Source organism: Carassius auratus, chromosome 29, assembly GCF_003368295.1.
Source record: "Carassius auratus strain Wakin chromosome 29, ASM336829v1, whole genome shotgun sequence".
NCBI classification, from domain to species: Eukaryota; Metazoa; Chordata; class Actinopteri; order Cypriniformes; family Cyprinidae; genus Carassius; species Carassius auratus.
In genome coordinates this window covers 17357947-17430035 of record NC_039271.1, presented here as the reverse complement: position 1 = coordinate 17430035, position 72089 = coordinate 17357947, and the positions used below count along the sequence as shown (strand labels likewise).

At 34.7% G+C, this 72089-nt stretch overlaps 3 protein-coding genes across 9 annotated transcripts in view; 1 reads left to right on the top strand and 2 right to left on the bottom strand.

The window, feature by feature from the left end:
* Positions 1–4098: 4098 nt before the first annotated feature.
* Positions 4099–24003, bottom strand: LOC113048240 (protein kinase C theta type-like). 6 transcript variants are annotated; one of them, XM_026209924.1, is made up of 19 exons: positions 23899–24001; positions 18458–18463; positions 17546–17968; positions 14273–14472; positions 13980–14040; positions 13618–13798; positions 13335–13366; positions 13144–13229; positions 12659–12788; positions 11655–11764; positions 10454–10592; positions 8222–8379; positions 7027–7200; positions 6597–6688; positions 6450–6512; positions 6211–6349; positions 5908–6096; positions 5701–5829; positions 4099–5273 (listed from the first exon to the last, which is right to left on the bottom strand). In XM_026209924.1, exons 3-19 carry the CDS (start codon positions 17661–17663, stop codon positions 5115–5117), a joined length of 2160 nt encoding a protein of 719 aa, XP_026065709.1. In that variant the 5' UTR covers positions 17664–17968; positions 18458–18463; positions 23899–24001; the 3' UTR covers positions 4099–5114. The 6 variants fall into 6 exon arrangements, with proteins under 6 accessions (XP_026065709.1, XP_026065706.1, XP_026065710.1 ...); XM_026209921.1 differs by lacking the exon at positions 23899–24001 and adding an exon at positions 19278–20297; XM_026209925.1 differs by lacking the exon at positions 23899–24001 and adding an exon at positions 19641–19646.
* Positions 24004–30156: 6153 nt separating this feature from the next.
* Positions 30157–66264, bottom strand: LOC113048239 (scm-like with four MBT domains protein 2). 2 transcript variants are annotated; one of them, XM_026209919.1, is made up of 21 exons: positions 66087–66264; positions 60355–60449; positions 58256–58496; positions 53519–53539; positions 46170–46258; positions 42730–42973; positions 40894–40991; positions 40694–40795; positions 40362–40509; positions 39754–39836; positions 37132–37258; positions 36859–36972; positions 36060–36102; positions 35792–35856; positions 35513–35652; positions 35012–35121; positions 33624–33799; positions 33285–33448; positions 32767–33012; positions 32515–32643; positions 30157–31744 (listed from the first exon to the last, which is right to left on the bottom strand). In XM_026209919.1, the coding sequence occupies exons 2-21, from the start codon at positions 60445–60447 to the stop codon at positions 31604–31606; spliced, it is 2574 nt and encodes an 857-aa protein (XP_026065704.1). In that variant the 5' UTR covers positions 60448–60449; positions 66087–66264; the 3' UTR covers positions 30157–31603. The 2 variants fall into 2 exon arrangements, with proteins under 2 accessions (XP_026065704.1, XP_026065705.1); XM_026209920.1 differs by lacking the exon at positions 53519–53539.
* A 4904-nt stretch (positions 66265–71168) lies between these two features.
* LOC113048237 (store-operated calcium entry regulator STIMATE) overlaps positions 71169–72089 on the top strand; it is a 12394-nt gene continuing 11473 nt past the window's right edge. The window contains exon 1 of the mRNA XM_026209918.1: positions 71169–71766. Within this exon, the coding sequence (XP_026065703.1) occupies positions 71622–71766 (145 nt within the window). The 5' untranslated portion in view covers positions 71169–71621. The remainder of the gene's footprint in view (positions 71767–72089) is intronic.

The window sequence follows — 72089 nt, the reverse complement described above, 5'->3', positions numbered from 1 at the left end:
AATACATTTCCAATAAAACCGTAAAGCTTCAAAAAAAAAAGTAAAGCTAATGTGCCAGTTACTGTTGTTGTTACAATTTTAAATTGACTAAAAAGCAACAGTTACCACAGGAAGTCACATAAAATAATCCTAATTTAAAGAAAATGTGTCATTTGATGGCTTACTGCCATGATATTAAGGAAAGTGTTTCCCTGGTGTTACTATACAGTGTTTTTGTTTATTTAATTTTTTTTAGCTTGTTGATATGTGTTTTAGATTTTTGCTAGGCATTGCTAGGGTACTCTGGGTGCTTTTCAAAGCATTGTTATGTAGTTTCTAAGGGTTGTGCGGGTTTGCATGCATTTGCTAAGGTGAATACATTTTTTTTATTTTTTATTTTTTATTTAACCCAGTTGCAAAATTTAGGGTGGTCTGCATGGGTGCTAATGAATTACTGGCCCAAAAGGAACCTGCTTCCAATTCCCTCTTCAGTGCAAATCGATGGGAATTTTATGGCCCAATCACTTAGAAAAGGTAATAGACCACTTCAAATAAAAGGGTGGTCATTCCGTGTTAACTCAAAAAGAGATTATATATATATATTTATTTATTTATTTATTTTTGGGGAGAAAGAAAGGTGTTTTTTGAAGCTGCTGCACATCTGGACGAGCTCACAGAGACTGTACCATCTTATGTCCGTTTCTGTGAAGGTATGTGCATTCCTACCAGGACTCATTTAACTTACATCAATGACAAACCATGGTTCACTGCAAAACTCAGACAGCTCCGTCAGGCCAAAGAGGACATTTACAGGAAGGGGAACAGAGTCTTGTATAAACAGGCCAAATACACACTGGAAAAGGAGATTAGAGTGGCAAATAGGAATTATTCTGAAAAGCTAAGGATTGAGTTATCTTCCAGTGACTCGGCATCAGTGTGGAAAGGTCTGAAAGACATCACCAACTACAAGACATCATCCCCCAGCACTGTGGAGAATCAACAACGTGCAGACGATCTGAATGAGTTTTATTGCAGGTTTGGAAAAAAACCCAACACCCGCTCTGAATACCTCTCCGCATAACCATTAACACCTCCTGTAACCCCCCTCTGTCCCACACCTGCACCTCATATCAGAGAAGATGACGTGCACCAGGTCTTCTGGAAAGACCGCACTTCAAAGGACCCCTCAGTCAAGCTAACTGTTTTTTTGTCTTGTCACTGTCATTATGTTGCACTGTGGAAGCTTCCGTCGTCAAAAACTAATTCCTTGTATGTGTAAACATACCTGACAATAAAGCTCATTCTGATTGAATTATGTAGACTGTGGACAAAATTACATTTTACACCTCAGAGCCAGCATTAAAACATTTTTGAATAATTACCATTAGCATATAATGCAACAAATGGCTAATGTCATCAGATTGTATTAATACACCCACCAATCACTGTGTAAAAATAAACATGATATTTTTAATGATCATCTTTCTGAAGTCATGTTTACCCCCCTGTAATTTGGCTCTGAATCTCAGGGGAAATTAGCATTTTGACTCCATCTCTTTAAAATAGTAGATACTCAGTAAATGTAGATCTGTGACATTTAATGGTTTTGCTTTCATCACTATCTTAAGAAAAACATCTGACAAAGTCAAAAAAATTAACCTGGAAACTTTCCAAAATTTGGTTGATTTGACATGGAATGACCTAGTACTTTCCAGAAAGAGATAAAAGACATTCAGGGTGAGTTTGCTTTTAGTATTACAAAAGTGTTTCAGGAAATCCCAGTTTCAGTCATGGGATCTTGATGCTCCCGTGGCTCAGTGGTAGAGCATTGTGTTAGCAGCTCAAAATGTTGTGGGTTCAATTCCCAGGGAACACACATAATGGTGCATAGCCGAAATGCACTGTATGTCTTAGCAAAGTATTGCAAAAAGTTGAGAGCACGGTGAGTTTTTGGAACTTTCAGTTTGTCACTTTTTGTGTCCACTTTCACAAGTGGATACTTAACCTTTAACCTTAAATGAGCAGTTACAAACATATTATCTTGACCTACACTTGTCTTGTGATACTGATTCTTCGTGTCCTCTGATCACAGTCCATGTCCTCTAGTTCAGCTAACTTACCTTGTATCATGCACACTCAATCTTAAACCTACCTAACACAGTTACCACAAAAACAGTAATAGATCTATAAAAAAAAAACAGTAGTAGACATATACATATCATATGCAGTGCTACTGGTGTTGGCCAGTATTTCAGCCTTACAATAGAGACTTAATAATCTAAATGTGTAATTCCATTTAGCACCCTATGCCAGTTTGTCACATTCTCCCATACCACTTTCTTCATTTTCTTCTCACACAATAAAATATTATTCCCCATTCAAATGTAAGAAACCATGAGTGAACGATAAAGGTACTAATGCTCAACTCTTTAATGGTGCCTCAGTGTTGAAGACGTATAAAAAATACTGATGTCTAGGCTGGATGAGTGAGACTGTTGTCTGCTCTTGACCCATTTCGCTTCAGATCTCATTACTTTGCACACTGACCCTGAGCCCCGTCTGGATTAACTTACTCTCAGTGGTGGACGTTCAGCCAAGCACGTTGTGCACATACTCAAAGAGAGATGCATGCCTACGTCCAGGTACAGGTGCACGCAAACACCGACAGTGTCGTATGCAAACTGTGTACGTGACACTTTCAGATGGCAACCAGAATGCTTACCTACTGTACACTGAATCTAGCAGCTCAAACTAAAGATAGATAGATAGACTTTGTTCCTTAGTGACTTAATGTCATAATACTCAAAGTTCTTCAGCTTTAGTGACATGGCTACATTCTTTAACCTTGACCAAAGTGGAGTTACATGAAGTGTCCATGTGTGTGTTTATGGAGTCTTTGAATATACAAACTGAGTAATCAGTCTACTTGGAAATCGGTCAATTACTCGATGACTCTTTATAGATGTGATGCCAGGGTCAAGGGTGATTTGCAGGGTGTGACACAGAGTTTGCATGAATGCTGCGGGCAGAGTTCAAGCATTTGCACAAAGCATTTGGCTGTACAACCTTAGCAAACACTTCAAGCTCTGAAAAGCTTTGAAAGTGCACATGCATACAGGAACAGACTTACAATATATAAATCTTAAATAATAAAATATAGTAACTTTTCAAGTGGAAAAAAGTGAACATACAGCACGTGATAGAGAGTCAATGCCACACCTCAGAGCATCATGGTCTGTGTATGTGCAGGGTGTGTAAAGTTAGTGTGTGTGGCAGTTCATATGAGTTCAAGCTAGGTGAACACATTTGTTGTCTGAAGGTGAAAGATAAGTTAGTCCGTCCGGTCAGGGAATCAGACAGTCGAGACTATAATCTCTGAGCCAATGGACATTGTTAATATCATGCATGCACATCTTTTCATAAATCGCACCAAGCAATGCGACTAATAAAATGCAGATCTTAAACAGTCAGGGCCACTTAAAGGAACTCTGGACGGTTTTGTCCTTGTGCTGGATGGACATTAAATCGCATAGTCTTACAACACATTAACATGGAACTGTTGAGTCATTTTCCTGATTATGATGATTCATTGGTCACGTGCGCGAAACATCTCTACTTGTACTTCCTGTCTTTCCGGATTAATTCTGAAGGAACTACTGACCTCTAGTGGACTCAAGATGCCATTGTGGTTTTTAATGTAGTCGTCTTGAATTGTTATATGTATTTACAAGGGCTACATTTAGCAGTTGTCACACAAGTCATAGTTATGTAATACAAAATGGGATATCCCATAATTTCAGTTACTTAATACTGATTTGTGACTTGCCTGAAATAATTGTCACTCAATTAAACATGTCCCAAAAGGTCCCATTCAACAAATAAGCCTTTGTGTTTACAGCTTTATTGTAGTACAGTTTAATTTATTCATCAATATAGTTTTAATTTTTCATGCACTGTAAAATAACCATACATATAATAAAATGACAAGGGATCGCAAATACTAAGAAATAATATTTAGACGTCTCAAAAGAAATCATAATGCTGACTATACAGAAAACATGAATGTGTAATAAAGAACTTGCCTCCCTATATATATATATATATATATATATATATATATATATATATTTAGAGAGAGAGAGAGAGAGAGAGAGAGAGGGTGAGAGTTCTAACACTTCACATTAATTTCCAAGAATTAATTTATAACTTTGTACAACCCAAGAACATAACTGAACCATACTGAGCAGTAACTTATATTTTGCCACTATACACACCTCTATACAAGGCCTTTAGAAGTCATTGTGCGGAACACATAATAAATCAATAAAACATGATTAAAGATTTGGACACCAAAGCATATTCCTACTAATAAAACAAAATGAATTAATCTTTCATGATGCACAAGCAAACACAAGTATCTTGATATCACAACTCTTTTCAAACAAATAAAATACAAAACGTACATTGTACATTAAGCTGAAATTCAAATATCAAATTCCTCGCCAATGTCAAATACATGTATATCTCCCCTAAACTGGCCTGCAAAATCATTTTTAATCGGTTAATAATAATAGTCTATTTAAAATTATTCAGTTCTCACATTTAATAATCTCTACATTGCTCTGTTTCCATTGTTAACACACTGCGGATACTTCAGACATTTTCATTTCGCTCATTTGTTCATTCGAAGTAAAAGGATTTCAATTCCACATTTCTTAGCATATTTTTCTGTAGGGTTATATCACTGAACCAGTAGGAGGCGACAAATCTTGCCTCATTAACTTCAAAACATTCAAAAATGATTCATTTGGGTCAGGATTGAAAAACCACTTGTGTTTGACACCTGTTTCAAGTTTGTTTGGAACTATTTTCAGTGACGGAGCAAATGAGCCAACACATTCTTCTTTTGCTCGTTCAAATGCTTTTCTGTGTGTTTGTTGCAGCAAGGAGGCACCAAATAATATAATGATAACAATATGCAACTTATATGATATAATTTGACACTACTGTGTCTTTTACTGACCGTAGCATTAAATGAGGTTGACTTGATACTGACATGATGTTCAGGTGAGTGTTTGCCTATTCGTTTTGTACCGTATTACAGTATTTGCACAAATGTCTTGTTTGTGTGTGAGTCAGGGGCTCTTGAGATTGGCCATGGCGGGGTTGATGAAGGAGAAGTTGTTGAACATGGTCTGGTCCACGCTGTTGATGATGATACGGTCTGTGACGGTAAGTCGTGGCTTCTCGTTTATGAACTCCTTATCGAAGTTGCTACAGTCACCTGCTGATTTCTGTAACGGAAAGTTAGTGTGTCAGTCACAGGTAAACTCCTAAATCTTTTTTTTCCTAAATCTAGTGTTTACTGTTTCCACAGGCAGCTGCCTAAGTCAGTACTTTAACTGAAATGGAACCTCAAAAGTTCCTCAATAATGTTACTCACAGCACAAAAAGCCTACTTAATGTTAGCATATTGCTAAGCTAAAAACACAACATAGTCTTAATGCTCTAACAAACACAAATCAAACACATACATGTTGTTGTGTGTGTCTTCAAATTTTTACCTCACTGAATCATAAAAGCTTTTTTCACCAAGTCACCAAAACAAAAATATGAGGAACAAATGCCTATGCATGAGAAGCGCGGTTATGATATCCTTAAAATGTTTTCTAGCTATGCAGCTCATTACGGGCAAGTCTTTTACAGCAATAATAAACTTACCACAGTTGGCCTGAAGGGCGGCTCCACCTGCCGTTTCTCAAGAGCGTTCCAGTCTATGTCTCTGAAGAATGCATGCTGCCTTATATTACCTTTCACACCCAGCCTTCGCTCTGGTTCCCGGACAAATAGCTGAAACCATTCAGAAAAACGCAGTTGTAGTTTATAACAAATCAAGCATTCTTCTATTTAATGTTAACTCTGACGTACCTTTACAAGAATATCGTTCGCGTCTCTACTTAACCAGCGTGGGTAACACGGGTCATCTGTGCGAATCGACTGAAACAACTCTTCCTCGTCCTGGCCATGAAATGGGGACTGGCCAATCATCATCTCATAGAGAAGGACACCAAATGACCACCAGTCTACAGAAGTCCCATATTTCTGCCCAAGCAGAATCTGTGAAGCACAAGTAAATGCTTTATTTAATATCTGTTCGGTGCAAAAATATATTACATGTAAACATTAAAAAATAAGATGTATAACTATGGTACAAGTGGTAGAGATCGTCACCTCAGGAGCGATGTAGTCTGGGGTTCCACAGAAAGTGCACGTTCTAGCTTCTCCAAACATGTTCTCTTTACACATGCCAAAATCTGCGATCTTGATGTGACCGTCGATGTCTAGCAAGATGTTATCCAGCTTAAGATCTCTGTGGAGGCACAATACACACATAAATACATGAAAACATTGTAAGAGCTGTCTTTCAGCACGCTCTTAGCTCATATTTTATGTAATGTATCAGTGCATACCTGTACACAATGCCTTTAGAATGTAGAAACTGCAGCCCACAAACGATCTCAGCTGCATAGAACCTATCGCCAGAGAGAAGAGAGGAGGTGAAAAACAAGATTCTCTGAATTTGAAATGTGTTTGTGGGGGCTGTATGTGAGTCTCACGTGGACCGCGGAAGGTCAAATCTGTGGCAGGTCTGGATGTGGAACATTAAGTCGCCCCCGTTTAAGTACTCCATCACGAAGAAGAGATTCTCCTTTAGAGGCCAATGCAGAAACAGAAGAGTTCAGAGCAGTCGAACAAACCCACATTACTTCAGTATGTGAGCGTGACTCAGAGTGTGTCATGGGGTGGGCGGAATGTCCAAAATCTTATATTGTAGTATTTCAGGGCCATTACATCAATTCATAAGTTTATAAATAGAATATATATATAATACAAGTTCATTATTATTTTTAGTTATTCACTTTATGCACAATATAGGACCTTCAAAAAAAAAAAAAAAAAAAACCTATGTCGAAAGTATATAGCAAATGCATTGACATGTTCCTATATGTCACACTGTCCAGCCCTAAGTGTGTCGGAGTCTATTACCTTGGTCTGGAAGGTACAGTAGAGGTGTGTGAGGAAGGGGTGTTCCCAGGCCAGAGACAGCACCCTCCTCTCCACCATAGTGCATTCAACATCATCATCCATCAGAACTACATCCTTCTTCAATGCCTTTACTGCAAAAAACTGCCCTGAGCCTTTCAGCTCAGCCAGGAATACCTACAACACACGTGCACAATACGGTATATGCAAGATTCATAGAGAAATACACGAGTATGCATCCAGAATGATGTTCCAAAATGAGGTTTAATAGGCTGTTGTCTTGCGATTCCTAATTCAGTTATACCATATAACAGCTGTCCATGAATGTTAAAAATAAATAAATAAATAACATTCTGAACAAAAAGCTGAAAAAAGACTATGAATTGGATACAGAATGATAATCAAAATGTAGATGGAGTCGATCAACACCCCAAAGCTTGACTGTAATTATTACCTCTTCATCAAGCGACATTTTATTTCATAACGTTAGTTTTGATGCTGTTTCATGTCAGATGATCATGTTAGATTACATGTGTTAGTATCTGGTGTTTCTTTTTTTTTTTACTTCACTTGTGTTTTTTTGGAAAATCTGTACAGAAGATGTGTACTAGCGCCCTCTACCATATAACAATGAAAACACAGATTCTTGGAGCACAAGTATAGTTTTTTGTACTTTTTGTAAGTATAAGTCAAGTATACCTAAATGTAATTTTAAGTATATTTCTGAGGAGTACATAAAGCCCATTTCAAAGAAGTACATAAAAAGTAAACTAAAAGCATACTTTCCAATTTTAGTTTAAAAGAAGTATTCTAATAGCACACTTGAATAAACTTCTTTTTCATAAGGTCACTTCCTCTCAGCCCTCTATCTTGTTACCAAATACTGCCACCAATTGAACTGACTTCAAGGGACATTAAAATGATCTTTGTATAGCAGAACTTTAATTTTATGCCAGTTCCTTAAAATATTAAAAAAAAAAATATCCAAATTGGCCAGGTCGTAGTTTAGTTTCAGTATGGCAATGTTTTGCCTCATAGTAGTATTCAAAGGTTATTCATTGATGATTTGTTATTCATATCGGGTTGAACCAAAAGATGCCTCGTTTCTAAGTCATTTCAAAAGTTGGTATATACTGTAGTTTAAATGAAAAGTCACTGCTGTGGTGTGTTTGCTGTGAGTTGAATACAATATTCCTACCTTTCCAAAGCTTCCCTTGCCCAGCATCTTATGCAGAGTGAAATTATCTAGGTTGAATTTGTGAAGCTCTTTGCGTGGGGTGGAGTACACTGACTCAGGCTGTTCAAGACTTGGCCTGCGGCCCTCAGCCGGAGTGTCCCATGAAATACCTTGATGCTCTGTCGGGAGGAAAGAACATTTGGACATAAATTGAATTAAACAGGACAGAATTCATCCAAACAATCAATAAAAAATGTAAGTTTCTTAGCAAGGGAAAACATTTTCGGATGCAAAGTTTGTTCCAAATGGTAGACAGTAAAATTCAGAATGAGCTTTATTGCCAGGTATGTTCACACATACGAGGAATTTGTTTCCGTGACAGAAGCTCCGCAGTGCAAAATAATGACAGTGACAAAACAAAAAACACATTAAGGAATAGAAAATACAAAAAAAATAAAAAAATAAAAATACAAATAGGTAGATAAATTGACAATGTATGGCAGGTATATTACAATGAGCAGTTATGTATGTACAGGTATATTATGTGCAAAAATGTTAGTGTACGCTAAGTATGTGTGTTAGATAAATAAGTGCATGTGTATATAAATAGAAATAGTCTAGTGTGTTCCACAGTTATTATCAACAGTTCATAAGATGGATTGCCTGAGGGAAGAAACTGTTCCTGTGTCTGGTCGTTCTGGTGCTCAGTGCTCTGTAGCTTCGACCAGATGGCAACAGTTCAAAGAGGGAGTGTGCTGTGTGTGTAAATTATACTTTCTTAGTCATTCTGTCCAAATTGTAAGGCTGTATCTCACACATATTAATCAGATAAGTCAATTCCAGAATGCTCTGAGTTATGGTGGATTATGTCAGAATGTTACATCCAATACTGTTAAATACTGTATCATCAAAAAGATGCTTTACTCATTGTTTTTGGGCACTATGTAATTTTTGTGCTTGTGAAATTGTTAGCCACATGCTAACATAAAACTATATCAACTGTCCACCCTTACCAAAAAGTAGTATACTTCAAAGTAATTTTTTTAAGTATACTTAAGTAAAGTTGAAGTATATTTTTAAGTATACTTTATGTAGCAAGTATAAAAATATCAGTGTTATAGTAGTACACTTGTAAGTGTACTGTTTCAATACTCCTTGGGACTAAATTGGTCCACTTTCTAGTATATAAAAGTATACTTTGAAGTATACTTTGGGTGTAACTGTAGCAAACTTTGAGTACACAACTAGTTTACCTCTATGTTTGTAGTTTGTACTGCATTTATACTAAAAGTGAACTTATAGGTATACTGATAATTTACTAATTAAAAACCTTACACTTTGAAGTATAGTCTCAGTAAACTACTAGTTTAGTAGTTTTATACTACTAGTAACTTTACATCATAATTTAAGTATTCTACTATATCTCTGTTTAGGTTTAAATGTTTATATATTTTGTTATATGAATATCTGAACATACAAAACATCCAAAGAAAAAACAGGTATATGCTTGTAGCCAAAAAAATTGTATTCTAGCTTCATGCATTCTTTTTTTAAACAATTTAATGTGGGTAAGTTTAATAAAAAATAAATAAATAACATTTTGAACAAAAAGCCACCCCCAAAGCTTGACTATAATTACTACCTCTTCATTTGTCGACATTTTATTTCATAATGTTACAGTTTTGATGCTGTTTCATGTCAGATGATCGTGTTAGATTACATGTAAATTGTGATTACATCTGTTATTTCTTTTTTATTCTTCACTTGTGTTTTTTTTTTGGAAATTCTGTGCAGAAGATGTGTACTAACACCCTCTACCATATAACAATGAAAACAGATTCTAGGAGCACAAGTATAGTTCAAATATATGTAGACTATTTTTAGGTATAAATCAAGAATACCTTAATGTAATTTTAAGTATATTTCTGAGGCATACATAAAGCCCATTTCTGAGAAGTACATAAAAAGCAAACTAAAAGCATACTTTTCCTATTTTTAGTTTAAAAGAAGTATTCTAATAGCACACTTGAATAAACTTCTTTTTCGTAAGGTTACTTCCTCTCAGCCCACTATCTTGTTCCATATAAGCTCACTTCTGGTCATTTCCAGAGAAGGAATGTTTCTGAAATAATTTTGGCCACGTTAAAACCCTAGAAATGGCGGTAATTTGACAAATCTGTAGTTAGTAGCAAATTTCGCACTCAAATCTTTTCAGAATTGTGAATATGTTGCTTTTGTGCATGTTATATTTACCTTTGCGTGGTAGAGGGGGTGCAGGCGCGAGGGGTGAAATTGGTAAGTGATCTGAAGGCTCTCTAGTGACCCCTGACTGATTTACACCCACTGGACCCTCTCGACCAACAACCTCACTATCCCGCGAGCTGCGAGACTGCTATGGAAAGAAACGCACAACTTGTTCAGATTAAATATCCTGCACCACATGATAATGCAGGTTATTCATGCCATTCAGTCTTTGTCACATTGTGTTCATCTGTGTACTACTGCATGTTGAGTTGACACAAAAAACATATTCTATAGCATTGCTAGCCTGTGGTCCCATTGTACATAACTACATATTTGCTTTATTTTTTAAAAGATCAGCTCAGTGAAAAATTTAATTCAACTTGGTGGATAATTGTCAACCGATACTCTTAAATATAAAACAAAAGTTGTTATTCTACTTAAAGGAGTAACGCAATATTGTAATGCATTATTTTTAAAAGTAACTTTCCCCAACAATGCTAATAACAAACTCCAATGGAATAAATTGCACTATTACTGTACTAGGAGTGTCTTGTAAAAGAAATAGTTCACCCAAAAAATAAAAATTCTGCCTTTTACTCACCCTCATGTTGTTTCAAATCTATAGGACTTTCTTTTTTTCTGTTGAACAGAAAAGAAGATATTTTGAAGAATTTGGGTAACCAACAGATGTTTGACCCCACTGAAAAATACTATGAAAGTCAATGAGGACCAAAAATTATTTGGTTACCCACATTCTTCAAAATATCTTCTTTTGTGTTTTACTGAGTAAAGAAATTCACAGGCTTGGAACAACCTATATTAATGAAAATGCTGGCCATGAAGATCATAAACAACTCCAGTACTCAAGGGGGCGATAGCGTTTGTGCCATTAAACCCATGTGCTATTAAGTAGCTTGCTATTAACATGTAGATTTGAACAAAACTAAAGTAAAATAACAGCTGTAATAGACAACTAAATGTGTGGTCACATTAGCAAAATTTTGACATAAAACAACTTGAACCCTTTGCAAAAGCTGCATGAAGAAATATTTTGGCCTCACTCAAAACTCCTGAACATGGAGATTTCTACTGAAATGACTGTACTTCATCCACTAAAATTCAACAAACAACAGTAAATGGTGTGGAAATTGTTACATGCTTGTGTCAAGCTGCTTAGCATCTGTGGTTCATAATATATGTGTCTTCCAACCTGTTGAGTGCTCTCAATCATAGCCAGGGCCTCTGCCATTAACTTCTGGTTGACCCCACAAAGGTTTGCTACCTTCTTCTGACATTTATGGTGAACATTCATGCCACACTCTGCAAGGACAGAAAACATTCAAAACATTAAAATAGTGTGTGGACATTTTGACAAATGCAATTATTTAAAATGTGATTATGCAAAAAAATGAATTTTAGAAACTTGTTTTTACAGTTCTGTTAAATTACTTTGCATTGCATTTTTCTTTGAATTACATTAGTGGTTTTTATCTAAATGTAACAGAATTTTCCATATTTTACGCAAATGCTTCAAATAAAATAAATGTTACGAATGTTTATGGCTATATATATATATATATATGTATGTATGTGTGTGTATATATATATATACTTTTATTTAAATTATTAAAAAAGCCATGGTTGCACATCAACTCTAATGCCAAAATATTTTTACCCTTTTAATAATTCACTACTTCTATTGCATATGTCCTAACATATGTATATGTATGTTTGTGTATGTTGTAACATTTCAAGCTAAATAATACATATTTAGTGTTGTCAAATAGTTAATCAAGATTAATCTCTTCCAAAAACATTTGTTTAAATAATACATTTGTGTGTGTACTGTGTGTTACATTTTTTACATCTAAGTACACAAACATACATCATTATCATATTTTTTTTTAAATATTTACAGTTATGTGTATATATATATATATATATATATAAACATACATGCATTGGTGTATTTATATATACATAAATGTACACACACACAAATATATTATTTAAAAAAAAAAAACTCTTATTTTGGATGTGATTGTTTTATCATGATTAATCGCTTTGACAGCACCAATCTTTAAATAATTATTACATTATTTAAACACATTTTTGCTAGAATAGTTTTAGACGTTAACAAAATGGAAAAACACTGAATGATTCTTTCACACACTTAGACATTTATAGCTGGCATGTGGTTGTGTAATGAATCACCTTCACATTTAAGGCCCTGCCGAGCAAGACCCCACAACAAGGTTCCACAGTGCTCACAGAATGTCGGGCTCATGTAGTTATACACTTTAAACCTGTGAGGCATGTCAATCTTAAAACGTTCCTTATGGATCTGAAACCCACACATATGCACACATATTTAGCGTAGAACACATACACACACTCACACAACAGGTCAACAAGAAAAGCTGTCCAAAACGTCATTCATTATTGTCAGTGTGACTCAGTAAAGGTTGGAAAAACTATTTTGTGGCATTTAACAATTACTGAAAGGGGAAGGATTCTTGAAACAAAAAGATCTATAATTGGCATACAGTTGCACAAAATGTCCAAAGTTCTCTGACTTACAGTAAAATCAGGGCACCAAAACCCTTTTGTGAGTGTTAAGCAACAAAAAAAGGAAACAAAACACTTAGTGTGCTTTATGTAATTGGATATAAGAGTGATGAAAAGAACCTTGTGTTTACCATGGTTTCTTTACTGTTTATTGCTGACCCTGTGCATTTGGCGATGACTTTGTCAATACACTTTTTATGAATGGCAGCATTGCATTCTGGGGAACAAATAGAGAGAAGTGTGTAGGTGGAGTCTTTAGTAATTCAGTGGACACTTGTATAAGAACTGCTACAGCAATGAGGATGTGAAAAAAAAGACTTACGCCGACACTGATATCCCTGTTTATTCAGGCCCCTGAAACAGGAAAAGAAACCACATTTATATTTATAATCTTAATATATTATGTTGTATAAATGTTAGTAATATATAATCTAATATAAGTGCTATTTTTTGCATATAAATATACATATTAGATACAGATTAGTCCAAAAAATTCCACCCCACATTATTTTACATAAGTTGTGAATGCTGTTTCGTGTTATCTCTAACATAGTTATTTCTTAAGAAGAGTGTTGTTTTAAATCTGAATACTTAAGACGTAATACCAGACGAACTCCTTGCAGACTGAACAGAAGGTCGGCTGAGGGAAAAATGTGGCAGTAAACTCGTGACATTTGACCACATGAACTTTAGCCTGTTTGATGGCTCCCCGTCTGTGATGCAGTGCGAACACCCCTTCTTTTTCCCGTTCGGTCTCTCCACCTCCTTCGCCGTGACCTGCAGCATCTAAGAACAAACAAGAACCCACACAAAAACACCAAAAATGATTTCTGTACCCTTATCCCAGTTTTAAAACTCCTGGACAAGATCCATCAGCTCATGATAACATAATCATAGAACTAATAAACCTTGCATTAATATAATCAGTAAGAGATTGTTTGTGGATCAGATTTTGATAAATACTCACCACTCCTCTCCAAAAAATAGTGCGCTTCCATCAATAAGCGACCCTGTGGCTTCAGTTCAACCTATAATACACAAAAATGAATCTCAAATTATTGGAAATATATTGAAAACATTTATTACACATCCATTTGCTACGTTTTCATTTATTTTTTTAATAAATAAATTAAGTGTTCTAATCTGCCCAAACTTGATTGCTTTATATTTATAATAAACAACAATAACAAATGGTTGACACATTTGTTTCCATTTAGCTTGGATTAGATTTTCTGAGCATGTCACCACACAAACTCTCACCCAGATCTCCAGTTTGCCGTTCTCTTTCTTACAACGTGACGCGAGGGTGTCGAGTTGAACAGTAGCCTCTGCCTTTAGCTCAGCCGTCTTGTCCTTGACCACCACATGCATTACTCGTCCTCTGTGGACGTGAGCATCAAATGTGCTGCTCCAGGGGGGATACATGGTGGGCCGCTTCTGTTTGTACACCTGACCCTTTTCTACATATACACACACAAATACACCTCCAAATCAGTTCCACACCACTGACAGTTTGACTGGACTAAGCTTCAGCACGAGTAAATCACTTCATGTGTGTTACAGCATTCTAGCTGGATTTACTGGATCTGAAACTAATACCACTGAAATGGCACAATGCTTTAACTGTTCGATAATCTGACAGCTTTTACTGCAGGAATACAAATATAGTACCATGTCATACTATTTACAATGACTATTTACCTTAGTTAAACGTCAACATGACATTTGAAATCAGCTCTGTTTGCTTTTTCTTAATGCTGTTCCTGGTCTTTTTGTGCATGATGCATCAAATAACTCTTAAAGGGGTCATATGATGTTGCTAAAAAGAACATTATTTGGTGTATTTGGTGTAATGAAATTTAAGTAAAAAAAAAAACAAAAACAAATACTGTACTGTACAAATACTGTATGCCACATACTGTACATTATTGTTTCTCTTCTATGCCCCACCTTTTTGAAACGTGTCAATTTGTACAAAGCTCAGCGTTCTGAAAAGCGAGGTGTGCTCTGATTGGCCAGCTATCCAGTGCGTTGTGGATGGCCGAATGCCTCAAGCGTGTAATGGAAATGTTACACGCTATAACATACTGTCATGCCGTTTGTCTTTTGAGACTAAAACATTAAAACCTATTATAAATTAGGCAATTGCTGCATCCAGTGGGGACTCAATTCTCAATTCCAGTCCTCGTGCCCCCAGCTCTGCATATTTTGCATGCCTCTCTTTGTTAACACACCTTATTCGGATAATCAGCTCATTAGAAGTTATTTCCATGCATCAACTGTGTTGCCATTGACATGGTCCCTACACAGTGTTCATTGCTCCCTACTCCCTGAGCAGGGGAAATCTCTTGGAAGTTTACTTCACTTCCGAACATTCATTCACAGATTTTGCATTCTTCACACACAGAGTGACATCATGTATCTCTGTAAATAAATACAATTTGCATCGCGCCGCGTAAACATAGTACCATGTCTGCATTTGTGATCTGAGAAACAACAAACAAGCCTACTACACATTCTCAAGGAGGGCGTGGTTGACTCTTAACTTAACTTCTCTTTGGATTTGAGACTTTAGTCTTTGCAACTTTACAGATCTTTTTTATGCACCAAGAGCTTGTAACACTCCGAAGAGAATGGAAAAACTGAAATCGTATCATCATATGACCCCTTTAAAACGACTTTCCTTTTCGCTGACATCATCAAGGCCTCTTATTTTTAGCCCCTCCCCTCCAACCACCTGCCTTCACTCTGGTGTGTAATGCCCACTTTTAATAATCCAATAAATTCCCAATGGATAAAATCAAGTACAGCTCTACATTTAAATCTATTCATTTAATTTATTTGATTAGCTCAATTCTGTTGCGCTTAGAAACACAAGTAAATTAGGCTGCAAACACTTTCATTTAATGTGTAATTTGACATTAAACAATTTAAAAAAAAAATAAATAAATGAACAAAACTAGCATACAGTTCATCTGACTTGTGCTTGAGAGAGGAGATGTTTCAAAAGTGTTTCAGAATGACATGACACTTTATATTTTGACTGGTATGTGTGGTTGTGGTTTGTTGTAGAGAACAAAACCAAAGGGGTTGCTGGGAAAGCCTCGTGTCTTCAGCACTGCGTAGTGGCTATGTTTGAGTAATATGCATGTCTGTACAACTGCTAATCATTTCATCTGATCTGATTTACACCCACATTTTACCAGCTATGGACATCCATGCAAGTAAATATATGTTGCATAATATATATATATATATATCCTCTGACATGCATACGGTAGGTGAGTTCAAATGCACTTTTGCAGAAATAGTTAAATATTCATTTGGTTCTTCTTGATTTGCTTTGTTTATTATTATTATTGGGCATTCTACTTGTTGTGCTAACTGGCAGAAGCAATGAGACACTGCAGTGGTCAGTGGTCTTAAAGAATAATTCACATAAAATATTTGTAAAAAATGCATCCATGACAGAAGTAGTGATGTTTGATTCATGAATAAATCATTATTTCGGAAGAACATGAGGGTGAGTAAAATAATGACAGAATTACAATTTAGTGCAAACCATTCCTGTAGGTTTCATAGAGTTTCAATTATACAGTACCTACAGTAGTATGTGTAAAAACATCTTGACGGCATCTGCAAAACATTTTGAATTATTGCATAGTTGGTTGTCAAATGCTCAGAAACAATGGCTCCATATTTGGCATCTGTCTGTCATCATAAACTGTTTTTTTTTTTTTTTTTTGCTGAATAATCTAATGACTAAGTACCCAGTAAGTGAAATTGTGAGATGTATGTGATAGACAATGCGAATTACAACCTGAAGATGAGTTTAATAGAAATGAAACGGATACTTCCTTTTTACTGACAATGACACTGATGACACACATTTCTCAAGAATTCACACTTAGAGACAAAACTCTCCAATAATGGTAAGTTGGGCCATTTTCACCACATCTGAAATCAGCATTCATTTTGTTTTTTCATTTATTTAAACTTTCTTTTTTTGCCGTTCATTTACTTTATTTAATTTTATTTTAATAAAATGCTTGTCTTGCATTATATCATTTTATGCATCATAAATAAGATCTTTAATAAACAAAAAATAAGACTTAATTTGCCAAATTTACAGCTTAAAGCAAAATTTAAATATTCAGTTTTTAAATCATATTTACCTTGATTTGTCTTTTATTTTCTCTGCACATCACACAATTCATATTTACTTATCAAATTCTTCACTAACTCTATTTTCAAATTTTTAACTTAAGTACAGTTTTGCCCAAATCAGGGCAAAATCATATCATATCGTTTTAAACAATTATTCATATGTGTATTAACACATTTTCATATTGATAGATTTTCATATTTTAGGATTAAATGTGGGACAAGGGTAAAACAATATAAATCAAGGAAAATAATCTCATATTTTAATATATATTAAATATATAAATGCCCCATGGTATCTGTTGTCTATCTATGTTTTGATGCTTTTACAGTAAACTAACTCTTTTATCTGTAGTAAAAATATCTTACCAGTCTCCACTGCTTCTTTCATGTAGACAGCGCAGTATGGATTGAGTACTTCTTCATGGTAGGCAAGCCCTGGGTCCATCACAAAACTCGAAAAACCAATCCTCAGGAACGGAGACATGACTGTAAACTCTCAGATCCGACGGCAATAGCCTCGGATATAGTTCTCTTGAAAGCACAGTGGTTTAATTCCACTGTAAGGGTCTGTACAGTGATGTAATGCTATTTGATGTTTTTCATATTTGTGATGACTGATAAATGGGTTTCGAAACTCAGATGGGTCAACCGTGGTGTCCTTCAGTCTGTGGCATTCAAAGTGATACTCTTTAAATAAGTTTTTAACTTTGTCTTTTGTCCACCAGGTCTGTCCTCTCTTATAGCTACTCTTTTAGAAGAAATGATGCTGGGATGAAAACCTGGAACAGTCTACAAATACAGAATAAAACATAATCAATTCCAGTAGTAAAGTACAATAAAAAAGTAAATAATAAAATTGCAAATTTAAATTAAATGCATATTAGTTAAAATATAAAATCAGTATATTACCTTTTTGTTTAGCAGATTTGTATCAACAATTAAAATAATAACTTTCAAAATTAATAACTTTCAAATCAATAATATAATCAATAATATTCAGTATAATTAAAAATGTATAATAATCTCACATTTAACCATTTACTAAAGCCCAGCATCAAAAAAGCCATCAACAACACATTCTGAAATCCTTGCTTTCTAATGGAAACACAGGCGAATACATGCTTAACTTTTTTCCATACTACACGCGCCCTTTAATTTAACACCAGTTCACACCAACTATGTTACAATGACCCAGTAACACTTAATATGTCATAAGCTAAGCAGAAAACACACTGACTTGTTAAACAGTTGGACCACAGAACCATAATAAACACTTACAGAGTTCTTGCCAGTTGAAAGCCGTAAGGTGAAGGGAGAGAACCAGAGAAAGAAATATTAATAGATGTGAAATCCAAAACTCACAGTCACAGCCAAACATACAGCACCAACACGCACCTCATTACTAATAATTTATACTGGATGTGTATGTTATGGTGCATGATATTCATGTTAACATAAATGTGTAAACTAAAAAATGTAGAGTAACATTTTACAATACGGTTCCATTAGTTCATGTTAGTTTATGTATTAACTTGATCATTAATGTATTCACATAAACGAACAATGAACAATACAAAACTTTGTTGATGTTAGTAAATGGAAATGCAGTCGTTCATCATTAGTTCATGTTAATTGACGGTGCATTAACTAATGTTAACAAGCACAGCTTTCAATTTTAATAATGCATTAATAAATGTTGAAATTAACATCAGTTAATCCTGAAGAAGTGTTGTTCATCCTTAATTCATGTTAACTAAGGTAGTTAACTAAAGTTAACTAGTGAAACATTGTCAACTGTTACCAATTTTAGTAAATCACTTCTGTTTAAATCTAGAAAAGTTGTGAAGTTTATGTAAATTTTTTATTTTATGTTTTTAGTGTTACACTATCTTGGCAACAAAGTCATAAAATTAAAGAAAACTTTAAACAGAATATGTTAGTAAGCATTTTTACCACACTAAAATCATGCACACAAATTACTAATTACGTTTTGTAGCTATACTATTAAAATAAGTGAGCATATGAATGTTAATTCCATTTGAAGGGTCTCAGATTTTTACCTAAAAAAGGAAACAATAATAATAAAAAAAGTATTTACTTGGTAATCAACATTACTAGATGGTTGGAGGGGTGTTAACCCCTGGAGTCTCAAGTTTTCAGCTGTTCTGTCATATCATGATGTAAGAATTGTAAGTGATAAACAGAAGACGATTTTAGATGGAATTTAAAAAGCATATACTAATATTCAATGTATAAGCAATTAGAGTAAATAAAGAGGGAAAAAAACTATAAAAAAAACACAAACTTAAGTTTCTCAAAACACGGCTTAAAAACTCTCTTGCTCTGTAAACGTGTTTCTGCATGACTGCCGAGTACTTCCTGTCGTTTGACTGACAGCTCAAACCGCACTTCCTGCATCACTGAAGGACTGTAAGCGCAGATAGCAAGCTGCTGCTCTTACCTGCTTCTGCTACCAGGATAGACAGAAGAGAAACAAACAACAGTAGATGGATAGAAAGAACACAGCAGGATACAGACAGATTCTTTAATGTCAGAACTTTATAGTAAGCCTTTATTGGCTCTATGAATGTGATATTTCATCAAACAGTGTGTGGGGTCAATACTGACTCCAGAGTCGACAGAGTTGAACTATCCCAGCATGTGAAAGCTGCAGGGGTGGAAGAAGAGTGGGATCAAACCACAAACGCCTCCATTGAACTCGCATACACTAGACCAGACTGAACTACAAATACATTTGACCTTTCGCAAACCACTCGGGAGCTTAGACTCATAAGGCTTGTTCAGTTAATATTCAATAATCAATAGTTAAAACTCTGTGGCTCCGTTTCCACAGAAAATCAATCCCAACTCTCATGAAAACAAAACATTTTTACATGAGTCCAAATACAATGCAAGCACCCACGCTGAAGTGTTGACAAGCAAAAGCAGAAAGATTGTAGATTTTAAAGCACTTGTAATAATTCTTCAGTACAAAAAAGGGTTATTTGAGATGTCATCTAAAATGGCTTCTTTTTTTTGTTAGTTTTTCTGACATGAGACTACTTTTCTTCACTCCGTGTGAACAGTTTGAAGATCGTTCTGTCTAGGGGTGCTCCGATCACGATCGGCCGATCGTTATGCACATCTCGTCAGTAAAGCCGGTTTTCTAATCAGCGGTTAATTCCATCAGGTGCGTGATTTCACATAGAGTAGCTGTTAATACACAGAGCCGGTGTTAATAGAGAAGATGCGCAAATCACGTTAATTTTCAGCGTTTATTGGCGCATCTTCTCAGTTAACAACGGCTCTGTGTATTAACAGCTACTCTATGTGAAATCACGCACCTGATGGAATTAACCGCTGATTCAAAAGTCCCATTTGAAGTTCCAGTCATGTCTGATAACTGAATATGCTGGAGTTTGTTTTTGGATGAGCTAGGAGAATTTTTCTTGAAACAACATGTGGTAATGTAGGTGTTGTTTGACAGTTTTTTAAGGTTTTTTGACCCCGAGACCCAACAATTTTCTCTAGTTCTCCAGCTGTGGTCTTTTGAGAGTCTTGAGCCACTCAAACTCTCCTTCTCACCATGCATTAGGACGATATAGACACACGTCCTCTTCCAGGCAGATTCATAACATTTTATGTTGATTGGAAATTCTTTATTCTTCACTAATTTGTGAAGCTCAATTATTATCTTTTGCTGCACATCAGAAATATATTCTTTGTTTTTTCTCATTGTGATGGATGATTTAGGGAATTTAGGCTTTGTTTTCCCTCCTCTTTATATTTCTGTGCAACGGGAAGCCATGGCTGGATAATTTCATGTTCATAATCACCCTGCAGTGCTCAAAATTGTGAATATGAATGGGAATATACTTCAGAAATATTTTACTCAAAATAATTTCTATGGGTGCCAATAATTGTATCCAGCGTGTATTTGAGAAAAGCATTCATTTGATAATGATATTTCACCCCATTTTAAAATCTTAATATACAATGGAATTTTAGATTATTGTGATTTTGTATTTTTTTAATAAAAGATCAACAGGATTAACAATGCAGATGAATTTTAACAGCCGCCTTTGATCATATTTACCAAGGGTGTCCATATTTTTGTGTTATTTTTGTGTTCCCGGGGAATCGAACCCCCAACCTTGCACTTGATAGCGAAATGCTCTACCAATTGATTGTTCAATTGTTCAAAAGTGGTAGTACATACATTTTCAAAAGATTTTTATTAAAAAAAAGGATTACAGAATCATAAAAGAAAATGTCTGTTTGCATAAACATATTAAGCAGCACAACTGTGTTCAACATTTATAATAATTAAAAAGGTTTTTAGAACACCAAATCAGCATATTAGAATGAGTTAAGGATCATGTGACAATGAAGACTGGAGTAAAATATAATACTTCATTTTAAATTGTAATAACAATTTTTAAAAATGAATAAATGAAAATGAAAAAATAAAACAAATAAATGCAGCCCTAGTGAACATAAAAGACTTATATAATAATAAAAATAAATAACTTTTGAACATTAGTGTAGACGTATATTAAACATAAATTAAAATATTATGGAGTATACTGTATAAATAAACATTTCCAGTGGCTACTCCAGAACCTGGACTGACAACAAATATCTAATGACAAATAATAATACGAGTCAAGTTTTAACAGCTCTAAATTCAAAAACAGAACTACAGGTGTTGTGCGTTTCTATCTGAGAGGTAAAGGCAAAACACATAGATTTGCAAGGTTTTAGCACAATGAGAGTGCGCTTAAAATCTAATCCACCTAGTATCTCACCCTACGTCATTGTTCAATTTCCTTTGTAAACCCTACATTTTGAAGCAACTACTGAAAGAACCAAGAACATGCAGAGCATTCACAAGACTGATTTCAAAGCCTGATAAAGCACCCTTTTCATTCAAACCAATTGTGCTTACAGCTGTTTTTATTCAGTTCTTTGCTGTTATTGATGCTGGCTTTGGGTTATTGAGCTATTCTTGCACATTTTGGTTCCTCATAGTATTTTTATCCCATGGTTTTCTGCCACAAGCCTGTTGAAATAACATGACAAACTCCACAAACCTATTTAGTTTATATATCTTAACATTGATGATAATAATAGGAACAATCAGATAAATGTTACAGTTTGATAGTTAGTTTTAGATAGTCTATTTCAGATACAGTAAAATACACAAATGGAGCATAGCAAAATACATTAATATTCTGGATCAGATGTCTTCGAAACAGTTGCAGTAAACCGTTTTAAGTTAAATAGCATAACACTGACATTTGTGCACTTGGGTAGAATGTGGTTGGAAATTGCAGTCTGATGTGCGTAAGATCTTCCAGTGCCCGACATTTGCAGTTCTTCTAATTCACACATATCATACCACAGAAGGCAGTATGTTCATATCTTTCTTGTTATTTGATAGTTTTGTTTTTCCGGAAAAACCCTGTTTACAAATACCAACATCAGCACCTTTATGTAAACTAAATCATAATTCTTCAGAAAAGGTGATTCTTTGGCAATAATGGTGTGATTTACAAGCAGATTTTTGTCACATTATTGGCAGAACGAGCTCAGAAGGGACACTTCGATATGATGCATAATGTCAACATCAGTAAGTAACACTGGTAAACCATAAAAATGCCTTTCAAAGGAGCAAAAGTTAAAAAGATATATCCAACAATCAAGTTATATATATATATATATATATATATATATATATATATATATATATATATATATATATATATATATATATATATATCATATCTCCGCTGTTTCTCATCTATTTAAATGAGATTAAACCGAGAGCGGGTTAGACTTTTCTTTACTGTTGAACAGACCCAATATCTCACATAATCTCACATCAAAATTCACAAATCTCAACGTTTCTTATCAACTTTTATAACTGATCTATTGGTGTATGTCAACTGATTTCATCAAATTTTAGGAGAAACTAGTTTCAGTTAACTTTGATAATTTATATAATTGAAACATACTGTAACTGAGACCTCTACTAAGTCCACCGAGCTTTGAAACAGCAACATTTGAGATATTAATATCACCTGAAACCTATAAAAGGACTGCGTTCACCTCTGTGGGAAGAATTTAATATACAGTTTAGGTAAGGCTAAAGCCACAACAGGCTATAAACTGACTTAAAATAGATCAATTCATGCTCCTAAAATTGCTCAAATACTGTATAAGAAAGCTCTAAATCCTTCTCTAAGCCAAAAATCCAGGCATATGCTTCAAACTGCAACAAAAGCTTGCCATCCACAGCTTTTACCAAACTTGTGTGGGACATTGTTTTCTTCTTATAACTGAAATCTTCTTGATACATCCCAAACGTGGATGTCGTTCTTCTTTTTTAGAAGAGCAGGTTCTCAAATGCAAAGTTTACTTAAACACTGTTTTCTTCTACGTTTTGTGGTTTCCTGCAGCTGACGCACTAACAGCTATAGCAAAGTCAACTGGATAATATAAGGCTGCAAAATGTGTGTGATGATGTACAGTGCATCTTATTAGTGAATGTCTAGCAGGCAACAACAGCATTGCATCAGCAACACGAACAGTCAGGCTGTTCTCTTCTATTAATATCCTCTTATAGGGTACGTATTAATTATATTGAGTTAAACTAAGCTTAAAACTTTAACTTGAAGGTTCATGCATAACGCACAGATGATAGAAACAGCTCTTACCAGTAGGCTACAGCTCCGATCAGCGCAGCTCTTCAGTGCAGTCCTCTGAAAGTTCGCCTGCCTTTAGAACTTCTCGAGACCTTCACGTCACGCGCGCGTTTCACCTCTCATCGCACACTGAAGGAAGCAGACAGAAATGCTGTGCGGTTTGCAGGATGACACGCTGTTAGCTGCAAAAATATAGGTCATAGACTTTAAATGTAACGCATAGCTCAAAGTTCATATGTTTCATTTTATGTAATTAAATCAAGTGATTTTTATTATCTATCTATCTATCTATCTATCTATCTATCTATCTATCTATCTATCTATCTATCTATCTATCTATCTATCTATCTATCTATCTATCTATCTATCTATCTATTTAAAGAAGCGGGGTAGTGTTAACAAATTGCACAATGTTACATTTGTCTGTTAATATTTCCAATTCGTGCTTTCTGTCGGCTGTCCCGAATCATATTTTGGAGTCGAATCATTTTAATGAACGAGTCAAACGGTTCAGTAATAGGGGTTGACGTTCGAACGGCTCACCCACGAAGGGAATCGTTTGGATGTTAAGTTATTTACTATATCCACTGGTATAAGACATTTGGGGAAAAAATTACAAACAAACAAATAAATAAGTAAATAAAAATACAGATGAATTTGACAGAAATATGACAGACCCGTTTTGACTGACAAAAAGTCCGTGTGTTAGATTAAATTGGAGCTGACTATTTTTAATATTTAATGCTTATTTTTAACAAGTAACACTGCTTTTTTTAGGTAGAAAGGTTTATCCGGCGTAAAGACATTTATGATGCCAAATTGCCTATTAAACTGTCAGAACGAGTCCTAGGTTGACGAATCGATTTCGATTCTTTGAAACCAAACGATTCGAAAATGAATCAGACGTCACAACCGCAGTAGGTAACTGTTCCGCCAGCAGGCGGCGCTAAATCATAAAAAGCGACACCCATATCCTCAGACAGATACATGTAAACAGTTCTGTCTTTCTTAAAGTGTGCACCGATCTGAACAATATTTATTTATATATTAGATTTTATTTTGCTTATTGAATATTAATGGATCAACATGAGTCAATAGTTTTTTTTTTGATGTAGAGAATCAAAGATGTACCCTAGATATGGGCAATATGGCACAATTTTATCAACATGCAAATACTTTCGAAGAAATATTTAAGTATATACTTTTTCAAAATAACCATGTCAGCAAATAGTTTACCAGTCTTTTGTTATTTCAATCACTTTAGTTGCTTTAGTTTCTCTTTCTTTCTTTCTTTCTTTCTTTCTTTCTTTCTTTCTTTCTTTCTTTCTTTCTTTCTTTCTTTCTTTCTTTCTTTCTTTCAAACTACATTGTTAAATATTTGTGACGACATTCTACATATAAATAAAACATACAATAAAGTAGGCATAAGTAATAAACAGCTAATTAAAACCAGCTAAGCTCCTACAGATGGAGGATTGATTTGTGATGCATTGATTTGAATGAAAACGTGATGGATTGTGAGAGGATTTTTTTTATTTTTCACTTTGTTTTTGCAAAGTAAGTGAGTGTGGCATTAAAAGGTTTAAGATGAAGGGATGGCAAGGTGGATATATGGGGGATGGGACAGAGAGGAAAAGAAGTGTAAGTGTTGCGTTGCATCAGGGAATGTGCCTTTACTCTATATTTCTGTTGCTATGGAAACCCGTGAGGGAGCTGGCTATGTTGGAGACCCCCAGCAAAAGTCCTCCACACTCTTACTTTCACACACACAGAGGGACAGAGAGAAACCCTGTGCGGTGGTGTGGGTATGTCAGAATAAATTGAATTTGAATTAACTGAATGGAATCCAAAGCTTTGAAGAGAAGCGACTGTTGTGTCTGTTCTTTAGACTTATGATAAAATCCCATGGACTGCCAAAAGCCCCACTTAATCTCAGTGTGTAGCTAATTAAGAAAAGCTCTAGGGAAAATAATTCATCTATACCTTTTATTTTTTCTGAGATTGGAATTGTGATTTATACCAATTAATATGACCGCATGAAACACTGACTGAATATTTTGTATGCTAGCATCATATTTCTTTTTTCTTATTTACTCATCTAGAAATACCAGATCGATTTTCAAAGTCTAACTACTTTCACTGCTAATTATACTGCATCAATACTTACATTCACATTTCATATATTGAAATATATATTACTTATATGTTACTTAGTACAAAATTCCCAATTCCAAAGTATACTGTTAATAAAAACAAAGCAAAAAAAAACAAACGCATATATACTTCACATAATTCTCACACTTCTCATAATGTTCCACTCTGTTTTACACATTTGAACATTGGAAAATATTTTAGTATTTTAATAAGTACTGTACTGTGTATTTTTTCATTTTTACTGTTATCTTAATGTATACATATAGGAAAACTGAGAAACTTGATAACAAAATACTTCTATAAAACAAGATAATAATTTAATATAATATAATACAGTATAAATTATAAATAAAAATACAAATATGTATATGTATACATATGTGTGTGTGTGTGTGTGTGTGTGAGAGAGAGAGTGTGTGTGTGTGTGTGTGTGTAATTTAAACATTTGTTTTTAATAAAGTGTTTGTTAGAAATAACTCTTGAGCTTTTTTCCCCCAATAGTTTGTTTTGACACTTTCAGAGCAGTGAATAAAATAAGTTGAAGTTATTTTAATAAGCAAAAAGTCTGACCTTTATTAATGAACTCTGAAAATTATTTATATTTTATAAAAACAAACAAACATGCATTTCAACTGGTAATATAGAAAACAAATGTGTAGATCATAAATGTACCATTCCTGTTTATGCTTAAGGGCAATGAAACGCAAACACTTTCTCTTTTATTGCTTCTGTTAGTGTTATTTTTACAGGAAATATAAATGAAAATGAAACCATTTTCTCAAAACCATTTTCTCTGTTTAAGCAGCTTGCATGCAGTCATTCACAGTGAATATAAATGAAAGAACACACACACACATACACAAACACACACACATACACACACAAACAAACACTCACACAGATTGCTGAAATGCCCCATGCAGTGAAATATCCAGCCGTGGGACTGAATTGGTTGTTGAGGGAAACTGGAAAACTTTTTTATTTGGAAAAATATTCATAACGCCAGGGATACTTTAAGACATAAAAACACGCACAAAAAAAAACAAAACACCGAAATAGTGTGGTTCATCCTGATCATCTTTTCCATGAGTGGCATGAATTTAATTTCACTTTACAACACTTTTCCAAAACACCCCTCCATGACTGTAGCAGACAGGAAATGATGCGTTGTGCTTTGTACAGATTGAGACTGCGTAACTGAATATGACAAACAAGCAGAAACATACAAATCAGGAATGCATAAAAGTAGTGTAAAACTCACAATATACATTCTGTATTATAAATAAATAATCAAAACTGAGATCTTTCTGAGCGGACATTTAGACCTGGTTTTATAAAGTAGTTCTCATTTACTGGAAAACAGCCTTTTACTGAAAATCTTACAATTTGCTGTCATATTCAAATCTCATTATCCATGTTGCACCAGGTTCTTATGTATCTTCTAATAGACAATTGTTCAGGGTGAATCACTGATACTGGCAACCATTTAACTTGGTATATTACAAAATATCACATTTACATTTACATTTATTCATTTAGCAGACGCTTTTATCCAAAGCAACTTACAAATGAAGTCAGTGGAAGCAATTAAAAACAACAAAAAGAGCAATGATATATAAGTGTTATAACAAGTCTCAGTTAGCTTAACACAGTACACGTAGCAAGGGCTTTTAAATAATATAATAAATAAAAAGATATCCGATAGAATAGAAAAAGAATAGAGCAAGCTAGTGTTAGATGTATTAATATTAATGTTAAAAGTGACATCTGCAGTACAGGAAGCACTACTTGTATCTACTTGTAAGAAAAGGCAAAGTGTAAAGATTGATCTTAAGAATCAGAAAAGGTCAGATCACAGTTAATGAGAAAATCAATTACATCAGATATTTTACATTTTATGAAGAAATGTATTTTTATTTTCATTAGGCTACTCAATAATCCAACCTGATATCAAGATGGTCCACTTCTAAACCTACCCATCAGTGGGAATATTGATAGACTGTATAAAAATACACGGTAAGAAACTAAAAGAAGAAAAAAAATCTGTACAGGTGATTTATTGTTAATTGTGCATGCCATTGCAGTGTTTTATTTTTTAATTGCATACAAATGAAATTGTACAAATTCATGTGAGTTAGCCACCAATTCACAAAAATAATTACAATATTGCTATACGAGTGTGTTGAAACATTATGCTAGTTTATTAGCAGAAGGTGCCGCCAATTCATTTTAGAATGTATTTATCAACTAACTTTAAGTGCTTTTCAGGTCTAAGCAGGTGTGTAGGTCTCTTTGTGTGTGTGTGTGTGTGTGTGTGTGTGTGTGTGTTTTTGTTTGTTGCACCTTTCAACTCCATTGCGGTAAAACAAGTAGAGAGAAACAGTCGTCCTTGAAGCTGTATCTTGATTTCCGATTGCATGCAAAATGTGCAAATCTAAAAGGAAGCTTATTTCAAAGGAGAAACAGCAGCCAACAATTCAGAACTGGCCCCTGTCACCCCCCTAAATGTTGGAAGTGACCCAGTTTTTTTGAGTTAGTATGAGAATGAGCTTTGTGGTTAACCCATGCAAGCTTTTATTTGTTTTGTTTTACACCAACAGACACACATACAGAATCCTGTTTGTTGCCAGCCCCTGATATTATCTACAGAGTCATGCTCATAATCATCCACAAATGACACCGAATCATCTGACAGAATAGCGAAGTCAGTAATGCTGTGAACATTAAAATTGGGTTTCATGGTATGTGAAAGGTTTCAATACTGGATGACAGTTAGCATACAAACATTCCATAGTTTGAGAACAGCTTACTGGACAGATGATTAATTGATCATTAATTATGTGATTTTACAGTAACGTTCACCTTCTACAGTCTGCACTCAGCACTTGAAGCTCCTTTTGTATATAGTTTACCAAAACTGTTAGCGGTTGCTGCATTCGACCCATGAAAGAACTGAGAAACAGAAGGTAACCACATGGGTTAAGGTACTTTGGTACCTAGTTGTCACTACAGTTTGTACATAGCATGTAGCTACAGTAAAAGCAGACGCTGAAAACTCGAAGTACTGGATGTATTACATCAGATGTTCCTCCTAAAATCAAGAAGAACAACAAACACACACCAAATCTTCATTCTGAGATCTCGTACATTTGATTACAGACTTTTCTGAAAGATTATTGCGATTTCTTTTGAAACTCCAGCAGACACACCTGGGAATTTTTGAACATCTGATAAGTTGGAGACTTAACCAACAGTCTTGTTTCCCATTTAATGACATTATCTATTGAGATATTAAGCATATCTCATTTTTGTGTGTTTGTGTGTGTGTTTTAGGCATGCTGCCTTTGAAATGTTGCTTACTAAAAGTCAAGTGGGCTCGTTAACGAAAAGAAACATCTTGATTGTGGTCAGACACATCACTGCTGGAGCCGCATGCAGCACACCTTTGAAATAATGTTGCCTGGCAACCATAAGAACTTGCAGCAGTACAAATAGGTCTCCAGTTAGATTCAGTAGAAGACACACACACACACACACACACACACACATATATATATATATATAGTTCTGTGTCAGACAGTGTTCCTGTGGCTCAGTGGTAGAGCATTGCATTGGCAGCGCAAGGTTGTTGGTTCGATTCCTAGGGAACACATATTAGGTAAAAATGTTAGCCTGAATGCACTGTAAAGCATCTGCGAAATGTATAAAATATATAAATAAACCAGAACCTACTTTGTATAATTTGAGAACTGTTCATGAAAAAACCCTCTAGTGGTTATGCAATATCACCATATTTTAGCCTCGACCGACAGCTGAGTGGGTTGTGCCTAGTGTTTCCTGGAAATTGTGTACATATTAGTGTAAATAAGTTCACATTTGTTTCAAATTCTCTCGGAATTAACAGATAAGGAAAAACCATGCACGCTGCTATTTTTAATAATAAAAGGAATGTTTCAGGTTAAATACAGATTCTGTAAATTGTGACACTGTTGATTAACCGCAGAATATATGTAGATTTACAGTAATGCATTTGCAATTAAAGCCTATAGGGCAAAACACTGCATTAAAATACACAAGTTCAGCATCAGTTATTAAACGTTATACAAGAGACTAATATAATAAAATCACTTTAATATCCCATTAGAAGTGCCTTGTCCTGTAGACTTCCACTGAAAGCATGCTCTATGCCATTTTTGTTTGAATTTACAAACTGAGCAGCGAGTCAAAATAATGGACAGCTGGTGTAGTTTATATTTCCGGGACTTTCAAACATGAACCATATTTAATTATTGCAACGTTTTAAGCATTGAAAATGGACACAATGATGATTGAAAATATTTCAACAGCAGTTAATCAGTTTTGAATACAATCTACTTGTAAACAAGGTATGTGTCATACAACGGAGTGAAGTAAAAATATATATCACTAAGAAAATCGTTACAACAAAAAATATATAGAAAACATATCCAGTTTTGCATAGATCACAAATTACATTTACATACAATATACATAAGCTGTGACAAAAGGCAGCTCCTCAGAAATATAATTGCCTTTGAATTTGAAAGAGAAACAAACGTTGCATTCGACAAACAAAAGGCGTGGGAAAATCGATATGTGTGGATTTATATGTAAATGCATGAACCCCAGCTTTCATGCACACACACAACATAAGTTTAACATACATTTAATTCATTTAAATATCAGTTCTTATATTACTAATATTCCCGAATTCATAATGCCCAAGTTGCCAAAAGTAGATTTTTTTCAGGTGTTAAATTGCGTCTAACCTCCAAACAAACATTATAAAAATAGTTTAGAATAAAATAAATATTACAATTATTAGTTAATACTTCATATGTCATTTGCAGTTAGAAATATCATTTGGTCTTAAAAGACTAATAAAATTTCCGATAGTTCTGCAGTAAACTCAGGGGTTGGAGGTTTTTCACAGTTTAGATGTGTCCTTATTACCACCGAGATCTTCATCCAAACATTTAAACAGTCCTCTGAAACATCTGGATTTCCTAAACCTCCTCTAGATTCACCACAATCATGAAAAAAAAAAACTACACTCTTAAAAAATAAAGATTCTTTATTGGCATCAGTGCTTAACATAAATGGTTCTTTATAGTGGAAAACATTTCTTTTTCTAAAATCTGATTCACACTAAGAAAAAAATGAAAGAAGAACTTATCTATGGCAACCTTTTGGATCTTTTATTTTCAAGAGTGTGAGGTTGTTGAAGCATGGTCAGGCTGGTCTATTTTGATGGCTTTTAAAGAGGTTTTTGGTACTTTTCCAGCTAACCATCCGAACAAATCCTCTAAACACCAGTTTGACTAGACTGGGAGTCCGGGTAGGTTTTCTTTAGCAGGGAAAGCAGAAATAATGTCATGTTCCATGACTAAATCTCATATTGAAGGCAAATGATGAAAAAAATAATAATAATCCATTCGGTATGAGGCAACCTGAGGCTTCCTGATGGATGGAATGACTCTTTACATCCCCTGAGTACAATACATAGGTCTCTGTTGATTAACGTCCACCGAGGCAGAAAGTTAGCTTAGTTAGCGAACTGGGAGTAGAAGGCCACTTTGACTCGCTCGATCTGATGACAGAGTTTGATGGCGGGGCCGAGCTTTAGGTCCATACATTCCTGGACTGTAGGAAGCGTCAGCAGCAACAGGGCCTGGCCATCAATGTCCTTGAGAAGGAAAAAAGGTATGATTTTTTTAGATTTATAGTTTTTACTGGTTTTGCTTGTTCTTGTTTGCTTCAGTTTTGCACACTCTGATAGCAAATGTATGATTCGTAGGTGTGTATCTGAGTGCATTTTCATTTGAGTTTTCTAAGCTGCAGTGTAGAACATTCATAAAATAAAAAAGCCTGCAATATAAAACTAACAATGCTAATATTTTATGACGAAAAAAATGAAAAATAAAATAAAATGTATACAGAAATATATTTTATTTAGAATAATATATAACAAGAATAAGAACACTAATAAAACATCATAAACTTTGATAATTTAGTGCAATTATTATAATAATTGATTATTTCAGTTCACAGATTGAAACCTCAATCTTTGACCATTTCAAATGATTAAAAGAAAACTCAATCAGTCTTTGAGTATCTGGATTTTAGAAAATAATAAAATAAAAATAATCATCTTTGACAAAACACTGTCTGGCCTTTTAATATATATGCTTCAATATATTAATATCAATTATGAAAAAAATTAAATTACATAGCAATAAAAATCATAATCTTTGACTATTTAAATTACAGAAATAAAATAAAAGACTGAACAGATGTTACAGTATTTAGCATATTTACAGAAGTCTGACATATTAAATCTTAAAATGTAAAATAATCAATCTTTTCTAATCTTTCTTACTGTACTAAGAAATCTGATGAATTTCTTGAGAGCTTGATTGGAACGGGCCAAATGATGGTTTAGTTAGGGTACTGTACCTGCTCTTGGAATATCTTTGCCAGAGAGGCACAATCTGTGGATGTGATGAAGTCAACCACATCAGAGACGCTCCATTCCAGAGGATTCCTCTCTAACACCAGACGATCTTCCTCTTCAAAACTCTCAGTCTACATATGCACACAAGCACAGTTCACTCAATCTAATGCAATTCAATGCTAGGCATACATAAAAAATGACAGATATTACATTCGGGAAAGAATTCACACAAAAGGTCTATGTGGATATTTGACCTTTGTGTTTTTGGCCGTCTGGTTCTGGCTGTAAGAAACCGAGCGTGTGGTTCTTCTGGGAGAGGATCTGTCTGATGTCTCCGGCCCTGGATGGGTCGCCCTGCGCTGGAGAGCAGCCCGGCGCGGTGGTCTTCCTCTCTTCGGGACGTCCTTGAAGGAGTTCTCCTCACGCGTTGAGCTGGAACTAACCTCACTGCCCCACTCCTCAAAATCTTCTTCCTCATCATCATAGTAGTAATCGCTATCCTAAAGACACATGCACAGGGTTACACTGGATCTTAAAGTGCCAGTCAAGCTTTTGGGCAAAATCTGAATTTTAATAGAAAGTTGCCTACTTAGGACAAGATTAAAATTTTTCCAAACAGTATTTTTTATTTTAAATACATGTTCATGTATTTTTTATGCCCATTTCTGTATATGCACTTGCATTTGCTTACTTCCCAAGACTAAGTTTCAGTAGTTGCAAGTGAATGTCTCTGAGTGTGTGTTTTTGTCTGTGTTCGTGTGGTTTGGCAGACCTGAGGTGACTCTGTGGTTTGGTATCCTACAATGGAAGTGCGCCGTTTCTTCTGGACAAAGATGGCCTTGCGTTTCTTCCGCCGTCGCGCTGGTTTGGTCATGTCACCATCCTGAGCATTCTCCCCTAAACTTGGCCGTCCAACTTTCCTCTTCTTGTAATATGCTACATCAGGCATAATTGTACACGCACAGTTAGCAAGAGCTACCACATGTGAGTCTCAGTGTATCTGTGTGTGTTTCTGGAGAAAATGATACCTTGCTCAAGTGAAATATGTAATTTTAATTTCAAGTTAGAGCAAACTTTACTTTCCATCACCATACAGGAGTAAAACACTCACTGTATTTGGTCTTGGTCTGACTGAAGCAGTTTTCAGGGCACTTGTCGGACACGATTGTTGGGCCGAAAAGATTCAGACAACACTGAAGTCTCTCGCATACTCGACGACAAAACTCTGACACTTGATCTGCTGTTCGCACGATCCTCATGTTGGACCGATAGCTTTTCCCTTTATATCTATAAACAAACATTATGAAGATGAAACATTTTAGATGTTCAGCTCACATGACTTTGCTCATCAGCTGTCTTAAAATCTAATTATGCAAATGAAAGAAAGCTCAGTTCATTATGAATGCACTTTCATTTTGAATGTTTGCTAAATTATCAGTAATATATTTTTGCTTTTAGAATTATACACACACACACACACACACACACAAGTCTTTTTAATGGACAGGTTAAAAGAATTGATTAGCTTAAGTCATCAGACAAAAGTATGGAAGCTTGTTAATGCCATGGAATTAAAAAAAGGTAATTGTCTCAGAATTTTGGCTTTCTTTCTCGCAATTGCAAGTGAACATCTAACAATTCTGACTTTTCTTCCTATGTCACAAATGAAAGTTATAAACTCGTAATTGCCAGTTAACACATCGCAATTGTGACTTTTTCTCTGATTTTGTAATTTTTTATTTTTCAATTTTGAATAATTAACTAATAATTGAACGTTTTTATCTCGCAATTCTCAGAAAAAGTTAGAATTGCAAAAAAAAACTCAGAATTGTGAGATACAGTAACATGTCAGAATTCCGACTTTATATTTATCAATTCAGACTTTTTCTCAAAATTGTGAGATATAAATAACGAAATTTCAAGATAAAAACTCATGATTGTGAGAAAAAAGTCAGAATAAATCAAATAAAAAGGATAAAAGGTTACAATAACATTTTTACCATGACAGAAACAGGATTCCATACAAAAGAAGTAATTTTTTTGTTAAACTGTCATTATTTCTCTCTTTTCAACTATTATATAGAACTTTAATATACTACAATAGAACTGTAATTAATTGTGAATTATAGCTTCAACTCAATCAACAACATCAAAAAGTAAAAAAAAAACACACACAATTTATATATATATATATATATATATATATATACAATTACAAAATTACATCACACAATCACACAATTGCATCAATGTGATCATTTGTATTATATCATAGGGAGTAAGCGAAGTCTGACAAATCCTCCAATTATCATTGCTGTTTAAAAAAAATCAATTATAATTATTTTAATTCTGCAAATACAAAACCTTTTCTTTTATGGATAGGTTTAGTCTGGGTACATTTTAATTAGATTTAAAAAAAAGAATCAATGTCTCTGGTATATTCTCAATTAGATGACTAAGTTAACATGAGTGTGTGTGTGTGTGTGTGTGTGTTCATACTTGGCTTTCAGGGTTTCCTCCTGACAGTTCCACTGTGGGTCTTCCACCATCTGTAGTTCTCTGAGCACACGGCCAGGTTTATACGCTGAGTTTATTAACATTGTCAGGATCTGTGAGAAAATAACATCACTATGAATACATCATGATATTCATTTAATGAATCACGTTACATAAATATATACAAACAAATTCAAACACACCTAAAAACACAAACACGCGCATATGAACTACAGCTATTGGGCAGCTGATATGAAATTTATCTAAAACTATTTGACTAGTGCCTATAATTGTGGATGGATAACTTTCATTACCTCATTTAAATATAGAATGGCAATGAAATTATCACACCCTATTTAAAACAAACTAGTGAAGGCAAATAGTTGATAAAAACTGGGGAGGGGGGGCTTGCAGAATCAGCAACTACACATTAATTTATGCTGTACATCTAAAATTCGTTATTATTGGCAACAAGTCAACTACCCATATAAGCAAGGATTGTACCTCTTTGAGGACTACAGCACACTTGCCGGGCCCCACAGCCTTTGGTAACTCAGTGATTCGGCCTTTGTTGAGATACGGACCAGAGAAACAGCGATGATTGATGAAGAGCTGAGAACAACAGTACTTTCCATTCACCAAACCTAGACAACGCATACACGCAATAGCAATGATTAGCATAAAATCCAGTTCTGATTATAATGCTGACAATGAATTGGCTGTACTGTAAATGCAAGGCTCAAATGAAATTATAGGTAGACTATGTAGTAAATAATGTAAAACCTGTGTCCATGGCGATGGATGAGCACAGGTTAAGAGGGGCATCAGGTGGCTGTGAGGGGACCAACCTAAAATAATCAATCAATCAATTAATCAATCCAAATCAAGTTATTACCATCCTATTCAAAACTACAGAAAAATACAGCATCAATATATATTTTGGACAACAAAAACAGAAGGAAACAAGAAGTAGATGAGTCACATGCATGACACATTTAGATGCAAACAGAAAGACTCGTGGTTAACAATGTCCATGAGTACATCTACTCACTGTTTCTCAGGCTGAACAACAGCAATCTTCTTCTGAGGCAGACCTGAAACATACCATACAAAAACATGACTCACTGGGGAAAATAGGGACATTTCTATGATTTTTCTCTGTTCTCTGAAAATACCATAAAATGGTTACAAAAAATCTTGTTTGGTTTGCTTTCAAAGAGCAGAGTAAGGTATGATCTGTATAAGTGAGAGGTGACATGCAACAGGTTTATTAAAGTTGTCTTGGTTTACAGTATATTGTCATCCTGTTGCACTGATCTCATTGGTAAAGCATAGCCGTATATATTTTCAAATCAAATATTTTAACATGAAATATCAGTGTTCTTCAAAAGTTTTCACCAGAGAATTTCCATGGATTTTCCAGTCTAACTATACAAAAATGTGTATAAAAAATTAATTTACAAATAGCAATGCATAAGCAACTTTAGTATAGGGTCCAATTCACACTAATAACTATAATATAATGCATGACATCCATAATCCTACCCAATACCCTAAACTTAACAACTACCTTATAAACTATTAATAAGCAGCAAATAAGGAGTTAATTGAAGCAAAAGTCATAGTTAATGGTTAGTTAATAGTGAAAATTGGACCCTAAAATAAAGTGTGACCTGACTGGGTCTTTTATTTTTCCAAATTTTTGATTTTACACATTGCATTGTGATTTGTTTTAGGGTTGTGTGGTTAAAAAAGCCAAAAAGAAGCCAATTATATGTCAATAAATCAATAAATGTCAAGCTGAGAGCATATGTTGTGGTCACAGACATAAAAGAATCCATAAGACTCACAGACTGTCTTTTGTAAATGTGTTAGTGGATAGCCGTTAGCTTCACACCAGCCCACAGGGAAGATATTCATACTCTCAACATCCACTATACAATCCGGTAACGGCTTGGTCAGACCTCGAGACAAAGACAGACAGCAGAGGTGAAAACTATGTCAACCATATGTCAGTATGTCATATCCTTTGGTATTTACTTCAAGCTCATAGCTTTGGAAGATTTCTATTGAATAACAAGCAAAGAAGGTTAACATACAGTACATGCTGTGTTTATTCCTACCTTCCAGTCTGAGCCAGAGAAGTCGACCTTTGACCTGAGTGATTCGAGCAACGCAGAGTTCGGAAGGTTGGAGTGGATTCACAGCTTCAAGCCACATATCCTTAGAGAAGCCCCTGCTCTGAGACGCCTGATCACACACAATGCAGAAAAAACAGGTCAGAGATGAAGCGCCATGTGTCCAGTTACATGAAACAATGCATATCACAATAAATGAAAACAAACAGGTTAATATATCCACCAAAATAATAGCGAACAGATTTATAGAACTTATGACCATTTAGATCCAATAACTGGTGCAAAATAAACTGCGAACAAGCCTGCAGTCGCAGCTTTTATCTCAAATCCCAAAATAATTTGTGGAATTTCATGGGCTTTAAAATTCCAGTGCTGGATGCTGATTGGTCAGTGCTCCAGCTGTAACATTTATGATGCAAAAAAATTATTTACCATTATTAATTAAGATTAGCTTACATGTCAGAGACTAGAGGTATACAGTGGATAATATACTGATTTTACAAACTAAGATATATATCTTTAATGCAACATTTTTTAATGCAAATATCTTATTCAGGACAATGCTGAATGAAAAATAACATGCATTTTGTATGATCCCTCTCATTTTGCAAAAACACACAGACACACATATAATGCTGCTTTGTGACTATGTATGCTTATTATATTTACCAATTTTAAATAATTACAAATATTTATGTTAAGATTTATGTAATACAAAGTAATATAAGGTGGACAAAAGACACCATCAAGTTAATACATAGTAAATATATACTTTAAAATATTCTAATGATAAAAAGATAGATAGATAGATAGATAGATAGATAGATAGATAGATAGATTTTATTGATGTATTTATTCATATATTATTTTGTTTAACCAAAACAAAGTTAGATTTAGGACATGTATGCCTTACCAGGAAATCATCTTATTTTATAGCCCCCGAAAATGTTGTTTGAACTTTGAACTTTATGAGGATTGGGAAACACAAGAGCAGAGGGGTATTTCTCACAAAACCAAAATAATCTTTTAGCACCTTGTGTGTGTCAATGTGATCAGCATTGCAGTGGGGAAACCCAATACTTGCCACATTTTCATCAGACTTTATCTAAATAAGAAGAAATCCCCAAAGCAGTGTTAATTTCGTTGACTAAATATTTTCGTCATTATTTTCGTCACGAATATATTTTTGCGGACGAAAACGAAACGAAAACTAAAATAGAAGGCACTGATGGAGACTAAAACTATGACTAAATTGATTGACATTATCGTCAACGAATAAAGGACGAGACGAAAATAGGCCGTGACGAAAATCAAATCAGCAGACGGGAGAGATGTGAGGAATGAACAAAAGAACTGGCAAAACATAACAGGTGAGACTGCATGAGAGAAGAGAACCAATCCGAGCCTGACTTATTGAGACGTGAAGCGAAGGTTTTCAGTTTTTAAATGAGCTCCCGGGAAGACGGCATTCGAAGAGGTGATGTCTAAAAGAGCGACAAAATGTCCACAGCTCACTTCACGTTTGACGACGAACAAAACAAAACAAAGTGTAAAGCACGCGGAGCGCTCATTCGTGGCAAGAACACAACCAATTTGAAAAGACATTTACAGACGAGCCACCTGGACATTTTCTCAAATGTAATTTCACAATGATGTTCTTTTGTTTATTGAGCTAAGCAAAATTGGAAGACTGCAGTGCATAGATGTTGTAGCATTAAATATTACGAACTGAAAAGTAGCTACTGTAAAATAGCCCCTTCTTCAAGTTAGATGAGAGCACAATACTAATACGTAATATTATGATACATACATTTGATTAATACTAATGTTTAGTATATTTTATAATGTTCTACTTGTTGACAATATCACAAATATTTCTATATTAGTCATGTGAAACATGAATGTTCACATCCTATCATTATACATACAAATCTAGCAATATTGTAGTATTTAAAACATACAATATTGCTAGACAAATGAATACCTTATAAAATCTTGTTACTTTTTTTTATCCACCTAGCTGCCAACTTATTAAATATTTACTTTAAATGTATGCACTTATTGTTCAGCTCAGCTGAAAGCTTTAAGGTCCTGGACCTAACTTTATTTTTCTTTTATTGATGGTCAGTTGGCAGCTAGTTATTGTTTACATTATCATGACAGTGTTTGTTGCTGCATAAAAGCTTTTGAATCGAAATAAAGACACAGTTGTGTTGAAATAAAGTTGAATTTGTGTTTCATAAGTTTGTTTCCTATACCAGCTGTAAAAAGTTGTCTAGTAAATCTGTTATTGATTTTAGTCTTATTTTAGTCGACTAAAATACCAAGCAATTTTAGTCGACTAAAATACCAAGCAATTTTAGTCGACTAAAATACCAAGCAATTTTAGTCGACTAAAATAAGACTAAAATTAAAACAAATCAGATGACTAAAACTTGACTAAAACTAAAAAGAATTATAGTCAAAAGACTAAGACTAAAACTAAATTAAATTTTCGTGTCAAAATTAACACTGCCCCAAAGTTTTGTTCAGATTTCACCAAACCGTACGCATGGTCATCTAAAGATGAGCCAGCTCTGGGGAAACATTTGAGAGATAGTGTCTTACGTTTGGGAAACACACGTCTGGAGCTGCTTCAGTGCCAGTGTGTTTGAGATAGTCCGCCCAATCGAAGTCCTGTGACTCAAAACCTGACAGAAATTGGGACATCGAGAAAAACCAGATGAGATAGAGAGATGATAAGAGAGTGAAACAGAGAGACATATTATAAGCAAATATAATTTGATTGTACTATATATATATATATATATATATATATATATATATATATATATATATATATATATATATATATGCACACATACAGTATGTACTGTATTTTCATGTATCTTTCATCCTTTATTATATTTGATAATTGTTTTATAAGAAATTATCATTATTATTAATGTTATATATAAATATTTAATTATGCAAATATAATATATATATACTGTACTTTATTTGTATTTCTAGCTTTATTTTCCATTATTATTTTCCAATGCTTTTACTCATTTTATCCTCTGATGCAGCAGTGCAAATGCTTGGGCAATACAAATACATACCACACTGACGGAAAATAAAAAAGAGATAATAGGCAAACAGCATCGATAAAGACTCGTATTAAGTTAAAAATGAATTGAATAGAGCAAAAATCCCATTAACACTGTCACACCCACCTTGTGGCCTCTCCAGTCCAACACCATTCTTCAGACACCACTGCACTGGCAGGATGCCCGGTGAATCAGCGTGACACACCACGCATGTGGGAGTGGCTTCAGCTGTGAGGTCATCAACTGTGATCTGAAAGTAGCATTCATTATAGACCTGCAGAACAGAAAGACATGATGTGAGAGAGAGAGAGAGAGAGAGAGAGAGAGAGAGAGAGAGTCTGATGTTAGGGTAGGTGGCTAGTAATTATAACCTCTAGCATAACCCTTCATCTAGTGTGTGTGTGTTTGTGTGTGTGTGTGTGTGTGTGTGTGTGTGTGTGTGTGAGAACAAAACTTACTTTAGTTACAGACACAGGGCAGATGTGGAAGGGTTCTTTGGGTGTCACCATTTCAAGTTTCATTCCTGGCCTGAAGGAGTGTGTGTGTAGGTCAGCATGATCCTGGAACACACACATACAGATATCAGTTGTGAAATTTATCAAGAGCTTTGTGTAATACAGTGCCCCATTGCTCCAACTTTCCTGAAACACATACATACCTTGAAAACCTCCAGTGGAAGGGGACTTTTCAAGGCTTCGGCTGTGGCTTCTTCTAAAGCTTCAGTCCATTCTGAGCTGCTCCTCAAATCACACAGATCTAAAAGAGAAAGAGAGAAACAATCTCAGCCATCCACCTATGCACCTTTTTATTCATCCAACTATTCATCCATCCATCCATGTACTCATCCAGCTATATCAATCCATCCATCATCCATACTGTAAATACAAATATTTATTCATCCAACTATCCATCCATTCATCCATCCATCCACAAATGTATTCATCTAACAATACTTCATCCCTCCAGCTATTCCCTCAATCCATCCATAATCCATCTATCCACTTATTTACAGTATTCATCAAACCATCCTTCACCTACCCATCCATCCTTCCTCTCCATTTATTAAAGTAATTATTTACTAAATATTTATCAATCCACCATCTCTCCAAATATTTATTTGGAATATTTATTTACCCATCCATCCATCCATCCATCCATTAAAGAATTAATTCATCCAACTGTTCATCCAGTTATATATTCATCCATCCGTCCATCCATGCAGTTATTCATCAATTCAACCAAGTATTTATTCAACTGTTTATTAAACCACTATCTATCCATCTATCTCTAGCTCTGTTTATCTATTCATCCATCATTCTGCACTTCGATCCATCCATCCATCCATCAATCCATCCATACACCCACCCACCCGCCCACCCCCAATTATTCTGTACTCCCATCCATCCATCTAGCATTCTGTACTTCTATACATCCATTCTTCCGCCAATCATTCTGTAATTGCAAAAGCATTCCATACATTCATCCATAAATAATTCTGTACTTCCATTCATCCAGCATTCCATCCATCAATCCAGCATGCTGTACTTCCATCCATCCATCCAACATTATGTACTCCCATCCATCCATCCATCCATCCATCCATCCATCCATCCATCCATCCATCCATCCATCCATCCTGCATTCTGCACTTCCACCCTCCATCCATAAATCATTCTGTACTTCCATCCATTCACCCCTAAATCATTCTGTACATTTATCCATCCATCAATCATTCTGTACTTTCATGTAGTTTCATGTAGTCATGAAAATGTAGTTAAATGAATTGCTTTGCTATTTGTGGCATTGTCTCTACCTCTCGACAGTGTTAAGAGCCACGACAGATGCAGGTAATCACACTGACTCGATCACTCACTCTTCTCAATATAACTGCTTAGAAACAGTCATCAATGCAAATTCTAAAGCAATGCTTTTGAACTAGTAACAACTTGAAAAAAGGAATTGAGATAAACATCTGTTAACAATATAATAAGTTGAATAACTGGTTCCTGCCTGCCCATTGAATACAAATGAATGCACACCTCAGATGTAAACAAATCATTGCATTACCACTGTGGGTGCACATTCATTTTTAAAAATGTAACTGTTGTCATGAGTTATTCCTTACAGATTTCATAAGCATATCTGACAGAAAGGCAAGATCTTGAGAGAACTTGTCTGAACAAGTTACTCTGAATGTATTTGCAAGGTTTCCTCTAAGGAAATGTGAATTCAGATCCATGATAATTAGAGAGTGGAAGTCAGACAGGCTGCACACAGAGCTTGGCAATTGTGCAATAGAACAATTTGCATATGGGAGGGGAAGCCTAAAAATTTTGTTTTTAAAGTATGGCTATGAATAGCACCGCTTTAACTCAAAACTTTGAATTAAAAAAGAGGACATGGTTAATGTAACATTTAGTTTAATTAAAATGACTATATTTTAGAGTCTAGTTTAGTCACTTTAGAGCGATCAAATACAGCTTCATACTCTTACCTGTGGGTGGTTTGATTGATAGATAATTCTCTTTGGCCCAACCCAGGGGGCGGAGCCTGGTGTCAAGGTAAAACATCCACATGTCGTAGGCGGGGTCATTTAATCCAACATAGCTGAGACATAAACGTCCACCGATGTTACTCTTGACTCGTGCTGCCCAGTACACGTTGGGTTCACATGCATCACGCACCTCTAAAACACAGCCTACCACAATCAGATCCACTGTGTTTTTACCTCTTAATGGCTAAGATGAGAGAAAGAGAGAGACAAAGAAATAATATTATTCAAGTAAATCATATAACAAGAATTGGGAATTTAACAGTGATTCTATACTGCCTTTGAACCCTCCTGAGAAACTTTTACTTTCAGAGTCTGGAGAAATGATGACATGAAATGCATAATTTGGGGTTGAAAAGATGGATGTACTGGACAATTTCTTCTTTCTTTCTCTTTTTAATGAAAAATGAAGCATTAAAGCACAACATTAGGTGTATAATTAACACTGTTGGGAACGTTACTTTAAAAAAGTAATTAGTTATAGTTACTTGTTCCAAAAAGTAACTGAGTTAGTAACTGAATTACTCTATAATAAAAGTAACTCGTTACCATGGCAAGTAACTATTTGCATTACTGTAAAAAAAAAAAAAAAAAAAAAAAAAAAAAAAAAAAAAAGGTTGCCATATGTCAGAGAATTTGTCCTTTTTTTTGTTGCACTTTTCACAAGTCAGTTGAAATGAGTATAACAGACAGGTGTTTGTACATAACTTTCTATATTTATTGCACGTCAAGAGTTTTATCTTGCACTTCAAGTATAATCTTTGTAAGAAAAGTGTTTTTGGCCACTAGCTTTGTAGATGCGTGTCACACATTACATGTACACATTACATGCACGTTCTTGCATTTGACCACAATTAATTTGAAGTAGTGCTTATATCTCCACCTTGAAAATGCCAACTTTTCATCGGATTGCTCCTGACTTGCCATTTCTGCTGCTGCTGCGAATCTCTGTGTAGCTGTTGCGTGTGTGTGTGTGTTTGGCGCTGCTGGCGCTGGCGCATGTGCCGGCATGTGTGTAATAACACTGGCTCTGATTGGCTACCATGAAACACATGACTCTGCCTTAGCCAATCATATTCGCTTATCTCATTATTAACCCACCTGCTCACTCGCTGTGTGAGCCAGGGGTGCATTCGGATTGCATAGTTTATTAAATCAATTTAAATCATTAAATCATTTAAAGTTCAGTAACGTTAACGGCGTTGTAATGACAGGAAAAGTAATTAGTGAGATTACCGCGTTACTGAAAAAATAACGTCGTTACCTAACGCCGTTCTTTTAAACGCCGTTATTCCAAACACTGGTAATTAATACTTAATCTGTGTTTTTTGTTTTCATATTTATTATTGTCTTGCAATTAGGGATGTAACAATTCACTCAACTCATGATTCGATTTGATCCACGATTTAGGTTTCACAATTCGATTTTCTCACCATTTATTTATTTATTTTTTACAAAATGAGATTTATATAGTAAATGAAAACGTCATTTTATTAGGCTATTGCTGCACGTTTCTTTGTGAAATTGAAATTTAACAAAACTAAATAGAAATTTAAAAACAAACCCTGAATCAAACAAGTTACACAAATAAAATAAATCCCTTAACCCTTTAACTGCCCCACCAAGAAAAAAGCATTTGAAAATTTTTTTGTTTGCATTTCTTATCTCCTTATGTCATTAGTTACCACACTCAATGTATTTTTTTTCAACACGTCCCATAATTTTTTAAATATCGGCCTCTACCAAATGGTTGATATGTCACTTTATGGCAGAAGTACCGGAATTCATACACATACTATGGAAATCAGAAAATATGAACTATAATGAATGATCAGAAAGTTATATTTCTCAGCAAATAGTACATTCTGACAGCAAAAAGGATTATCTGAAAACATTAGCTTAGCTTTTCTACGTTTACCATAAAGTGACAAATCAACCATTTGGTTGAGCATGCAGTTAAAGGGTTAATATGAACAAACTAAAGCTTTGTCTGCACTTTCCATTTTTTTAATTAGAGGCACTAACTGGATTCTAATCATGATCCACACAAAGATGCAAAATACATGCAGCATGAGTAGTTTTTATTCTAAATTTGACTGTATAAATTAGAAATTTGAAGCAAAAACAATGTTCTGACTTTAGTTTTGTGAAATTGTAAAGCATAAAAACCTTCTAAAAACGCAGTTAAAGTCAAGGCGATGAGTAGACTGAAGTTGGGCTCAGGTGGTTGTGCTGCGGGATATGTTTCCAATACATTTATTTATTTTTGGAGACTCGCCACAATTTTAAAACTGATCGATTTTCAAAAAGGCTTCGTTGAATAAACATGAGTAACGTTAATTATGCACTGCACGTTTAATGATAATAATTCCTTACATTTATATGTTTAAATATTAAAACGAGGCACAGGTGTTTTTATATCGCTGTATTTCTGAAGGAAGACTTGCATGTTATATGCCTGATAAAGCAGCGTGTGAGCGTACCAGCTCTGCTTTGTTTACAGCTGTTACTGGGGAAACCTCTATTTCTCGCACTTTATGTCTATGCTTTAAAACATCTCCTGCTGGCAAAGAATGAATTAGCATTTTCATTTAGTCTGCCTGATCTACGCAGCAAACATATTTTGTTTGTTATCAAAAAAAAAAAAAAAAAAAATCACTCTAGAGGGACTTGGCTGTTGTTATTGATTCTATTTGGAAGTCTACTGGAAGTTAAGTTAGGTCCACAAAAGCGCACATATGCAGTAAAGTTTGTTTTTGTTGTTGCCGTTGAAACCGTCTATAAACACTACTTTAAAATGCATTGTTCAGAGGCAAGATGAAAAGAAAATACCACATACTCTTTTCTAAAAACAGTCAGTTCCACCTCAAGATCGCGATTTGTTTGGCATCTCAACCTTTTTTTTATATCATCTCATATTTGAATCGATTTTCGACCGGCTCACAGTTAATCATTACGTCCCTACTTACAATCACAGACAATCACAGGAAACCATTGTCTGTGTTGAGCAAGCCCATCAAATGATCATTTACACATTTTTTTTAAGTCTTGTTTTAATTAAGGTTAAATTAAATATGGCGTCTGCCCTGATTAAGGCCAATTTGGCTTTCCTTTTAGCAATGATTTAGAGGTTCTCAGTAATTATATAGCTAATAAACAGAATTATGGTATTTGGCATAAATGTATCTGTCACTTGATAATATGGCTAATACTACAGTAATAATAATATTTGGCCCAGTGTTTGTTCCATGTGTAGGGCTGGAAATATGGTGTTTGACACTTCTGCTGTAGATGCTGTAGATACTAATTTGTTAATGTTAAGAACAGTTACTTTTGTACATTTAACATATAAATGTAGACATAAACACAAATGTCATTCTCACCCCTTCAAGCAGGTTTGCCGGTGCTGTCCGTGAACCTGTGAGCTCTTTGATTAGAAACTCAGTCCAGTCACTGTTCTTCTCTTTAATAGCTGAAAGAGATGAAGAAAGAGTGGGTGTAGAGTTTTGCATGATAGAAATTCAAATTCACATACAATTCACACTTTCGTGCATAGAATTATGTTGCTATTTGATTTTATCTTTTTTTGTTTGTGTGTGTGTGTGCATGCGTGTGTGTTTGTGGTTTTTACATTAATAACCCCTATTAATATTACAACTAATATAACTCTATTTTCTGGCTTTATCTTCTCTTTTGTAGCCCACTGTACACGGGTCAATATCCTATTTTTGCCGTTTGCATCAAATAAAATAAACAAAAGTGATTTTATATGCACAAAAAGTATATTAAATTAAAAGAAAGCTTTTACTTTATGGTTCACATAATTTTGTGAAAATAAAATTTCAAAATATGGGTGAAATAATTGTTCATCATTCAGCGTAACAGATATATGTATTTAAAAATGAAAGAACGTACTGAGGGATATCTTTATGTAAACAGATATATTTACAAAACATTCAATATATATAAAAATGAAACCGCGTACAACATACTTCCTAAAAGACATAAAAGAATAAGTGGTCATACAAAATTTTATAATATTTTCAAAACTAGTGGTTTACAACAGCATGCATTCGAAAAAATATAATGAAGCTAAACTTTTGTTTTGATGCTTGAAAACATGGTTGTTTCAAACATCAGTTCACACTCTAACATCAACAGATATAAGGATATACCATTTAATAGACTTCCTCTCTCTCAAACATCTCCCTACTTCCTGCCCCATGGTGTCAGCCACATAAAATATTCATTTATGCATTACAAATGTATATAACAAGAAGTCAGTTCCTGCATTGGAATGTCTAAACAGCTCCAAACATCTTGCTTTTGTACGATTGTACACAGTACTTCCTTACAGTAAAGTGCTACCCAGTTATGTGTTACAGAAGAACAACAACACATTAATCATAACAAGTTGTGCACCGTTCGTACAAAACTGTACGCTAGCATCAGCAGAATTCACACTGCAGAAGTTCCTATGTTGTTGACTTAGCTTGACTCTGAGAGCCAAATAGTGTCTCTGCCCTGCTACGTCACGACTGCTTCGCTCAATAACACATGATCGCACTCATGTGGGTGTGATCTCTGCCCTGACGAAGGATTTGAGTAAACAAAGAGAGAGAGAGAGAGAGAGAGAGAGAGAGAGAGAGAGAGAGTGAAAGAAAGAGAGGCAGGAGTAGAAACAGTTGAATTTTATTGTATGTAAAGGCTCAAAGTAAATTCAATACTGACTTTTTAATATGAACAAGAATATGCCAAAAAGACATAATGATATTACAATGACTGAATATTTTGGCATACTATGCCGAATGCAAATTTAGATATATTTATATTAAATTTTAAAATATATAATTTTTTGTTTATTATTTAAGGCCATTAATCCTACTTGTGAAATGTTATTTTTAAGAAAAGATCATATTTTTGTTGAATAAGATTAATTTAAAAAGTTTTATCTTAAAGAGATATTTTACATGCATATAATAAAATGATTTTAACAGATGTTAACAACAAAACATAATTCAATACAGTTGACTTGTTTCCAGTAAATAACTACAAATCCCTTCAATCTAGATCACTTTTTCCAGAAAAGCATACAATTTACAGATAATGTATTACGATACGATTATTATTATACATTTATTACATATTCAAATATTTCTGCTTATTCCATTAGTTGAAGTGGTGTTTGCAACACATTTTACTTCTGTAATGCATTGTTTTATTTTATTTAAATTTACAGGGTTATGTAAAATCTTTTCAGAGTCTGAGCAAGTTAGTATTAGTTATTACATTATAATTAAAGAGAGTAAGATTTATGGTTCAATTGGAGGAAACAACAGTGAGTAAACTTGATTTGTTTTGCGGTGTATCTGCTCTGTCATTGTGCTGTCTGTATTTCCCCTTGATGCTTTACAGACTGCAATAGAGCAACTATTTTTACAGATACACTTTAAATTTATCATCATGCTTTTTTTAATAACAGAAGCTCAGGCGTCAGAGACTAGTTTTCTGGCCATTTCCATTTAAACAGGATGCATCTTCCTATATCTATTATTTTCTCTTTTAAAGTTGCCCACTAACTACTAATTACAGCCACTATAACACTTACTTTTTAAAATATGCATCTTGTGGTAAATGTATTACATTGTGGTTTAAATGTTGCTTCTAAAATTCTATATAGCGTCTTTTTATTACAGACTTTATTACATTGGCAAATATGACCACAGTTTGAGAACATTAATCAGATTAACTGATTTTTCAGGAGAAACAGCTGACATTTGCTCTATTTAATATCATTGCTTTGTAGAAACAAGAAGGATCTTAACAAGATCTCATTTGTTATTTTTCTTTCTTATGGGATTGTGTCTATGTAGATGTTAATAGTGTAAAGTCCCTTGTGGCCTTTTTTCTTTTGTTTCTTTTGGCTGCACCGACTTGTTCAGATCAAATAAAGAAATGCATAATTTACAATAACTCAAAGAGAGACACATGAGCCGGTTTGCGTTTCCTCTTTTCTGCACTAGGGAGTCTCTATGCAAATATTCATTTTGCAAAAGCAGATTTGCATATCTTCCAACAACTCTTCTATAAACAGCGGGGACAGATTTAAAAGAGTTTCCCTCGCTCGTGTAATCAAAGCAATTATTCAAGAGAGGAAGGGGAACAAAACACTGTGTTAAAGCGTTGTGATACTGACTCACTGGTTCAGTAGAAACAACCTGTCCTGTGTCTCTGAAGAGGATGATATGATTTCCTGTTTGCCTGCCAACAGCTAGTACATCCAGGATAGTATTTTTAACAGCAGAAAAGGTCATTGCTTAATCAGGATATTTGGCTGGTTTCTGGTTTTAGGATATTATTATTGCTGCCAAAAAAAATACTACATTTAGACTATTAATATTTAGGGTTTAATAATGTAATATCCAAACTTTCATTTTTTTTTATACAAGCATAACAATGAGTTTAAATAATTTTAAACATACACATGCAGTCATTCTGTACATGCATGGGATTTAACAATCACATCTGACCACAGAAATATATTAAGGTTAAATGCATTAGTGTGCCAAACCACACTATTAAATCAAAAAGACTACTCACTATATAAAACCATCACAGAAGTGGCTAGGTGAACCACCACAGTATTGTCTGAAATTTTGTGGTTTAAAGGACCCAACACTAATAGCTACAATGAGAAAAAGTTGTCTGTGAATGAGTGCTTGTGGCAGAATGCAGCTGTGTCCCGGTGTGTAATCTTTGCAGCACAAGTGTGTACGCTAATCGCTAGCAGTAGTAGCGCTAGAACGGGTGCGTGGGCCATTGCCATGCTAACTACCCCCTTAAGATGTGTGTTCCACACTCTTCAGTTCATCACTTTAGCTCATGACAATGTTAATTCAACACATATTTAAGCGATTAACCCTGAGCCTTGTGTGCTTAAGTGCATGTGTGTGTGTGTGTGTGTGTTTATCAGTTTAGTAGCTTATTTTCAGGCTTATTGGCTATACAACGTAATGAATGAATGAATAACTGATTCAGTTCATACAGAAAACAAGTATTATTCAAAAATTTGTAAGTCTACACTTAAGTTAAATACATATTAAAGGCCATTCACACCAGTAACAATAACTGTAAATTCAGTTAAAAACTAATTAACTCAATTTAAAAGGATAGCAGAGTCCACACCACTTTCAGAATAATTTTTCCATCCAATGAATACTATAAACATTGACAGCCAATCAGCATCCTGCTTTAAAGCAGCAGATGAAAGAGCACACACTTATAATAAACCGCTATCGTATGTTGATGTGGATGCTAATATAGTTATTGTTGTAGTTTATAGTAATCATTCTTGATGTGAACAGGATTTAATTTCTATGGATACATACAAAAAAATCAACTCTTTCCTGTTTAGAAAAAAAAAAAAAAAACAAGCAAAATCAACCCTGTTTGAGGCTTTCTCAGCTGTTGAACACAAAAGAAGATATTTTGAAGAATGTTGGTAACTGAACAGTTGATGGTAGCCATTGACTTCCACAGTATGGTGAAAAAAAATGGCTACCATCAACTTTTCAGTTACCAACATTCTTCAAAATATTTTCTTTTGTGATAAAGATAAAGAACAGGTTGGGAATCATTTGAGGGTGAGTAAAACATAACAGATAAGGTCAACTATCCCTTTGAAATATGTTGGCAATGTTTTACAATTTTGTTTGTTTCAGTTTTATGCCCTAAAGTAGTGATGTCTGAATAATTCAGCTCTTTGTGGTTCTCATGACTTCTTTTAAAGAACCTATTCACAAATCAGGCTAAATGACTCATGTCAACACTTCCATCGCGTCTTAGTCTAAATGAACCAAGAAGAGAGAAGCAAGTGAGCTAATAGTTTGAGAAAAAAAAGTTTAATTTACACAAATTATCTTTTTCAAAACCTTGCATATGCCCGGTTCTTGTTATCATGTGGCGTCTCCTTGAGAATCAATGACTGCTTGCAATCTTTTGTAACTGTTGTGTACGAGTCTCTCAATTGTCCTGAGCACCAATGCTGAATCTCAAAATCGTTAAGTCACTGTGGGGAAGAAATGAAATGTGCAGAGCATGCTGGGAGGGCAACAAACTGATTGGACCTGAAGGCTTTTTGTCAAGAACAGCGGGCAGCTTCACTATTCGGGAGAAACCGAGGACCCACACACAACTCTCACAAAAGACTAGAAACAGAAAAGGAGAGTCCACAAAAACGTAACATAATTTCTGAATTAATTTATGAATTTTAGAGATTCTTGTTATTGTAAAATGTAGAAATATCTTACCAATTTTGCATTTTACATTTATGAGTTTAGGGATCAAATCTTTATTTATGTTTCATAGTGTACATTATAATGTTGAGATGCCTAAATGTTATTATTTTAAATATATTTGACTTTTTTTTTAATTTTTTTTTTAAATTAAATAAGACTTTTTTGTCTTATTTAATTTATTTGAATTATTTGTTTTGTATTCTTATCTGGTATTTTTTTCTATAGATGTAATAGTATATAAATAATGATTTATTATTATTACTTTTTTTTGAATGATGACTGTTTTTATCAGTATGCATAATGTTTTTCATTTAACAGTTGTTTTTGCACCGGAAACAGAAAAAGGTGTAAAAAGGGTTTCACAGAGCATGATATACGTGCAAAGATGTGCGTGCATCAAGTGAAGCATGCCAGGCTAAGTAGCTTTACATATGACCTCCGGAGTTGTATGTCTCAGCTACACAAATTCATGCAAATACACAAGCTCACACTGAAACCACCATAAATTAACACCTCACACACACTCTCATTCATACTCACATAATCTAATACACAGACCTAAGCAAGCAAGCATAAGGAACAAAGAAGGAAGATAAACAGAAAATGCTACAGGGATTGAAAAAAAAAGACATTATGAGAAAGAAGAGGAATTCCGGAGGATGTCTGAGAAAGATGAGATGAGAAATATAGAAAAAGACCCAGAACAACAGATAATGCATGCATCAGAGACATGGGCATAGATTTGTGTGCATGCGAGATGATGTGTATCTACCAAAGTTAAAGGACTAGTTCACAAAAATCTCAAATTCTGTCACCATTTACTCACCCTCGTGGTATTACAAACCTGCACAACTTCCTTCCTCCCGTGAAACACAAAAGGGGAAATTAAATAAAAAATTAAAAAAAAATGCTATAGTCGCTCTTTTTCATATACGAACAATGATGGGACTGGAGCTTTTTAAGCTTAAAAAAAAAAACTATTATTTTTAAACGAATATTTTTTTAAACTATAAAAACACCATTCATCATAAAAGTAGTCACTATAACCAGTGTGCCATATTCCATAAGTCTTAAGTGATATAACTTTTTCCTGCAAGTTGAGTGAAATTTTGTAGTTATAATTTTCTCTGATCACTTCATTGTTGGTCATTTGAAATCAACAATTTGAGACCACTGAATTCACTCATTAAAGAAAGAACAAAATAACAGACAGTCAAGAATTTTTTGTGAATTACTACTTGCATTTCATTTGTTTATCAAACAAAACGGAGTCATTATCGAATATCCTTCCCAGTTTCTCATTTTGTAGGTTTGCAGGAGTTTCAAGAATTTTTTAAGAACTATTTTTGAAAGAACTAATAATAGGGTAGTTTTTGTTCAGTGTGAAAGGAGAACCACGTTCAAATTCTAACATACCAGTGTTATTACAACACAGGCAAACCAGAATTCAGCAGTTAGTTATTATTATGGTTTCTGTTGAATGGAAAAGAGCAGCTTTCACACGGAAGGAACACCAAGAGTGGAAAGATGATGACTGAATTTAGCCGTTAAATGTATATGAAGGGAAGAGTGACACAGATGTATGTGTGATTAAAATTAGATTTCTGTCCCATAATTTTAGACACCTTTTCTCTTACATATATATGCATCCTTATTTTAAAGATAAAAAAAGAAGAAAAAAAACCTTTTCAAATAATTTTAGTGACTTTTAGACTCACTCACAGTGTATACAACAAACAAGAGTTGTACACATTTGAAAATAAAATAAACCTAAACTTTTCAAAATTGAAACGTGTCTAAAATTAACTAACCCATCAAAGATGTAAATTAGTTTTTTATTAATCAGAACAGATTTAGAGAACTGTAGCATTACACTAATCAATCCTCTTCAGCGAATGGGTTCTGTCACAATAAAAGCTGATAAAAACATCACAATAATCCACATGACTCCGATCTCGTGAAAGCTGCATGTTTGTTAGAACAAAAAATTCCACATTAAGGATTTTTAACTTCAAACTGTCCCTTCTGGACAAAATATGAGTCATGTCTATTAATGTGTTAATCAGCTTTATTTTGACTATCATTCTGACGGCACCCATTCACTGCAGAAGACACACTGCAGTGATATGATGCAAAATTTCTCCAAATCTGTTCTGATTAAGAAACAAACTCTTCTACATCTTGGATGGCCTGACGGTGAGTTTTCAGCAAATTTCCATTTTGGGGGTGAACTACACCTTAGAAACGCCGACATATTCATACTCTTTCTAAATTTTAGCTTTAACATAGTGGTGAAAACATGGTGCGTTTGCCTATTTGATTGGAAAATGTTGAAAGCAAACCTTTGCCCTTGGTCTGAGAGAAAGGAGGACAGACAGAGAGAGAGAGAGAGAGAGAGAGAGAGAGAGAGAGAGAGAGAAGTAGGCTCGGCTTACCTGCTCTGAGGTAAACGTTATCTGAGAAATAAACAGACAGGAACAAAGATGACCAACGAGTACACACTGACTAAACACACACACACACACACACACACACACACACTCATAAAAGTGTGCATACAAACAAAACATTACTTTAGGCGCTAATTAAACACAGTTAAACAGACAATATTACTGGCTGTGCCTACACATTTTTTAAAATGAAGCTTCTGTACACACTATAAAACCTAATTAATTGCATTTAATTGCATTTAATTAAGACACATATCTTCTAGCACTCAATGTAATGAACCTTGCTAATGTTAATGTGTCATGATTACAAAAGTTTTCCATAAACCATCAGATTAAATACTAAACTCTGTTTCTACCAGCAGTTATATTCCTGTCAAAACACATGACGTAAATTACAGTATGACGTGTTGCATTGTTCACAGGCTGAATGATTGTGATGTAAAAACCCATCAGTTTTGAGGCTAACATCTATATGCTTGTGTAAACGCAACAAAATAAACTTTTTAAATGTTTGTTAGAAAACCAAAAATTGTAATGTCCAGTTAATTTAAAAGCATTTTAATTGTAAATGATAAAAACATTATAAATACCATCAAGCCTCTCATAGCAAGTAGCTGTTATGGTTTATTTTTAGTGCTAATTGTAATACGTTACCTATATTTCTTTGTGAAGGAAGTGGCTGTGTGTGGTTTACTGGGCTGTGATGTACATTAAAGGCATTGGCTGTTATATATAAAGGGGAGGGAGTGCTGTACTATGTTCTGCCCCAACTTCCTGTTTCATCACATCAACACAGGAACGCGAAGTGCACCAGTCAAGCCATATTCAATGGGTTTTGAAACACCTGCATTCTTTAACATCGCAGTACCCTTTTGGAGAATATTTCAACCGCTAACTGAACTTTCTTTGAAACAGAATCCTGCTTCAGAGCTTCTGGCAATTGTTGATGGTGTCTGACTGCATCTTATCTTAGAAATGCAAACACAGATTTTATCTGTTTCTTCTGAAAACACACATACACACAAAACCAGACTGATTGCTTGACAGTAACGGCAACTTTACATAGGAATAAATAGGAAATACAAATAAAAAATGAATTAATTCTTAAAATGTAATCATTTAGTTAAAACTTTTAAGCTGCAAAAATTATTTTTATGACTTCAGTTGGCATAATAATGTTGATTAAACTTAATTTAAACTAATTTCTGCGTTGATTGAATTTCTTTCAAAAATAGGTTAAAGTAACTTTGGAAGTCTTGTTAACTTTGGAAATTAGGTAGTGGATTTCTAGCTCCCAGCATGCTTTGCATAGGACTGGATAAGGTGAATAAATGTTGAAATAAAGTGTTTTGTAAGGTTTTATTTATTTATTTATTTATTTTTTTTGTAAAAGGAAAGGTAGTGTTTAATGCTGTTCTGTTTGACATTTTAAACCGTTTCTGTTATGTTGAAGTTTTTGTGGTTACCATTGTGCTGAAGAGTAGACCACATGAAGGTAAAGACTACATTGACTCTGTTAGCAATGAATGCGCTAATGCCTGTGACAGCTTGTACATAAGTTATATTTTGCGTTTGCTATGATAGCTGTGGATTTAGATTTTAAAAAGATCATTTAAATTAATTCCAGGCTCACAAATCCATTAGTTGTTACAAATGATTAAGCTCTTAACCTCAGTTTAGTTTGTTGGTTGAACATGATTTCATTAGAAGTTGTCATAACTCAAAAAAATGTATGCAAACTGTTGCGTTTATTTTATTTTATTTTATTTTTTTCTGAGCTAAAACATTGTTTTTTAGGGTGTACATTGTAAGTGGATTACCTAGATTTTTTTTTCAAACTGAGGTTAAATTGAAAGTATTCTAGTAACTGACAGCATTCCACAAATGCATTCCATAAGTTGAGTTTTACATTATGCATACTGAACTGCATAGAGTATAGTTAACCTGGAATGTTCCTTTAATATGCATAATGAATGGATGAAATAAACATGTCAATTTTAAATACGAATTACAAAAATCCAATTCTGCAATCAAATACCAGAAGCAGTTTCCTCATTTGTTAAGGGATGCATCCAGTAAAAAGTGGGGAAATATACAATCAGCTAGTCCTTATCACGAAAAAAAAAAAAAAAAAAACGTGCCTTCATGATGATCTTGTGACAGTGGCAGAATGCAACATATCACTATCTGAGATCAAGTTTATATGAAATATATAAGGTTAAGAGAGAAAAATATGAATGTGCTACTGATAAAATACAATTCTGTCAGTATTTACTCACCCTCATGTCATTCTAAAACTGAATGCATGTTGCTTATCAGACACTTTATAGCATATGAAACAGCATGAATGTGAAAAAAATGATGACAGAATTTAAATTTGTGGATGAACGATCACTTTAAAGCAATCCATCATGACTGAACACCATTATGCAATATTCAGAATTATTAAAATTCAGTATTGTCCCCAAGCCAACTAGAATCATCCTGCCAGAATTGGGCTCAGCATCGGCCCTTATTGTGTCTTGAACATTCAGGCTTACGTCTGACAACAGAACAGTTTGTTCAACAGATTATCTCTCTCGTTCAAAACCTTTTCTGCCAAAATAACCTTTTCTAATATGGGCAAAACTGGTATGGTCAGATTCTCCCAGGACAGGTTTAACAAACTAGCTAGTTTCTCTTTAAAAAAACAAAACTAAATTGAATGATACCCATTCTCAGAAGTGTGGAGTGGTACAAAAAGATATTGAGATGGTCAAACATGAGCAAATCCACCAAATTATGATTTAAGATGTCTTGGAGGAGATCAGGTCATTGTCAGGCTCCACGATTACCTGTTATAACCTGTTTTTAGGTTATAACATTTTAAGTCTTAATGTAATAGCATATAGAATTCAATGATATTATAAAGTACAATAGATCTGAGAGCATTGCAAATATTTGACAGCAGCCCAGAGGTGGAAGTCATACACTGCATGTTTAGGGTTCAAATCTCAAATCTGTTGTAGGATGCGCAGTGGGCAAACAGCAAAGTTCTGCTATATCTCTGTACAACAATGAATGCTGTAACCCTAAAAAGGTCAAGACTGTGGCCTGCAGCCGAAGATCTGACAGACGTCTGTTTAGATGCTGCTACCTTGGACCAATGAATAGAATTTCGTCCATTTATCTGTGACTGCTGGATATGGATTTTTAAAAATAATTATATAGAAATTGTACTTTGGCCAAAAAAATAGTGTATATCTGATTATAACTAAAAAGACAAATAATAAGCACTCTATTTTTCCAATAAACAAAAATGCATTATTTTTTTGGTTAATTGCCATGACTTCTGCAGGTTTTTATTAACAATCTTTTTCAATAAAAAAACTGATCTAAGTTTTATTTTAAAAACTATAGATTTATATGAAATATAATTTTAATCCTTAAATTATAATTTATTTCTGGCCCAGTAGATATTTATTTAAATAAACCCACATCCGTCCTGTATTTCTATTCTTTATCAAATAGGTTTTTGCAATTTCTACATTAACTCCACACTTTCCAAAAATTTCATTTCTAACTCTAATTATGTTTTATTCCACTCTAATGAATCTGCGCTTTAAGACAGAGAAAGATCTTCAACAAATGTGTAACTTATCAATAATAATGATTGATATAATAATAGAAAGTGTTAACAGTGTAAACATGCACAAAATAGCAAGTGCTGGATTATTATAAAGAATTCTGACTGTTAACCATTGCTGGGCAAACATCGAAAATCCAGGTTACAGTTCATGAAAAAAAGATGATATGGTCTGTTGAATAATACTGATAACATGCTTCCGGTTCCAAAGAATCAATCCCATCTTCGGAAGAAAATGATCCACTTAAACCTAAATCCACTTCCATCTGTTATAGACATTACAGTGCTCATAAATTCTCATAAAATCTTGCTTCCATTTTTAACAGATATAGAGAATCCTTCATCTATATGCTGATGATACGCAGAACAATTTTCCTTTAAAACATAATGATAAAAATGGCTTACAACCACTGTTGGCCTACTTACAATAACTTAGGTTTTGGCTTTCGAGTAATTTTCTAAATAAAAATAAATAAATAGATAAATTGAAATAATTCTATTTTGTGGATCTCCGGGCCCATGAAACTCAATGTGCCGGAAATCTTGGCATTCTGTTTGATCATAACTTATAAGGGTTATGATAAACAGATCAGTAATGTTGTAAAATCATCGCACTATGAGCTCCCTTTGTTTCTACTTTTAAGTCTGCTCTAAAGACATAAGTATTATCTCCAGCTTTCAATACCCCTTGATCATTGGTCAAAATATTTTTTATTATTATTGTTGTGTTTTAAAGTTGAAAGTCTTGTTTTATTTTTTATTATTTCTATGTTTTGTTCTATTCTGTACAGCACTTTGGTCAACTTCGGTATGCTTATACAATACAATAAATACAATAAATAAAAAATAAATATTGTATTGTATTTTGGACAATGCATTTATTTTCCAACAACTTTGCATTGTTTGTTTGATTAGCACAAATATTTAAACTGTCTGTTGTTATTTGAACAAGGTGGACTTGCTACATGCAAATCGAGAAGCTGTTTGTGTGTGGGCAGGGGGATGTCATTTGTTTAGACAGGAGGGACTGTTTCATCATGAGCTTTTTCTACGTTTGAATGGATATGTATCTCTGAAGGTGTGCACTCGTGCCTTACCTTCAGGCGGCTGAAGCGTTTTGTTGTTCTGAGCGCACCAGCCGACAGGATGAAGTTCGGCTGTCATGACATCACACCAGAAGTCAGCCTTGCGGTCGTCGCCATAGCCACAGTAGCGTAACAATAGCAACTGACCACATGTGGTTATAATGGTGGCCACCCAATATGTGTCCAGACTGCCCTTATTAGCTACTTCAAGCTTCATTCCGGGCTGAAAACTGCTCTGAAGACTGAGCTCCACCTGTAAGGTTTAGTCAGATTAGTGTGATGTAATAAGACTTTGATGCATTCTTCCATTAAAAATATATGGGTTTATTGATGGTCTCAAAACACTGGGTAACCCGCTACAGTAAGGTTCCATTAGTTAAGCAAGTTGAGCAATACATGTATAACGGTATTTATAAATCTTTGTTAATGTAAATTAATGAAAGGAAGAAAAAACAGTTGTTCACGGTTAGTTCATGTTAATTTAAAATGCATTAATGTTAACTTTTGATTTTAATAATGCATTAATACATTTTTAAATCAGCATTAACTAAGATTAATGCTGCTCAAGTATTGTTCATGCTTAATTCATGTTAACTTAAGCAGTTAACTAATGATGCTTATTGTAAAGTGTTACCGTTAAATAAATGTGTGTAATTCTCAGGACCCAACGCAGCACCAAACCAAACCTGTATTTCATGTTTTTTTGGGTTGTATTTTTAACCTTGCTCCTGATTTTGAACTTTCACACCATTTACAATATCATCAATTCAATTCAAAATGCATTCAAATGTTACGTCTGTAAGCTTTATTTTTTTAAGTGCCCCTATAATGTTATTCGAATATTGCCTTTCATGCAGTGTGTAATGCAGCTGTGTGTGAATGTAAATGATCTGATCATGTAAATGATCGGCTTTGATCAGCCTAAACGAGTCATTAGTCATTAGTTCGAATCCCACTTCAAGGACGGCTACATGTCACAGGGTTACACATTTGCATAATCCCACTTATTTTTGTGTTCCCGTCATTTAACTGATGACTACTTCTCTAATCTCGGGAAGATCAACACAGGATTCACAAAACACTAACTCTCGAAAGATGACTCAGTATCCAGTTTATCTGGACCAACTGGCTCATTGAATCACAATGTGTAAGTATGATAAATAATAAGTGTTTATATTTTCTATCAAGTGTTCAAAATAGCATGGTAATGGGTGTATGGTTTCCGACACGCGCTGTATGCCGTAGACCAATCAAAACAGACTGGGCCATCTGACCAATCAGAGAAGAGCCGGTTCCCAGAAAGGAGGGGTTTAGAGAGACTGAATCTTAGAACTGCTTTAAACGTTTCATTTGAGAATCATTGGAAAATGTGGTGATATTAAATACATATTTTGAGAAAACAAAAGCGTTTTTTGACCTTGCATGCATGTAAACCTATTGTAGGAGACTTCCAAAACAATATTAGGAAAAATGGCATTATAATGGGGGCAGTTTAATATTTTTGAAGGCAGTGTATTATGCTCACCAAGGCTGCAATTATTGGATCAAAAATACAGTAAAAACAGCAATATGGTGAAAAATTATTACAATTACTAATTACCACAACTTGAAATAAATATTTTTTGCTTTAAGATACTCTAAAATATAAATGATTTCTTAGATTATATATATTCTTACATATATATATATATATTTATTTAATTATATTTATTTATTTATTTTTAAAAGCCTCCTATGCTCACCAAGGCTGCATTTATTTGATCAAAAATACAGTAAAAACAAATACTGTGAAATATTTACTTTATTACTTTAAAATATGATTTATTGCTGTGATGCAAAGCTGAACAATGTAGCCACATTATTGCAGTCTTCAGAGTCACATGATCCTTCAGAAATCATTCAATCATCTAAATGTATTATCAATGCTGGAAACAACTGTGCTGCTTAACATCTTTTTGGAAACTGTTACTTTTTTTTCAGAATTCTTTGATGAATAAAAAGTTCAAAAGAACCACATTTATTCAAAATAGACATCTTTTGTAACAATATAAGTCAAATCCTTGCTGAAATAAAGCCCAGACTTTTGAAAGCTAGAGTGTATTGTAACATACATGTCTGAATGAAGTGTGAGGGGCAGCAGTGGCTCCAGTCTCTTCGAGGTACTCCTCCCAGTTAAAATCCACCTCCTCCTCTACACAATCCATGCCTGTAGGAAAGAGAGACAGAGTAAGTGTGTGTGTTCATGTTAGAGTTTGTTGTTAGCACTGTTGTTTTTGTGTATTTGGAGTGGGATGGTATTATAATGATTAGATATTCGGACTAGCCATATTCTGTTCGATGCAAATGTTTCTAACCAGCTCAAGTCCATGAGTCATTGTGTTCCAAAATGTGTCCCAATGCTATTCTTATCTCAAGTATGTGTTGTGTTTTCACTATATCCACAATGTGCTCTACAGTGAGTAAAATGAAATGGTTTCTTCTATGGTCAGTTAAATCAAATTCCTCATAAAATCTAATTCCGCCCAACATTTGTTCTCATTGAATATCTCGTTTCACACAAAAATGCGATGCTAGTTCAAATAATATGCTTTGTTTTGTCACTCCCATCTCTCTCTTCTGCTAGCTTCACCAAAGACCTAGTCTGATAGCATTATTATAAGAATAAATACACTAACGATTTCGGGTTTTACATGACACCATTTATGGCAACAAATGTTTCACTTTAAAAAAAAATCAAATTAGTGTGTTAGCCCTCATTCATCTTAAACAAGGACAAGATGGGGAGGACTTTCATATGTTTAATACTAGCTAGGACTAGGTGACCGTGTTCGAGAGCAGTGAAGCACATCGATCGAGATAAATGATTATACAGCTCAGTTAAACAGAAATAAATGTGAAGAATAAACTAAAACTAAGATAAGGTTACAATTCTACAACATTTACTCTTGACTGTGTGATAAAGATGCAGATTTATCATAAGCTATACCTCGTTGCGCTCATCTTCGAAATGAAAACATTGTTTATTCGCATCAAATCAAGTACAGTATTTACTCTCTCTATGCTATATAGAAATGCTGGAGAATTTCAAACAGACCATTTTACAATCTTGCAATCATTTCAGAGCAGCTAAGCACTGTTGGTGCTTTAACACTTTATTTATTTAAATTCAGAAAGAAATGAAAAGTAAAACACTTGTTTTTGTTTTGCTTATGCTAGCATAGACGTAAGACTAGTGATTCACATAGGTTCCTTCAAAGCCCAATACACCATTCTTTAAAAATAAAGCTTCCATTGGGGCTAATAAAGGTCAACACTTGTATTTTATTTATTTTTTTTAATCTCTAGTTCTTCAGAAAACCATTTATACTGGTGCTTTAAAGAATCCAGAAACAATCATACTGATATGAAGAACCTTTAAAAATGTTTGCATTTTCCATCATTCTTTCCCTTATTTCCAATCATTTCATTCAACACAACTCAAGAACACTATACAAGCAAACTGATTCGAAAATGTTGTTTGAAAGTACTGCAAAGAATCTTTTTTTTTAGAGTGAAGAGCAATAAATAATGCATTCATTGTGACACTAAAGTATTTTTCTTCTATTGAAGTCTCTGGTTTCAGATGGAACTAAGAATGAGAAGTGCACTTAAACACTGAAACCACTTCCTTGTAAATGACTCACTCAATATATGCCATGATGACAGTGTATCGTTATCTGTGTGTGTGTGTTTGTGTTAGAAACACAGCAGACCAATTCCACAGAAAAATATTATGGTTCTGTCACTCCTCTGCCAGATATTTCTGGCGGTGCTCCACACTAACCCGGTCAAAAAAGACAAGAATCAAAGCGGAAATGGCATTACAAGGATTCAGTATGTGGGCTTTAAATGTGGAAAATTTGTTTTTTTCCAGTTTCATGGGAATCCGCATCCAAACGGCTGTCAGACGGAAATGTGATCCATTTCTCATCAACTTATTTTAAGTAAAAACAACACTGTTGACCATTATAAAACAAGTCTTTTTAAATGATTAGTATAAAAAGCAATCTAATAATGAGAGGTTATTTTTTTGTTGGCAATATTTGTTCAAATGAGTAATATTCGAATGACAAACTAATATTTCATATTCATTGCGGCTGACATTTGGATGTCTTGATTGTGGGTTCGTTGTGGTTTGGCCAATGCAGTTGGGCCTGTGGGTGGAAAGACATCTCCAGACTGAAGATGTGGGAATAAAGTCAGTTATCAAGCCAAATCTATGATGTGGGATTTATCAGAGGGAATTCAGATATGAGGCAGGCCGTCATATCGATAAGATCATATTGAGCCAGAAGTACTTTCTCGCTCTAATCCAGGATTTGTTAAATTGTGGAAGGGGAATTAAAAGATTATCAGAGCGCAATGTGGCATTACTTTTCTTGCTCTGGCCTTTTTCAGTCTGAGACACATTTAATAATCCATTTGAATTGAATTTGAGTTGTTAAGGCTAGCTGTGTGTTCATCTGTCTAATGTTTAGTTTAGGATGTTGTAATACATTTATTTGGTCAGTTGATCCTAAAGACAATAAAATGAAATCCACTTGACTGTAATTGGTACCTACAGCAAACAAATTATTATTATTTTTGTTTTTGTTTATTTCTCCATGATTTGAATTTTTGGCTTCTTTGCCTTATGTTTTCCTGGAAAGTCTATATAACAGGATTAAAAGAAAATGCTTATGGCAAGATTCCTGAAATAGCTCCATTAAAAAAAAAAATATTTTGGACTGACAGAGAAGCCAATAAATCAAAGTATTATACATTAGGACCTCAATAATGTTGAGTAAAAAATAAATAACTCAGTGCAACAACAATTGCACAAGTAAATGCAGCAAAGAATAAGCAATATGTATAATAAATTAGGAGAATTATTAGATTGCTTAAAACCATGGGTCATCACTTGAAGCTGAGAGCATATACGACTGGCTAACTTTGCCCACGTTATGTGTGCAAACTGGCTAGAGAAGTCAATAATGTCAGGAATGGTCAGTGGACCATGCAGGATAGCATAAAGAATGTTACTCCATAAGATACAACTGAAAGGATAGATCATCCTAATGAATTATTTGCAATGCATGTTGTGAACTCAAGCAGGCCTACAGCATATTACATCTGTCTGATCAGTCCTCTGTTGGTGCCTTATATATATATTAAATTAAAGTCTTCAATTATTCTCATGTTTAACATGTGAAAAGGAGTGTAAAATTGCTAATTCTATTTCTCAGAACAATTTCCCTTTTACACAGAAAAATGCAATGTCAAAGTACCAAATTATTGTTAAACCAACCTGTCTGAATTTACTTCTTGAAAAAACTTGGTGGATAGTGAGTCAAATGGACTGAAACAAACATGTATAACATGAAGTCACTATCATTTTTTTTGACATTTAAACCTGATGTTATGACCTTCAACTTGTTCTTTTCTATTTTTTTATTTTTTTATAGCAAATCATTATCCAGTGCTGTAATGTATTAATCTTGAACTGAAATGATGACAACGTGATGGCATCACCAAGGTACATTATTAATTTCCTTTCTTTTTACTCAGCCAAAGAAAAATATGCATGACATAGCCTATCATTCTCTGTAAACACCTTTTGGCATTATAAAGGGAAATTCATGCAATAGATAATAGACTATTGGTAGGATAGGATAGTATATGTATAAGCCCATAGGCTATATCCCGAATAAGAATAAACACCATTCATTCCTGATCTGCAAGATGTTTTATTACACGACTCATCATAAATGTGGAAGTCTGTATAATTGAAGGCCACCCACATTTGTTTTCAAAGTGCCGTCCTCATTAGGACATTGCATCAGAGAAGGCTGAGTGTAAATTGCATTATTCAATCCACACCAGAACAACGCCAGTCACCCGATCTGTGCGACCCGAGGGTAAACTATCTAATTACCCTATGACATATCAGATATCTATCCCTGCACATCTAACAGCGTTTGTTTGTTTACCATGCCTTACATATTGCCTGCCAGAAGGCCTACTTCACGTGTTACGTAATCAACACGTGTGCGAATCATAGGCTATACTCTGCAACGTAATATTCAGATCGCAAACGTTAAAGTGAATATAGCGCCAAAAAAAGGCTTTAATTTGCCTTCACTGCCACAGTCTACGTTTGTAACGTTTCCGTGGAATGATGCGAAACCAAACGTTACTACCAAACGTTGTATATAAAGCTGTAAAATATATTATACGTGGGCCAACAACCTTTTGTTTTGACTTTGGCTACTTTTGGGAGGTCTTAATTAGCGGGTCACAATCTTCTTATCCCGCTTAACACGCACCCTTTAAGCGCCGGACAGGTGTCGCATCTGCAGTCATCCTGTTCTTCTACACTTAGATTTTGCCTTTATGGAAAAAAAAATGTGAGGGCTCAATCGATTCAAATGTCGAGCTTTCTCGAAGCTTGCGCAGTCAGGCAGTGTTTTAACACATGGATGCCATGAATTCAATAACCGTGTTATTGAAGTGTAGAGTTATCTTCATTTATCATGGATGAGCGGTTTAATTAATCGAATGCTTCTTGGCCTGCTATTTAGCCTAGGCTTTATGACAAGCGCAGACATGAAGAGACTTGCTGTATTCATCTCTTTCAGGTCAGGCAGAGAATTAAAGAGAGTACTATATATATACATATATAATTTCATCTGAGTTCATCTCATCTCCATTTCCCTTTCATTACAGGCATCAGTTTAATCCGCCCGTATGAAATCAAGGATAAAACCCCATGGATTTACTGCGACTTCCACTAATAGAAAGGTTAATCAAATAAATAGCTCTCATTTTGCCGAAAATTAATCACTTTTAATTCGAAATTTCGATTAGAACAGGACGGTTTGTTCTTCCCTCAAAGCGTGTCATGTCTTAATAAATAGCTTTTCGGAAATGGGGAAGCGCGTTTGATAAACAGCAATGATATGCGAATAAAATGATGGCTTTGTCAGCCCACCCAGCGAATAGTGCACAAAGCGAAACAGGAAATATTTGTGTGAGCATGCGTGATCCACTACTGTACTTCACACACTCTAAAAGTATTGCAGCGGAAAAAAACTCCGCCGACGTCGCCAAACGGCAACTTTGAATTTAATTCATTAAAGCACTTCCAGGTGCAGCGAAAGAAACGAAAACGGGACGCGTACGCAGTGCGGTTTTATTTTTTCCTTCTTCAAAGATTTGGCATGCCAGTTTTAACACACCTTAACCCGCCATGTTGAAAGTGGATTTGACACATGAGAAGCGAGGATTTCGGCGCATATTCTGCGCACCTGAATCACGTAGCCTGCGCCGACCGGCTCGTGACGTTCAAAAACATTCATATAAACACCGCCCGAAAATATCAACTTAAGTCGATATCTTCGCTGTGTCCTTTGAAATCGAAAGAAGGTCAGAAAGCAGTTTGGAAATAAAGTCAATATAACAGCGCGAGAGTCGCTTTAAGGAAGAGCACGACACGAAAATAATCGCTTGTTACATAAACGTTATTTTTCAGTGACATTTCCAGCGCGCGTCTCTTCGGATCGTAAATATATTTATCGGCAGAATCGAAAGTGTTGTCTCTCGACGTTCGTGTTATGTACAGACGCGGTTACTTTATTTTTCGGACCGTTTTGTCAACTCTTACGCAGACGCGTCTGTATATTTCTGACTGTTACGAACAACCTCCAAATGTTTTTAACGAGGAAAAAGCGCCTGGACGCGGAAATTCGCGCAAAGAAGCACGAGTCCGTGTCAGTCGCGACCACTATCACGGAATGAAGTTCATAACTGATAACGTAGTTTTTACCTTATGCGTGTTTTCCCCCGTCAATCTGAAATGAGTGATCCGGTGTTCTGGTTGAAGCAGGAGCTGTATGTGTGTATGTGTGTGTGTGTGTGTGGATGTGTGTGTGTCCAATATGGCATCATCCCGCATCTGCGCATGTCTCAAATCTACAGATTATTTTCAAGCCGACTCCTTCATTGACCTTTACAGCTGCAAAATTTGTTCAGCCCATTATAAATAGAAATGCGCCCGACCCTCCGCCTCTCTCATGTGGGGAACCTCATGGCTGTGTCTTAAAACCTTGTGAGCCTCCTGCATGGACAGTATTGGGAATTCATAGGCGCGTGAGGCACTTTTGGGCATCATTGACGCATGCATCGTTTTTGGACGCTTTAGACATTTTGATGGCCAAAATGCTGCGCAGGAACACGGCGAAAATGCTCATGAAGTGCTGTCTATGTAGATGACTCACTAGGTTTTGGCACACAGACAGTGTAAACAAGAGGGGGCTGCTTTTGCAACCTCACTCGGTTTTCATCTTGATCATCTCTTCGATTATTTCTTCACTCTTACGCAAAACCCATTTGACCGTTTTACATTAGGAGTGTCTTTTTACTTAAATTTTTGTAAGTATAATTCAGTGATGTTTCATATTAAAACGAAAGAAAGAAAGACAGACAGACAGAAAGAATAATGAATGAAAAAACAGTTTCGTAATGTTTCTAGAATTGAATTAGTCGTTTCTTTCCTCTTCTAAAGTAACAAAATAGCTAAAGTAAATATATCTTTCATTTACAAAACTATGACTAGCTATTATATGACAATGTAAAATCAAATAAATCACAAGTTATATATCTTAATGGTCGATTTCTGCCTCATCTTAAAACTTTTCACTTGAATTTACTTGAAGCCATTCATTTAGAAGCTGTTATTTTACCTGGAATATATATATATATTTACAGTATGCATTTATTACAGCTTTATGTAATACATATGACAGTATATGTAATTGCAAATTAAAGTGTTAAATTGTTTCGAAATTGCAATCCTATTTAGGATTTGCAAATTCAGTGCTCATCTTGTCCTCCATTGCCATCCTGTGGTAACAGAATTCACTGTTGTACTGAATTTCAATTGACATCAATATAATACTGTACAGTTTACAGCACTGTAAAGTACTACTCCTCCAGAGCAAAAAAAAAAAAAAAAAACTATTCTCCGAAAAGTTCTCATTAGCATTAGTGCAGAAATAGGTTAGCTTATCAGGCAACACCAGCAACACTTTAAACCAGTCCCACATTCAGGTCACTATGTGCACAAACAAGGTGAAATTCCTTATCCAGCAACAGCCAAAAAAAAAAAAAAAAAAAAAACTGCTCTCATCTAATAAGCGCAGACTTCCACTTAGTGATGTTACAGTAACAGATGGTTCATGCCTTGAGCTTAATCTACAAGAGGAGACTGTGACGAGCACGTCCAGGGACAGATTGCCACTGCTGGAGCAGCGACCTTGTGAGAGGAGATAGACAACGTGGGTCTATACTTTATCCTCTTCATGCTGTGGCAGAGTACTGAAAGTCTTGCCTGAAGGGAAATTAGCTCTGGACATTATCTGGTAGCTCTTCATTTGCTATACAGACTTTCAGAAAAGTATATGTATACAAATTTCCAAAGTACAAGACCCTTTCAAAGATTTTTACCTGTGGAACTAATCACTTTGATTAAGATTTGGTTAACAGTTAATTTAGAAGTTAACATGAAACACATTTATAGGTTACCTGACAACAATTTTTCTATGTAAATGTGCATTTCCTTTGATGTAATTTTATATGATCACCCCAAATATTAATTACTACAATTTAGTAGTAATTTGCAGTTTCCATATCCTGTCTACAAGGTTCTAGACAGGACGCATCATTAATACAACAAAGGCAGCTATTATTATACACACAGTCTATTTCTTTATTTTTATTTTTCCATGTTTGAGTACTTCTATGACCGTAGGCTACCTCCTCAGCTGGATATCAGTAGTCTCTGGAGGGAGGAATCACTCCCATGATGCAATGAGGGTATGTGCCTGTTAGTCATGAGACCTACATGGGTTGTAAGGAATATATGTGCATATGTATTTCATAATATACATACACTAAGAGTCAGTAAGATTTTAGTTTTTGAAAGATACAATCTTAAATTGTTTAAATGATTACTTTTATTTAGGAAGAATGTGAAACTGACCTAATGTTACAGGAAGTACCTGAACATTTATAATGTTTACAAAATATTTATAAATAATCCTTAGAAAATGTATCAGTTTTCTACAAAAATGCATTACTATTTCCAACCTTTATAATAGTAATAAACCATCAAATAAGCAGTTTGATTTCTGGAGGATCATGTGACACTGAAGACTGAAGTATTGGCTGCTGAAAATTCAGCTTTGCATCACATGAATAAATTACTTAAAAAAAACTGTTATTTAAAATTGCAATTACAGTTCTGTCTGTGTTTGTTGTGTTGACTAGTTTGAAGTCCTGGGCCTTCAGTTCCTGTTTCCCTCTTATTAGTTCCTTGTCTTTGTTACCCCTTTGTTTATAAGCTCTAGTGTTTCCTGTGGTCATGTTCATGTTATGCCCATTTGTGTTTGTCGGCTTGCTCAGTTTTGTTCATTTTTTCCTTGGATTTCTGTTTCTTGCATTTGTTAATTTCTTTAATAAATTATGATCTGCAATCAGATCCTGCTCTTCCTTGTTCTTAACTTACCAAATGTTTCAGAAGTCCTGACCGCTATCCATGGATCTAGCAGATTAGATTGTGTGCCTTTGGCAGGGGAGAGACTCCACTGAAGAGAATGCTTTTGTGCTCCTGCCAGCTTTGTGGACTGAGAGGAGAAAGCCTTTAAGGACTTCTATCACTTCAGGCTCAATGAGCATGTTAAGTCTTTACTGCCAGGAGGCAGATGTGACTTCAAATTGGATCAGTTCATTAATTATGCTATAAAAATCTACACTGTGGGACACATCCATGCTCCCCAATGAGTCCCAGCATTTCCCCATCCCTCATTCTCCCTCCTCAATACAATTTTAAGGGAGAAATCTAGCCTGGTGGTCCCACCACAGCATTCCCCAGCACAGTGGTCCCACATGGTCCAAATAGAGCAACCCCTAGACCTGTGGTCTCAGTGCTTCCAAGTCTGATTGTCCCAGGGCTCTCTAGCCTTTTGGTCCAAAGTCTGGTGGTCTCAGTGCTCCCTAACTTGTGGTTCTAACTCTCCTTAATCTTGCATTTGTCCCAACTTTCCCTAACCTGATGGTGCCTGCACTCCTTAGACCAGTGGTCCTGAAGGTCCCGGGCCTGGTGGTCTCTGCTTCAGTGGTCCCGGAGGATCCAAACCTGGCAGGCCTTACTCCGGTGGTCCCGGAGCTGCAATTATTGTCACTTTTGTTTTTGTTTTTTTGAATCTTGTACCCCTTCCAAGTTCCTTATTATTTCCTCATTGTTTCCACTTGCATCTTGTTACCCTTGTGTATAAGCTTTAGTGTTTCATGTGGTTATGGCCAGGTGTTGTCCCTCTGTGTATGTTTTGTTGGCTGGCTCAGTTTTGTTCTTTGTGTCCCTTGTATTCCACAATGTTATTTTAAAAATCACAATCAGCAATTGGATCCTGCTCTTATGTGCCTATGAGTTGCCAAATGTTATAGTAATAACATTTCCATACTGTTATTGAATTTTTGATCAAATAAATGTAGCCTGGGTGAGCATAAGATATACATTTTTAATGAAAGTGCATATATACATAAGTGTATAATGAATTCAAAATAAACAGACACACCTACAGCGAGCTACATAGAACAAAGCTCAACAAGAGTTAAAAATAAAAGGCATGACATCATAAAGGACATGACTTCAAAACATAAATATAGTAAATAAAGTCACCCTTAGTAAAAAAAAAATAAATAAATGAAAAAAGAATCTGTTGAACAAATGGTTTACATAGTAAATGTTAATTGTAAACTTGTGTGTTTTCTTACTGATTTACCATGGTATCATTTTTATAATCAATAAAGCAAATACAGTTTGTAGTTGCTGATTAATGCACCTCATTGTGCTTATATCTCCTATAATTATTATTATTTTGACTTATGAAGTCAAATGTAATTTCTTCTGTTTGACATGTTTCAGATGTCTTCCTGTTCCGGTTCATTGTGGCATTGCATGACTTATGTTATGGATCACTGAAGCTGAAAAAACCAAGCAGTCCCACCCCATTACTCTCCTTTTACTGAGAAGTGGTTTAAAAAAGGCTGAGCAACACTAACTTAGTGCTTATAAATCTGAGATGCAGCATTTTATTTTATTTTTTTGGGGTTGCCGTGGCAACTTCTGATAAACAAATGTATTTTCTTTGTTTTTTGAATGGTTCATTTTTTATAAGTTCCAAGAGCTCAGGAGATGCATCACACAAGTACAGTAACATATAATGGAATTGAGAACAATTGATTTCCCTAAGAATTCCATCAATAGCCTAACTTCAGTTTTTTCTTCTTCTTCTTCTTTTTTTGTTTTTTTGTTTTGTTTTTTTTTTGTTGTTTTTTTTTTGTAAAATACATATTTGGTGATTATTTTCTTTTCATTTTTATTATAATAATATGAAATGATAAAGACTATACACCTAGGGGATTTTTTTCCTCTTATAAGTTTACTTTTAAAAACTGATGTAAGATGACCTACTTCTGGTGCAATAACCCGTCCAGGGTAAACATCCTAGCTATCATATGACCTATATATATATATATATATATATATATATATATATATATATATATATATATATATATATATATTTTTTTTTTTTAAGAAAATATTTTTAAGAATGTATAAAATACTTCTAATTGTACTCTGTATAATATAATATAATTCAAAATAACTAAATAAAATAAGTTTGTCCTGGGGAGTTGCTTATAAGTGCTTCTCATTCTAGTTGGTAGTGGTGATAAATGCACAAAAAGTTGGTTTGCCACATGCCATAAAACGTTATTAGAAGAAGAAAAAAAGCGTAATGTTCTTGCTACGCTGTTTTAACTGATCAGCGCTGCGCTGATGAGATTAGTTCAGTCAGTTCAGTGGAGCTGGTAAACACGTCCTCTCTGCCTGTCGAGTCGCTGTCGCGCGAACTACCGCGTCGTTTCATCCTACTTTCGGTGTGTTTGGCTTCCCATATTCTGGCGATAAGGATAAAGGGCTGCAGGAGATTTCAGCAGCAGGAGGTGACGTCAACAAGCCGCTTTCCCCCTTGTTGACTCAATAACAAGAAAGGAGGAAAGAAAGTGACCTGAAAGAAATGCTTTATCTCATGCCACATCGCTCAATTTCAACGCAACTTCAACAGCTCCAGTGTTTTACATGCGGTCTCTCGGTTCATCGGTCTGTCGTACAAATTTCTTTGTTTTCTGGTCAGTTAAGTTAAACGGAAAATCTGTTTAACGTTGGTCGTCTGCGCGAAGATTTCTTTTCCACTAAGGATCTTATGACTCACTTTTGGATTTTTACACGTAGAACATGTTAGTTTTGTGGAGGAGCAGCAGTAATATGAGTGATCTGGTGGGTCCGGAGTATCAGGGTTGCGTGGACGGATCTCTGATGGACGGATTCAGTGTTTTTATTCAGGGTCTGTTGGCTGTTCTGGCTTTCAGCACTTTAATGTGTAAGTTTCTTTCCCTTTTTAAACCAAACGCAACTGAAACATTGTTTGTGTGTGACGTGAAAGTGTTTTCTTTTTTCTTTTGTTTCGATTATGAATATGATGTGGCACATGGCTTTGGGTTTGTTTGTTTACAGTCTTCGCTATTGTAGTATATGGAGGTACTATGGCACCGTGTTGTGTGAAATTGTATTGGTAGGCTACTAAATGATTAGCATATTTCTATACCCATGGTATTCACACGGGACTCTAAGAAATAAATAAATAAGTACAAACAATAGGCCTTTTTCATTTAATGAGCATAAGCACTCAATCAAACCACATTT

Bases quoted from the DNA above. Each gene is read 5' to 3' on its own strand.
- LOC113048240 (XM_026209922.1), bottom strand. From the start codon at position 17,663: ATGTCTCCGTTCCTGAGGATTGGTTTTTCGAGTTTTGTGATGGACCCA. The intron at 12,789-13,143 runs GTAAACACAAGG...TGTGGGTTTCAG, and splicing joins TAAACAGTAAAGAAACCATG to ATCCATAAGGAACGTTTTAA. The intron at 6,350-6,449 runs GTATGCACTGAT...GTGCCTCCACAG, and splicing joins TCTAAAGGCATTGTGTACAG to AGATCTTAAGCTGGATAACA.
- LOC113048239 (XM_026209919.1), bottom strand. From the start codon at position 60,447: ATGGATTGTGTAGAGGAGGAGGTGGATTTTAACTGGGAGGAGTACCTC. The intron at 37,259-39,753 runs GTAAGACACTAT...GTGTGTGATCAG, and splicing joins CAGACGTGTGTTTCCCAAAC to GCGTCTCAGAGCAGGGGCTT. The intron at 32,644-32,766 runs GTCAAATATCCA...GTGCATATGTAG, and splicing joins AGACGGCCAAAAACACAAAG to ACTGAGAGTTTTGAAGAGGA.